General features: G+C 34.4%; 2 protein-coding genes across 2 annotated transcripts; both read left to right on the top strand.

Moving 5' to 3' along the window:
* Window positions 1-44195: 44195 nt before the first annotated feature.
* LOC123565286 (uncharacterized) lies at window positions 44196-46722 on the top strand. Its single transcript, XM_045359156.2, has 4 exons — window positions 44196-44438; window positions 44773-44869; window positions 45400-45490; window positions 46475-46722. Exons 1-4 carry the CDS (start codon window positions 44324-44326, stop codon window positions 46532-46534), a joined length of 363 nt encoding a protein of 120 aa, XP_045215091.2. The 5' UTR covers window positions 44196-44323; the 3' UTR covers window positions 46535-46722.
* A 7403-nt stretch (window positions 46723-54125) lies between these two features.
* Window positions 54126-64601, top strand: LOC123565292 (adhesion G-protein coupled receptor D1-like). The gene is made up of 9 exons (XM_053517599.1): window positions 54126-54209; window positions 56770-56873; window positions 58188-58287; window positions 58649-58799; window positions 59373-59439; window positions 60984-61047; window positions 63218-63303; window positions 64022-64148; window positions 64440-64601. The coding sequence occupies exons 1-9, from the start codon at window positions 54126-54128 to the stop codon at window positions 64599-64601; spliced, it is 945 nt and encodes a 314-aa protein (XP_053373574.1).
* The last annotated feature ends 7488 nt before the right edge of the window (window positions 64602-72089 follow it).

Raw genomic sequence — 72089 nt, 5'->3', positions numbered from 1 at the left:
CGAAAATCGTGAAGCACTGTGCATGTTTAGTGATTGATTCCTTTACAGTTAATCGCTACGCTTTCCTATTTGATGGTGCGATGACTAATAAAGTGTAAGACTCCATGATGCTTTTCTTCTTAATCCTACATACAATGGACGGAGGGAGTTGATTTTTGTCTTGCAGTTTTCTTAGTCGTGCCCTTTAAAGTTAGACTCTTGGTGTCCTAACTTCAGACAAGTTGTTGAGTACATTGGTGTAATTATATCTTAGATTTACCTTAATTTTATGTTTTATTTTATTAATCTGTTATTTTGTGCTAATGTTAGAGCCTTTCTCAGCGGGGATTTTATTTACATTGTGTTGTCTAACATGTTGAAAATAGGGTAAGTGCGAGGTTGGCAGGCCCTAAACGCGTTTAAACCCCCAGTTTCCTTTATATAGGTTACTGCCCCTATTTCCGACTGGTTTTCTGTCTGTCTTGTATCGTCTGTTGCGTATGTTTTCTTGTTTGTTGTATGCGTTTTTCCTACTCCTTACTCCCCCTATTGCCCCCTCCTTTCAGGTGAGCTAAAAAAGGAAATGTCGTACTTGGCCCAGTGTCTGAGTTGCCGTTAAGTTAAGGGCACGTATCTATATTTCACTGTCATAACTACGCCACATATAATCCTCACCTTTAAATAGGGACTCGTCTAAAATTAAGACTGGGTAAAAACTGATGTTTCTTAAGTTAAGAGCCAGGTACCCCAAAGGTCAAGGTCAGTTGGTCAGTTGGTCAGTTGTTTTGATATTGTTTGCTAATATCTATTTGAACGAATTTCCATTCCATTGTTTCTTCTTAAGTTAACTTCTGATTTTGTATCAGTAAAACTCATATTTGGACTGGTCAAAGCACTAGGGTTATCGTCGTCACATATCAAGGTCGCTCGAGATAATTTCTCACCCAATACCTAGTTTTGTCAAATCTTCATCGTATCAATTTCTTCTAATATTGGGTTGTTTCGTGGTACCTTTATACACAACTCCTTTAATTCACCTCCAATGTTGTTGCATCCCGTCCTATATTGCATCCCAAAGTAATTCATATATTTTTTACACTTTTCCTTGCTAAATCGTCTTTCAATTTCTCGTATTTCTCCCTATTGTTTTTAAGTACCCACAACTGCCTACGTCGTCACGCTCCCGAAATATAAAAAAATGTCAGCTCTTTTCTGTCATATTAAGATTTCAATAAATTTTGCTAATCTATTTACAAACAATTGCATGCTATCCTGTTTTAAATCAATTACAAATAATGTCCGTTAACCGAAAGAAGACTCAAATAATGACGTTCAAACTAATTATTTATTTTTTTTGTCAATTACTTTAGGTTTAAGACGAATATTTACTCTTCGAGAAATTCAAAAGTTTTGCAAACACAAAAGTCTTTAGTAACGTTAAACCATGCTATTATTCATTGGATATTCAATTTTTTACTAAATTAAAAACCTACTAAATCAATAAATTTGACACATGTGTTCTATACATAACTATGTATAACTATCATTATTTGTAAAGTATCACTGCATACATATATCGTATCCAATTATCTTGTATACTTATCAGAAAACTTACAAATATAGCTAAAATCAGTATATGAATAGCAAAATATAAGTAATTTTCTCCAGTCCTTGAATACTACAATTTCATGTGAGTTGTTTAGAGAGGCGTTGGTAAAACACATGAAAAATTTAAGGATCATAATATTCATGCTCAAAATTACTTTGATAGAGTATTGTAATTTTTTGTTATTGTCACTGTCATTTACAATTTTTTAAAGGAAAACAAAATATGTGGCACCAGTTTCTTTTTAAAATGTGTTAGTATTTTTTTAAGATCTATAAAGGCAGACTTATTCATACTTATTACACCATTAAAACATTTATGAATACAACATTCCTCACTCTCAATACCGGGTTTGGAAAGTTTGTAGTTGTATTCTAATTTATCATTGTAATATGTCGTAAATATTGTTGATACAGTACTGCAATGAAATATATACTCACGTAGGTAGCATTGAAAACAACTAAAAAAGCTAAATACTATTTATAAAATCTTCATGGTTTGCTTTTACTAGGTACAAAATGATTTGACGTAAGCTTCAGATTATGTAAGATGTTCAGAAGACTGTCTTTAATTTCACAAAGTCATCAAGCATGTGTGTAACCTATCTAAATCTAACATTTGTATCATTCTCTAGTCAACGCAATACTGTTTACATCTTCTATAACTGTTGACTTTAAGTTTATATAATAATTCTTAACAGATGAAATATAACCATCTTGTTTGAAAGATGAATATACAAAGCCAATTAAGCACTCTGCTATGCCGATAAAAGTAGTTTTCTTTCGATGATAGCAGTATTACATGTCTCTTTTCACTAAATGATGGTAGTAATTAATTTCTATTTTACCAGGAGAACAAAGTTTTGTACATTATTACCGCATCACGGAAATTAATTCAAAATCTGTTAGTATTCTATCAAATATCAAGCAATCGTATACAGCATGAATTGTTTTCTTACAGTATTTAGTAAAAAAAAGCTGTTTTCTGATGTCGCTTGGCTCAAACGATATCCTTAATTCTGATGTTATTGAAATAAAAGACATGGTAAAAGGTATGTCATTCTTCTACAGTTTCTCTTGGTATTATATAATACAGTTAGGTAATTTAGAAGCTCAGTCATACTTGTAGCACTTGTAAAATGACATTTAAATGAATACTTTATCTCTAGTTTGTTCTGTTAGGCAAATGTATGTTATCTTTATTGTTTTACCGAATGAAATTGGATAACGTTTATTTTATTTTATTATTTTTGTTTTTGAATGACCGTTACCAGTACATTTTTGGTATACGTATCTGCATAATCTATAAAACTCAATGTCTTTTAACTACAGTATCCTATCGTCATAAATATATATTTCTACTGATTAAAATGCAGCAAACTGATTCTGACTGAGTTTTCACGACGAAGTGATAATGTTTGTCTGCATGATGGGCTTTCATCTGTATGGTATACTGATTTGAAGAATCCATTATACCAAATAATTTTTAGGCATTCCTTACAGATAGCTTTTCGGCCAAGAATAAGTCACGTACTTTAAGAATATATTTCGCATTCCTTTGCACACGTAGTTTTCCAGTCTAGAAATTAGTCATGTGTAATAACTGACAGGTTACAATCTTTCGCCAAGTTAATGCATTGTCCAGCAATGCATGTTTTAAAATTACTAATCGTTTTGACAACTGACTTACTGGATAAATGACAGGGTAATTATAAACACCCGGTCTTTTGATCACGCCGCATGACTCAAGTCACGAATCATTTCTTTCATAAGCAGAAGTTTTGAGAGAGAAGTTCAGTATCGTTCTGGTACTCAGTTAGGTTAGATGCGTATGTTCGATACTTGCAAAATATATTAGTTAGATTAGGACCGAAGCAAATAACGATGAAGTATTAATGTTAAAGTTTAGAGATTATTTGAAATAACAGACTGAGTTTATGTTAGAGAATTATGAAGAAAGACATTGATGTATATATTGTCTTAGAACTTAGTACAATATTAAATAGTAGTTATAAAAGAGTAGTTGTTAGTACCTATTTATTTATTTGTTTCTTAACATTTCAGTAGAAAATAATATTTCGAACCCATTCACCATTTCAATGATAGAAAAAGATTATTCAGCCAATGTATAATCTCTTGTTAATAAAAAGTTTTTCAGTTGCTAATGCGGATACTGTGACAAAATATCCTTTGATTACATCTATAAGGAGATCCCTTGGAAGTACAAGATGCAATCGAGCAAATATAGTAGCAGGCTCATTTGATTGAGATTGTTCATGAAAAGTAATGGAATGTGCAACACCCTTTACGCCGCCAAGCATAGTCTTAAGCGGAACTCTATGATCCAATAAAAGTAAATGGAATCCATGATTCCGAAGAAGAAGAAAATATAATAACACTGAGAATGAATGTTTCGAATATAAATATTAACTCTACAGGAAAGTCAAACAATATACACTTTTGAAAAAAGACCCGTAAAAGTTTAGAGGTACATAACATTTACGGGCGAGAAACGTTGAAGAACTGGTAATCAGGAGTCGTATGAATAAATTTGCTTTGATATGACAGTGTTACAATGGTATCGGTTTCAGTGTTATTGGCAATAAGCAGATCATTTAAGAAACACAAAACCCTTGTGGAAAAGACAGTCTTAAACATAAAAGCGTACATATAGACAAATGATAATGAACGTAACAGAACAATGCTACACTATCTGAAGAGAACGGCGTTGGTCCGCTTATATTGGTAGCGCCTTTTGTCTAAGAAACTGTTCTATAATCTATAATTTATTTTCACATACAAAAACAAATACATGGCATTTATATAGCACAAAAAATATAAAATATTCTATTGCGCTTTACAATTACTTAACACATATTTAAAATATATACATTCAAAATATGAACAGGATTCTAGAACTTAGATTTAGAGATTTGGACATGTATAAATACTATTTTACGCCACTACTGATATTTTATATTTTAATAAGACTAAACTGATTGTTCATGAAACTGACAAAACAAATGTGTTTTCAGTTTTGATCTAAAGCTGGCTTCAGACTGAATGTCTTTCAGATAGCTAGGTAGATCGTTCCACCATTTGGGACCAACGATGGCCATAGATCTGTCTGTTAATTTTGTTCGCCGTCTAGGGATGTTAAAGTTAATGTCACAAACATTTCCCTCAGATATACTGGAGCTGTACCATTGATGACATGGAAGACCATTACTAAGACTTTGAACATGACTCTAGCCTTAACTGGAAGCCAGTGTAATTCTTTCAGAAGTTCAGCAATTGATTGTTCATAGGAAACATTCATGACTACAAAAGCGACATGATTTTGGACTCGCTGTAGTTTGTTGATTTGGTAAGCTGGAATTTCGGTTAATAAATTGTAGCAGAAGTGAATGTGAGAATGAACCAATCCATGCACTAACGATTGAGTTGACTTTTGAGTGAGATGTTTCCGTATAGCCCTAAGGTTTCGTAACTGCACATGAGCTATCTGACACTTTTTCTTGATGTGATGGTCAAAGTTGAGTGTATTGGTCATAGTTACACCAAGGTCTCTGACATGATCGACGCATTTTAACTCACACCCAACAACGTTTACACTTGTGATGTTCAATTTCGCTAACTGTTGTCTGGTTCCATACATAATTATTTCAGTTTTAGACTGATTCATTTTCAGTTTGAAGGTCGTCATCCATTTCATAATTTCATTGAGACAACTGTCGAGTTGTTGAAGAACAGTTGTCTCATTTTAGAATTTCCCTCTTGAATTTTTAACGCAATCTTGTGGTCATCCGCGTATCCATAGAGATCGGCTTGATATTTCTGCACTACTCGTTTAAGAGCCGATATATACAGGATAAAGATCACAGATGCTGACTGTTCGACTGAAACTTTCATTGTTCTATTCTTGAGATAAGATTCTATCCATTTCAAGGGAGTGCTATGTATACCAAATTCATCTTAAGGGATTTGAATCAGTATCAAGATATCGATGGTATCGAACGCTGCACTCAAGTCGATCATGACCACGACTGTTACTTGATTTTTATCTATGGTTTCCAAAAGATCATTATACATTTTGACCATTGCTGTTTCAACCCGATGATATTTTCTATAAGCACTTTACTAAACTGGGAAGAGATTGTTAGATTCAATATGCTTATTGATTTGGTTTAGTGCAGCTTTTTCAAGAATTTTGGAGAGGGATGTTAAATTTGACACCGGGCGATAGTATTGCAGTTCAGGTGGGAGACCTTTCTTCTTCAACAAAGGTTTTATGCACTTTTCCATTCCTCAGGGAACACATCAGATAGCATTGATAGATTTACAATTTCATTTACAACGGGAGCAAGTTATGAAAAATGCTCCTTTAGTTTCTTAGTTGGAATCACATCAAGTTCACAAGTTGTAGATTTTGATGCATACACAAGTTTCAAAATATCGTTTTAGGAAAGTGGTTTGAACGCAGTAAATTTATTCATAATCGCAGGTGGATTTGAGTAGGAAGAATTACAATTGCTGGGTGTTTTAATTGGTATGCTGTCAAGATCATTTCTCAACTTGATTTTTTTATCAGCAAAGTATCGTAGGAAGTCATTTGCCAAAGATACTGCACTTGTATGTAATGGGAGTGGTTTGTTTAACCTTCTCAGTAAATCTGATGTAACAGCATATAGCTTTTTGATGTACTCATCCTTGGCCCTAGAAAGTTCTGCACTATATATATTTCTTACACCACTATATACTTTCTTTGAAAGGCCAGATTTGTCATTCATAAAGATTTTCTCTATTGATCGTTTGTATTGTTTCAGCTGTTTTAGGTATCCTGAGTACCAAGGAACTGTCGGTCTACAGAGAATAGTTCTTTCCTTTAGAGGGGCATGTTTCTGAACAATGTCTGACGTGATTCTAGTGAACTCAGACACGAGATCGTTGACATTGGATGAGTTCACTACAATGTTATTTAATTGTCCGAATTCTGCTTGTAATATGTCACTAGATACAGATTTCCAATTGCGAGATTCTGATCAATGGCGGACCACACTGTTCAATGTAACAACTAACAAAGCAGTGGTCAGAGATGTAATAGTCTGACAAAGGTTCTGAGACATTCACACGTTTGTCTTCTAGCTTTGTGGTCATCAGGTCAAGAATATGACAACCAAAATGAGTTGGAGCATTGACTTTTGAACCAGTTCAAGAAACTCAGTGAATTCTGTCATAAACATAGCTTGAGTTACTGGGTGTCTCTCCGAAACGGGGTCTATATATACCATAGATGCAGAGGATGAATGATTGACTACATACTTTCCATTCAGTACATTCAAAGGACTGAAAGATTTTTGCTTGGCATGTTGACACTTTGAGATTGTTTCTCTATAATAGGGCAAGTCCTCCACCTTTACGGTCGGGTCTCGGGACATCATCAAAGCAGTAACCATCCTGAGACAATCCCCACCCCCTGACAACGTCATCACCATCCGGCTGTAGCCACGTTTCAGCGATCACACAGAGGTCTATACCCTCCTCCGATATGTGCTGGAGAAGGTCTGTTTTTTTCTGTCAATGATTTCAAATTTTAGCAAAATAGAACCCACAAATAATGTTATTAGAGCACTATTCCTGGTAAATTTGAACATTCCTTGTATTTGAATATCAGTATCGTCTTATCTCATGTTTAAGGAATCCATTTTTGGCTACTTTTTTACCTCAAGTTAGAAGTGTGTGTGTGTGTGCGTGCGTGCGTGAAACTGTTTTTATAAAAAATACAGATTTAATCACTTTCTGAAATCATTGGCAACAAAGTATTGACATGAAAATCTAAATGACTTATTTAAAAGTTTATTTTGTCAGGCATATATAGATGAAGTGTTTACAAGTATCTACAATTGATTTTATTGATTTAAAGTACCAGTATATTAAAATTACAAATACACAATGAAACATGAAATAATTTGTTATCATATCAGGATTCGTATAACATTTCTGTCTCATTTTTTATTAAAGAATTATAGACACTTTTTGTCAGAATGTGATATATATTGTCGGCTCTTCTATTTTGCTATTATCAGCATTAGTATCATATCTACATGAAATGCTCAGAAGCGATGGTGCTAATAGTTACCCTAGCTTCGAATCCAACGTTTTGCTAGTTCAGATACTGAAAGTTTTCTTGTTAAGGTTTAAAAGAAATGATTATTTTAACTTTGTCTTTATTTTGATGATTAAATGATCCCCCAGGATATGATAGCGACGTAAGATGCTTTAAAATATCTATATCCTGGGCTTGCATTATCTCGGATATATTTCCAATAGATAATTTTAATTCTGTTAATTACAAATATAGTATAAATGGTACTTAAGTATATCGTATGAAGTTAAGGAGAATGGACGAATGATTTGAGTACAAGCTGACGCTCTCCAAAAATTTAGATGAAAGATTAACGAAACTAGCAGATAATACATGTGTACTTCCAGTCACCATCCATAAGATTTCTGTGAACAAAAACTGCACGCATTATGTGCAATTTATTATATTTTCTATTATCGGCGGAGTCATGATACGTTGTGTTTCTGCCGCGACGTTTAAACGGGAATAAACAGGGTGAATAAGGAACTTCACACCGGGCCATTCAAGCTTTGACTGGTGGAAGAAAATCCTAGGCATTACTGCAAGTATATATACCCACCTAAATAGAACTGCAAACCTTCAATAAAACACATGGAGGTATACCTCACTTAAAATAATTTAACTACCCATCATCTAAGGAAAAAAGACATGACTAGGGCGAGACTCTATGTTTTGAAATGGTAGCGCGTTCGGGGTAAGTAGCTTAAATAATAAAAAAAAACATGCTGGGAACTGTTTGACAATGTAATTTTGCTGCAAGGATAGGAGGCTTACATGTTACACCCACAAAATAGTGAATATTACTGTGGGAATAAATATTTCGACATTGAAACAATATTTAAAAATGAATGAAAGAATGAATGAATGAATGAATGAATAAATAAATAAATGAATGAATGAATGAATGAATGAACGAACGAACGAACGAACGATTGGACGGACGGACGGACGAACGAATGAATGAATGAACCCATGAATGAATAAATGAAGGAAGGAAGGAAGGAAGGACGGACGGACGCATAAATGGAATGATATGCATCAATCGAATCGTTGAAATTATTATTAACTTTAATATAAATTAATTGCAACTATGTCAAACTACATTACACACTCATTTGAAAAATTCTTGAAAATTAAATGCATATAATTGAAATAATTTTTGCTTTTTATACAAATTATCTCACGCACGTGTATGAACTATTTATATTTCTGTGATATGACAAAAGTAAGACCCTTTGGTTTAAACAATATTTATTTTCAGCAAATATACAGCAAACATACATTTTCACAAATAAGGACTGAGTAGAAAGCTAAGAAAGTAAGACCCGTTATAGACTATGATTGCAAAAGTAATATATCCTTGTGTTTACATAAAGCTTTCTAAATACATGTAGTGTTTACCTGTCGTTTGTGGGACATCTACGCATTCAATATCATTCGTGTCACCTTGAAAACATTTTGCATTCCTGAATCTTACACTGTGTCTAGAGGCCGCAGTGCAATCTGAAAAATAGATATATCATATTGTATGCTTGTTTTACTGGTTATGTTACCGCCACTCACCTCACACACAGGTTTTATCCAGGCCCCAAATATTACTATAGTAATCGTTTTATAATCAAAATGTATTTTCATGGCTATTTGAAGCAATATGCCTGTAATATCTTACCAACACTGTTTGTATTTGCGGATGGCCTGCCTTTAATTGTACGCCCTGGATGTTTCCTATGCCCATTGCCTCCAGGTTGTCTACTTTTACTATTTAAATTCTGTACACTTACTTAGTAATTGAAATTACAAATGCCTTAATATGCCATTTCTTTTCAACAAAATACTTTCATTGTTTAAATAGATTATAAGAAAGTAGAAAACCGTCATACATAGTATAAACACATGTTGGAAAAATGTTAATATATTTAGTCTGTAATTTTCATGTAAACTAGACAAGTACGTCCAATTAGCGATATCAGGGAATTTTCCCGTTGTTTTGTATCTTTTGACAAATACTTCGGTATAAATTCGGTAATGTGTCTATTTTATCATATTTTGCGTTGTCACTTTCATGTTATGATCTCATTAATATATCCAAATGTATTTACAAATTCTTTTTGTTACATTGTAGCTTAAATCAACACTATCTTAGGAAATAACACGATCAAAAGCGGTCTTAAAAACATGTCTTGTAATACATTTAACATTTACATCCACAATCGAAAACTATCTCTTGTATCATTTCTTTGAAATACAAATAGATTGCAAGAGGCAATACAAATAATCTTATATATAGTTTTCATTGAATGCATTGATAAATTTTTGTTCGTCATGGTATTTTCACATGTTCAATGAAACAATTTAGGGTTGTGTGAGTTTACTTCATAAATGATATTCCTTTAAGTTACGCGAGAAATGATCATAAAGACTTTTTCTATCGTTTCATTAAGCAGCAGCTTGTACGGTATGTACAAGTGTATAAAACAGAGGTTCGGACTGGAAAAAAATGCTCGCTTATCGGAAGTGCGGGGTTCCGGTTTATAGGGTTAATTAAAAAATTGAAAGATATATGGGGATTGCATGACTTGTTCCGTTTGAAGAGGTTTCTGGTATGAAGGGGTTCCAGTTAAGAAGGGTCATCTTGTATTACAATAAAATGTTGATGCATTTTATTTAAGAAAGTAATTAATATATATATCGTCAAGCCTCGATTTTCTTAGACTTTAACTAAAATGTTACAAACTAGTTCCGCCATGAACGGCTCATCAATGTATCTAAATATATAAAAATAGAAGAAGGGGAAATAGTTCTGACATCAAGGTAACAAGGGACGTTCATTTGATGTCAAACAGGGGAGTTAATGACGTTATTTACCTGTAATCAATCTCTTGTGAAATATTCCACATGTTTAATTCTAGTCAAGTTAAAACAGTAAATGAAGTATTATTCTTTCGGTAAACAAGCAGATATACTGTTCGTTTTCATTTCATAAAATGGAAATATTTTAAGTTTTTGTTCTTTTGAACAGCAATAATTATCTTTATGAATACTTACAGGTAGTTGTCTTACCGGTAGGTCAATGAATTATTCTCCTAGTTCTTAATTCGTCTGTAATATTTATTGCAGCCGTGGCATGTTATCAAATAAAGCTCTTTTTTTTTTTTGCACATCAAAGGGTATGTTTTCATATACATAAAATATTAATCAGTTAAAAATTAATTACTTTCTTCTGTTTGGTTACATAGGCTGCAGTTTGGTCTATTGCATTTATAAAATAAGTTGGACACTCCACAGATCACCCCACCCCCTTTGTTCTTTTCCTGGTTATTGATTCCAAAACATTTAGCTTGAGTTGATATTTTCTTCATGTTTTGTTGTTGTTTATTGCTCCTACTGATGTTATTGCATCTTTCAAAATATTTCATTCACAGTTGGATCTGTATCTAAAATTAATACATTTTTAAAAGACAGTAGGTAAGGGTAGATTTCTCGGAAGCACAGAGCACCAAAAACACAGCCCCAGAGCCACGCATTTACATAGTAGGCCCACAACAAAAAGAAGCTGTAATGGAAAAATATTTCAGACGGGTTGCTTCAAACATCCAACAAGTACATATTAATTTATGCTAAATATTGATGGAGGGGAAGGAAATGGTAAGGGGCGAAATGGAGTCTGTGGGAGTGGGGGTAGGGGGGATCCGAAGGGGAAAGTTGAACAAGGACGAATATACAAGGGAATGTCATGTTCTTTAAAAACAGTCGCACTACAACGTAAACCACAACAGCGCAGACACTCATGTACCAAAGATAAACACACAACTACGATTAACTGAATAACATAAAAAAACGAACAAGCAACACATAAGAAAACAGTAGGGCACCGTTATAGACTCACAAGCATACAAACGCACCCACACAAGTAGGAAAAAACAATCAAGTACAGTCTTTGGATTCGGCTGCCAAAACAAAGCGGAGCCACGAAAACTTACTAAAAGTAAAGAGGGAGGGGTGCAAAAAGTAGCGTAAATGCAAGGGAAAGGAGAGGGCAATAGGGGGAGTGGGGCGGAGGAAAAACGCTTACAACAAACAAGAAAACATACGCAACAGATAATACAAGACAGACAAAACAACCAGTTGAAAATAGGAGCACCGCCTTGGAACGGTCAGTAACCTACATAAAGGAAACTTGGGGTTTAAACGCATTTGGGGCATGCCGACCTCACACTTACCCTATTCCCAACAAGTCAGACAAGACAATACTAGTAATTGTAAACAAAAACCAAGACTACATACGTAACACAAAATACGAGATGGAAAATTAATAAAATGTCAACAACAAAGACTATACACGCAATTTATAATGCAAGAGACAGGAAGCAAGTTGAAAATAGGGGCACCGCATTGGAACGGTCAGTAGCCTATATAAAGGAAACTGGGGGTTTACGTTAAACATCTTTTTTATTATTTTGGTTTAATGTAGACATCATAGGTTATTTCATTTAAATCTTTTTTAACCAGTCTGAGAAAGAGTTCCTCTTGGTAAACTATTAGCTAATTCGATTCCTTTTTATTTTACTCTGTGGATAATTTCGGTTTATCAAAGAGTGTTTAAATTCTTCAAGTCTTTTGAATCCGTTACAAATGTAAGTCTTGCAAAGTAACAAGGCCTGTTTCTTAAAGTGTGTCTTGGGTGGCACGAATGAAAGTTTGATATGGTTTAATCTCAGTTTCTTTAATATGACATTGTCAAGAAATGGAAATTGTTGGTCTCTATAATGTATGGTAAAATTAATATCCTTATTAAGTATTTGATTACTTCTATGCCTTATATATGTGAGATATTTGTGCAGAATGTTGTTACGTCAAATGAGACTAATTATGTACATTGTTTAACTTTCTCTGGAATATAATTTAAGAAATTTAGGTCAACTCTTACATGCACATAACTTTTGATTTTAGAAAAAAAAATAGTTTTAACAGAATGTGGATAACATTACTAAAAGTGCATGCTTCAACCATGTTTACTAACATATTTCATTTGACTATATTGGCGAACACAATACATTCTAAAAATTGAATTGGAGCTCTATATATCTTCCTATAGAATGCGTACAAGAATTTGTGGCTTAATATAAATTAAATATTAAATGCGACATTTTAGTTCAGATTTCTGGATGATAACTAGATTATATAACATGCAGACATGTACTTAACAAGCTCAAAATGTCATTGATATTTTATTCAGACTATTTATATAAACACCTGAAGGAGCATTATGGTAGTACATGGAATAAGAATATGAATGGATTTATTCTATTGCTAATTTGTTTTTATATGCCTTGTTTCTTTAGTTAATTCATAGAAATAAAATGTGTGGCAATTATCTGATATAACCATTGAAACATAAAATGATTCAAAAGGAAGTCAATATCTCCTGGAATTTACAAGTCAACAGGTCTTATAAGTTTATTACTTGTAATTCAAAACAAACAATGACTGAAATGAAACGTGAAAATATTATTTTGTATCAACCAAATATACAAACTTCGTAGAATACGGAGGCATACATCACCCCCAAAAATTAAATAAATACTATATTCTTACCTAGAAAAATTATTAGTATAACAATGTTCCGAATATACAAAGACATCTTGTCCTTTCCAAGTTCTGTTTAACAGTACAAAATAAATGCAATGAATTAAACGTTTGATGCAAGATGCGCAGTATTCCTCTGATATAGGATCATAATAGAAAATCCTATAACGTTTTCGTAATACAGATCGATGTTTTCAAAACGCCATCCGAGTCTGCAAATATATGCAGCTGTTTTCCGAGTGCCGTTACTGTCTTAGCTCAGCTGCAATGTTGTTTTTCTTTTCTTTCTTTTTTGTTTTCTTTAAACAAGTGAAATTTTTAACGTCAACGTAAAAATATATTTAATTGCATAATATAAAGACAATATCCAATTTCTACGAAACATAATTGACTCTCTTTAGTTAAATTTAGAGTAATAATTATCTGTCTATGGTTGTGTATTTTATACAGCATATTTCCACAATTTGCCATTAAAAGGAACATCTGAACAATGAGACAGCATAGGATTGCTTACTGGAAGAATTTTGTTTACTTTTTTTCGGATATTAACGCCCTCCTTGAAATTGAATAAAGTTTTCAGTTTCATACTAAGTATTCATGTACTCCTCTTATTAAAATTAAAAGCTCTAACAACTACACAATTAGTCAAATAATATTGTCATAGCTAAAACAAAAATGATCTGTCATGACAACTGTAAAACTAGTCTTACATCAGTCAAAATGCAAGTAAAGCCGAAAGGGTCATTTTGCTTGGGGACACGGAATTACACCACAATCAGAAATGTAAGGTTACACCGCTGTATACATACTAGACAGATTTCTTCAACTAACAGTTTTATAGGAAAACGAAGATCATTATATATGTTACAAATACAGTCAAATATATTTTCAACCATGTTATAGAAGCTTTAACTTGAAAAACACCATTTAACTAAAACATCCAAGGTTCAATATGCTGTCGCTCTCTAGTACTTCAACCATTTGTACGAATATTTGAATCGAGAGCTTAAAGTTTTTAGATTCACATAGTATCTCCATTTTCAATAAAATTTGACATAAATTTGTGACATCAACAAATAGTGCAAACCAATATCAAGCTACATTGTGTATGCTTAACAAAACAGCTAACCTGTCATTTGTATTTTTATAATTTTGGCGCACGTGCAGAGCAAAATTTGTAAAAAGCTTCTCAAAATTACAATAAAATTAAACAATGCTATCTTACACGTCTATTCAACCTGCGACTTAGACCCATTTTTGAGAAGTCGCCAAGATACACTAAACTGTTTAGAATTAACAAACAGGCGGAAATTATTGTGGGGAAATCTTAATATTGTCATTGTCGTGCTTATGAAAAAAGATCATTTGATATGTGTGTGATATTTCATTATGTTCTAGCATAAAGTACATCCATATATTCTTAAAGTTGGTATCCATTCGTTTTCTAAAAACGCAAATTTTATGTGTAATTTTGTGACTTTTTAAACATGGAGTGTTATTTCAGAAAGTATGAAATGAGCCGTGCCATGAGAAAACCAACATAGTGGGTATGCGACCAGCATGGATCCAGACCAGCCTGCGCATCCGCGCAGTCTGGTCAGGCTCCATGCTGTTCGCTTTTAAAGCCTATTGGAATTGGAGAAACTATTAGCGAACAGCATGGATCCTGACCAGACTGCGCGGATGCGCAGGCTGGTCTGGATCCATGCTGGTCGCATACCCACTATGTTGGTTTTCCCATGGCACGGCTCAAATGATGTCTTTGCATGATTTGATTTTTTAAATTTTGATATTGAAATATACTGATCAAAATGTATTTTGATTTGAAAAAAAAGTACATATACTTCCAGTAATTTGTAAGATAATGGAAATTAGTAAATGGCGGATTAACTGTTTGTTCACTATGTTATTATCAATACAATACAATATAATATTCTTTATTACGTCAGGTTACATGTGCAACAACATACAATGTAATAATCAAATCAGAAAAACAAAATACACGTGGGTAACAACCAGAAAGTACATAGCAATTTCCCATGAAAAATGCAACACATCGAACCTGTTATTTGAAGTAGACATCAAACTGGTTTGTAGAAGGTCGTTTGTTCTTTCCTGGTACCTCAGTCATTAAAATTGGACAATCGCAGTGCTGTCTGAAATATATCGTAGTAACTTAAAACCAAAAACGAAATCAGAAAAAAACCGATTGTCCAAAACATGGATACACTGTAAACACCTATAATATAATTATACTAAATACTACCTTCATTGGATTAAAGACATTTTCGGGGGCCTCCGTGGCCGAGTGGTTAAGGTCGCTGACTTCACTTGCCCCTCATCGATGTGGGTTCGAGCCTCAGTCGGGTCGTTGAATTCTTTATGTGAGGAAGCTATCCAGCTGGCTTACGGAAGGTCGGTGGTTCTATTCAGGTGCCTGCTCGTGATGAAATAATGCACGGAGGGGCACCTGGGGTCTTCCTCCACCATTAAAGCTGGAAAGTTGCCATATGACCTATCATGTGTCGGTGCGACGTTAAATAAAAAAAAAAGACATTTTCAAACATACTTTATTTCTGTCAAAGGTAAACAGCGTCATTTAAAGGTGATTAATCAAATTTTGGCAAACTACTGGATTTGTTCAAAACTTAAACATCTGATCAATTACACGTTTCTATGTCCACTGAGTTCTTAATACAAGTTAGATTTTCAGTAAAAGTATTTAAAAATTTGCTCTTCATATCCTTGTTGCCCAACCAACGTTATTTAGTATGAGTATAAATAAAATAGACATATATGCCTCAGGAATAATATGAATATAAGCATTATTGTATAAAAGTTGTTAAAGATTTGCATTGACAAGTGCCAGACAAGTTTCCAGAAGGACACGGAAGCGTTCCAGAAGATCGCGAAGACATGCCAAAACATCCCGATTTTGCGAATTCCGCCTCCGGGAACCCTTCAGGGGCCTAGTGGACGACAGGTCTAAGATGAAAACGTGTCGCATGTAAGACCCAGGTCCGTAGTCAACGTAAAAGGTGCACTTTTGAACTTTGATGATTTTCACTATGTAAGTATGGTGATCGGCCTGTTACTTTGTCATTCATGATGGAATTTTAAAATGGCATAAGCATAAATATTTACCATAACATAACGATCTGTTGTATTAAAAAAATGTACATATGCCTTGAATATCAAGGTCACAGTGCACTTTTGGACATTTTCTTAATAAATGTAAAGTGTATTGATGGTACCGTTTGTGTTGACTAATACCTTCTGAGCAAATAACAGGCTTTTTGTCCCCTTCTAATTTTATGTTCACCTTATCAGAACAACACGCAGAACTCATGTTTCAGGGACGCCGACTCAACGTCACAGTTCAAGGTCATAGGATTTCGTGCCCTCTCCACAAGTCCCAAATCCGTTGAAGCATTTTCTTCAAACTTTGGTCAAATCCTGAAAAAAAATATTCACCCAACCCTCACTCGACCCCCCCCCCCCCCCACCCCCACAAAAAAAAACGCCCCTCAAAAATATTTTCTGGCCAAGATGTTCACTTTTGACCTTGACCTTGCTATTCTGCTGGAGTTATTCTGCTATTCTGCTGGAGTTTTTCTGCTATTCTGTTGAACCGTAATTTGCACACACGAATTCGTCACATGTGTGAAAAATTCGTACGAATTGCTCACACATGTATGACATATTTGTGAAAATTTCATTGGTACTAAGAGGTGGTTAAAATGGGGCTCGAAATTTTCACAAAACATTGTACTTGTGTCATATTCATTCGTATTTGTCACGCAGTGTGTGAGGAATTCATACGAAAATTTCACACGTGTAACAAATTCGTTTGTGTGAAAATCACGGTTCAACACAGCTGCATCTAACTTGGAAAATTCAAACTGTTGTTTTACAATCGTTCAACGGGTGTAAAATGAAATCTACAACTGAAAAATCAATGATAATGAATAAAATCTACAGATATTAATTTGAAATTATCACGACTGTGATTTTGAACAAAAATACAGATCTTCTACAGCTGTAAAATTTCGTACAGTAGAGATGGTACCTAAGCCTGTTTTTCGTCGATAATATTTTATTAATTATGCCCCCCCACTCCCCCCTTTTGCTGAGAGTTATACTTATATTGTGTTTTGATACACTTGATATTTACCTCTCTTATTACTTAATATTTTTGACTCAGACTCGAGCTATTGTACAATATCTTCATCCACCATTGAAGTCATTAAACAATCCAGTGACAGGTCCAGTTTCCTCAGATATGCCCAGTTTTACTTTCCAGCATCAAAATAGTCGAGCGTGCCGTCTCCTGTGACAGCTCTTGTTATTTTTTTTACTTAGTCACAGGTATATGCTGTAAATAAAGAAAGGCATTACACTGCATTTTGTAATTTCCTGTTAATAGATTGTTTGAAACATTTAAGATTTATAATTTGCTAAACTCTAAATACATTTTAGATTCTAAGTTTGGTTATTTTAGAATCATACTTTTCTGGCCATGTTGCCTTATAAAGATAATAGTTATATTAACAATCAGTTTTATAAACCTCATTTGCTTAAGGCATTACAGCTGTAAAATAATTGCAGTGTAAATTATGTGTATTTCAGGACACCCTTAAATTTTTATTACCTCCCTTTTCCTTATGCAATATTTATTGTATTTGAAATATTTTTGAATTTTTATGTTATCTCTTTCCCAATATTATTATTAAATCATGAAAGATACAGAATGGAAATGTGGAAGAAGATAAAACTATGTAAAGTTAAAATACTAGATTTTAAAAAAATGTAAGCTGCTACATTTTATGAAAAAAATATTTTCTTGAGTTATATGCAACTTACGTCCAACCTTTATAAGTTTACTTTAAATGTATTATAAATACATTAACATGTGTTGATATTTTCTTTAACTTTGCTCCACAATTTAGCTTATGTTACAGGATTTCAACTTAACAAATGTTTACTTTACCTTTATTAGATTATTAAATAAATAACTCAGTAATCTCTATGTGCAAGCTAAATTGTATTAAATTTGTAAAATTGTTCATGCATTCATTTATCAATAGACACTAGTCATATATATCTGTTTATTTTTTTAAAATTTATTTTGATGATATGGACATATTTCTATCAGTAATAAAGGGAGATAATTTAAATGACATGAACAAAGAATGTGATATCTGTGTGTAGATTTGTAATTTCTGCTATAGTTTTTTTATTAAATTTTTTATATTTTATGTATCCATTTGAATATAACTTTGATTATTAAACACCATATGAAGCCTTGACAACTTGCGTATGTTTTTATTTTTTTCAGTATAAAGTACCATGACTTTTGAAATAGACCATAAATGGGGAAACACCTTCGAATCTATAAATAGTTTTCCCAGGTAGTTAAATAATGTAGAAAGAGTTATCTTTCACTGACATCACTTTTTGAGATGGGACAAAATTTTTCACGTTCGTTTTATCTCGGATGCTCACGAAAGAAAAAGCACACAAAAATAGATATGAATTAATATATCTCCTCAAATATTTTTGCTTTCAAATGTTGTAATTTGATGTTAGAACCTTGTAAAAATATAACTTATAGCGCTAATAGATGTATAATGCGCCGTGACGTAATAAAGCTGTGACATCACCAAATTGAATGGAGAAAAGCAAATCGATAATATAGGTCAGAGGGTGACTTTCTTCAGGTAGTCAAGTTAGTGCGAAGTGCTCATAACATGACATATAGCGTATAACACAAAAACAAGCATAAGAATAAATGTTCTATTTGGAAATATTTTTCTTTTCGCGCTTTAATCTTCATTGTGCTGGTACATCTTATCTGAAAGACCAAAGTACCTCATTAGATTCTACGCCTATTTTAAATAGTTGACTCTAAATAAGTGACAGCTCATCTCTGTGAATGATTTTTCAGCCATGAACTTTGAACTATGATTAGATACAGATCATCTGTTTAAAGCAAGTTATTTTATTATGGTCGACCGCCAGCACCTGCAGCAACACACAAACACCGCTTAAGGAACGGCAGTAGTTAAAAACACGTATTAGTAAAACATTCTTAGCTCGGAAGCAGATTCGTACCTTGCATCGTACGTGCTATAATCTCTATAGCACATCTTCAACGTATAGTAACAGGTATTATAAAGAATTGCCCCTGTAATTGAATTTCTTTTCAAACTGAGGGCGCAGCACTCGATGTATTTCCATAATTAGAAATTTTGGTGATCAGTGTCGCTCATCCCGCACCAGCTTATCCTTATCGCATATTTTTCGAAATATATTTTAATAAACTCGACATTGTACGTATGGATTATTTTTCAAATTAAAATCAATATCCTTCACTGGAATTATTGCAAGGCCACTTCCGATTATATAATAATAACAATAAAATGAAAGACGAACCAGTTCCTACACAACATTTTGCAGTAATTTGATGGAGCTACAACTTTTAAAAAATGAAATACCTGACTTTTATGTGGCTGGTGGTTTTTGGACAATAATAAATGTCATCTAAGCTTTTGGACCAAATAATGGTCTTATTGTGAAGATGTTATCATTCGGAAGATAGTCATTTTGGCATGACATAAAACATAAAGTAGAAATCAATCAAGTCGATCAAAGATTAACATTTATTCCGATTTAATAGGACTTACTTGACACAATAACAGATACTTAGTATTTAAAATATCTACACGGTAACCATATTTAAGGTTTGAAGCAATGATATTTAGGTTAATCGTGCATCAGTTTCGGATTGATAGCTATTTGATTTGAATTTTCGGATGAATACTGCCAATTTCAGAATAGCTCGCCGTTTCAGTGTTTGCATCATACACTTGTAGTCACTGACTGATACCGATTTTCTTATCGCGAGTGGCTAATTTTGTAACCGTTATTTACATTAACTCCGCCCAAGTGGCGAGTCAAGTTATATGGGGTTTTCCTATTAATTTGTCTTAACAACACATAAATTGTCAGTCATACAATGTATTTATGGTTTTTAAAACTTGATGATATTACAGTTTAAGCCGTATCTCAGAATCATTTTCAAATCAAACATTTTTTTACAATCTGTGACCGATTACAATTACGTAAAACTGTCCCGATTAGTGTCGCATTATCTAAAAGTACTTAATTTTTCTGTCACCGATGATAACAATCATTAATCCATTATAACCTCACTACAAAATGCAAATTAAGTCAGCGCATAAAGTTTATACATGTAAAATTACACATGTGTTTTTACCACTTGGTCAGAGATCTAAGTTTATAATAGTAAATCATAGCCCGATTGGCATCACTTTTCATGTCAAAAAAGTAAAATATTTAATTTAAACATAAACTCCCTGTTTAAATACGTTACTCAAGTTATAACGGCAATAAAAAGTTATGTGGGTTTGAGATTCTACCAAATATTGGCTTGAATTAACTGAAATATAGCCGTGGTACATGGGAAGAATTTAACCTCTGCAAGAAACGTCCAAATTTCTCAGATAAAGAGATATGATCGGTAGCAAGGCTCGAACCATTGCCCTCCCCACCCACCCAATTGACCAAATCAGAGATTACAGCGATTTCAAGTTAGCGACTAACCACTTGACTACGGAGATAGTCACATGATGGATGGATACTACAATTCCTAGTTTAGAAATCACACGGGCACATTATTGCAATAAAGCAGAAGTCAGCATTGACTTAGGGCGACGAGTTAGACTAACAGCTTATTTTTACATCTATTTTTTCCGTTTGACTAAAATGTTCATGACATCACATACTACATGGTTTCTGTATGCAGTAATAATTTGACGGATTTCTATGAAAAATGTATAATTTTTGATATGGAAGACTTTTCCAATGAAATTTCAATCGATGACAATCCTTTGTTTTAATATTTTACACATCACGCGTATATATACAGAACTTAAGTGTCTCAAAAGTGGACTCGTTTGAGAGAAAATATCGGTAAAAGTATTTTATCTTTAATTTCATTTAAAATTGTGATAGTAGAATTTGAATTGTAAAAGGCGATCTTGGATAGACTTTATTCACCGTTAAATTGCCTGTCACAAATACTAGAATTTAACGACCGTACCATTTGACAATATGCAGTTAATCAGAGTCACATGTGCTTTTGAAAGTTTAAAATCATAACTATAGTTTTCCTATCATATCTTGTCCAACTTCGACAATTATGGGCGTCGAACTTTAAAAAATCGAAATACATGTAGCATTTAGACACCAGACCCAGATAGACGCATAATTATACTAGTAGTGACCTCATCACATTGTATTTTACCGACATTCGGATTACATCTCATCATATGTAGCTTTTTACCATGTAGGAAAGGAAATACGTATTAGTTAGAAACATAATTGAGCCACACCATGAGAAAACCAAAATAGTGCGTTTGCGACCAGCATGAATCCAGATCAACCTGCGCATCGGTGCACTCTGCTCATGATTCTTACTGTTCGCTAATAGCTACTCTAATTGCAATTGGCGTTGAAAGCGAACAGCATAGATCCTGACCAGACTACAGACGCACTATGTTGGTTTTCTCATGTCGCGGCTCATATTTTTTGTATAAGTAAATGTTTCCGTTGTCATTTAAACAATGAGATTTAATAATGATAGGTTCTTCATGACATTTAATTTGACGGATTGTATATATTTCAATATAAATTAACGGGTATCTAAGCTAGTGAAATGTAAATATTTATTACTACGTCGTGTGTTTCTGGGAGTGACTGATGAGCCCCGTTAGGCTAGGTTTCGTAATTGTATATTCAAACAGTCTTTTGATTTGCTGGGCCTTTTTTGTGTTTTCATCGTTCTCAACAACATGTATTAAAAAAGAACATATTATATTTTTCCAAAATACCTTGCACAAATATGAACTTCCGCTTTAATATGACACTGTTATCTTACGTTCAAATTAATTAGATATTGAAAATTTATCATCTAAACTAACATTATGAGACCTTGAGAAACACTCAAGGGTCCCCAGGCCCTCCCTCAACAGTCACTCACTCTTGCGAGTTGGCTCGACTGTCACTCACCTTTATGAATACAAATGGAATCTGTCCTACCGTTAGGCAATTTATTTGAGTGTACTAAATGAGTGGTGTTGGAGTATTGTATGTATTCTTGATAAGCCCAGGGGTGTTGAAAGATATCAGTCATAAAATTATCTTGGGGCTATATTGCAACCTGTATTTGAAAGTAAACGGTGTCGATTGTAAAGAGGTCAACTGCTACATTATCAAAGTTTATTAATAGTCATTTATACAAATGATTGAAGTGATCGTTTACAAGAACTGGGAAAACAAATGATGAATTGTTTATGTTGGACTATATAAGGAGAGTTGTCATTCTTCAATTTCGATACTTGAACTGTGCTTATCATTATGTAATACATTTGGAATGAACATTGAAAATGTTGACACATGATTAGATCTAGTTTTTAACAGACTGAAAACTTTTTACACAAAACTTTGTTATAACGATATAGTGACACTGCTACAGGTATAATTGTAAAGAAATATTGTTAAAGTATAATACACAATACGAGACTGTACCTACTCAATACATCACAGTGTTTGTTGTTACTTCTCCGAATGATTTGGTTTGAAAGAAACGAACTAAGAAATAATAAGTTTTGTTGTATTTCGTTTAGAGTACAACAGTGTCAATCCTCAGACAGTTCAAATCTTTAATCTAAATAATTTTATGTGTATATGCTGCGAACGTGTCATGCACATGTATGTACGCATTATGTAATAGTTATAATATGTGTGAGAGTGTGTTACCAGGGTACATCGAGGGTATTTTTCTCTGCACATATCGTCGAGGCCGGTAGGCCGAGACAGATATGTGAAGAGAAAAATACCGAGATGTACCCCTAGCTCTGATATATCCTGGTAACACACGAGCACTACATATTATAACTGTTTTATCGCATAGTTTATCATTAAAATTTATATATTATTTTCATTTAAATTTGTTTATTATCATTTTTACTATTTTGATTCCCTTTCTGCGCCTCGCTGACTGAAACACTAAAACTTCTGTTTTAGAAAATGTGTTCCCCAGATAAAAGTACCCAACAAATTTCTGCATTGGTTTTAAATCTTTGCATTTCATTGGCCAGACATATTGTAAAATTTGTTGTTTTGTTTGTAAAAAAAAATCAAAGAAAAAGAAACATTTGAGAAATCTCAGAATTTCATATATTTCTGAATTTGGCAATAACTATCAAGTTTTTGAAATATTCTAGTTTATTTATTCTTTTACTTTATAAATGTAGGTGTTTGTGACAATTCTTTCTCTGTGAACTGTAAACTGGAGCTAAAATCATCTTTTCTTTGAAAGGAAAAAATTATACTCCCTTGATAGGACCTCAATAGAGAAAAAGTGTTCTGATATATATCGGAACAGTTTTACTGTGCCGATATATATCGGAACACTTTTTTTCTAATGAAACTCCATAGAGATTTCCGTGTTGATATATATCGCAACAGTTTTGTAAGATATCAGCACAGTTTTGTAGTAATAATGTGTGTTACTATGTATAACATGCTGCAAAGATCAAAGGAAAACTGCCGCACTATGCGATAAGCAGGATTATCTTGAAATAAATTCCCGCAATATTTTACTTCTGTACCTAACCCTTTACATCGTTTTTTTTTTTTTTTTGTACATTTTAAACCACTGCGATCGATAGAAATACACTTTTGGGCGGAGCAAACTACACGGGTGATCCTCTCACTGATAACTAGAGTGACAGCTACGTCATTTACTACATGCGTTTGATGTAAACGCCCATTCGGCGAGCTTTTCTGAAATTGGCAGTAATTTTAAATTTTATCGTAGTGGCAAAAATGATAAACGGATAAGCGGGCAGGCGCATGTGTTGATAATTTAATTCGTTAATTTTATAGACTGAATATTATATGCGTTTACGGATTGATTTCTCCATGGGTAGTTCATAGTTGTTATTTATGTACTGTAAGGGATTTCAATCTCAGTAGAAGTCAGTGCCTTGGTTGATTTACCGTGTATGTACACAACTGCAAGTTTGTCCGTAAAGGTAGGAACGTTCAAGTTTGTCCATTAGTAATTATGTACTCAAACGCCATTCTGTCCGCAAAAGGAGTACCGCCAGTCTGTCTATTCAGTGCCAGGGTTTATATCAAGTAGTAAATTAAATGTAGTCAAACGCAAGCTTGTCCGTGTAAGTTATAAGGTATACAAATGTCTGTTGGTATGTGTAAGTGGTGTGGTATACAAATGCCAGTATGTCCGTGTAAGTAATCAGGGCGTGTCCGTCCCCGTGTATAGAATCAGTTTTGTCCGTTTAAGTGCAAAATTGTCCGTGTAAATAATAATGTACACAAATGTCTGTTGGTATGTGCAAGTTGTGCAGTATACAAATGCCAGCATGTCCATGTCAGTAATCAGGGTGTGTCCGTGTCCGTAATCAGGGCGTGCCCGTTACCGTGTTTATACTAGCATCATTTTGTCCGTTTAAGTGCAGAATTGTCCGTGTAAGTAATAATGTACACAAATGTCTGTTGGTATGTGCAAGTTGTGCGGTATACAAATGCCAGCATGTCCGTGTCTGTAATCAGGGTGTGTCCGTGTCCGTGCTTATACTACCATCAGTTTGTCTGTTTGTGTGCAAACTTGTCCGTGTAAGTAATAATGTATACAATATCTGTTGGTATGTGTAAGTTGGTCGGTAAACAAATGCCAGCTTGTCCGTGTCAGTGATCAGGGCGTGTCCGTGTTTATACTAGCATCAGTTTGTCTGTTTAAGTGCAAACTTGTCCGTGAAAGTAATAATGTATACAAATGTCTGTTGGTATGTGTAAGTTGTGCGGTATACAAATGCCAGCATGTCCGTGTCAGTAATCAGGGCGTGTCCGTGTTCGTGTTTATATTATCATCAGTTGGTCCGTTAAAGTGCAAGCTTGTCTGTGTAAGTAATAATGTATACAAATGTCTGTTTGAATGTGTAAATTGTAAGGTATACAAATGCCAGTATGTTGTCAGTAATCAGGGCGTGTCCGTGCCTGTGTATATACTAGCATCAGTTTGTCCATTTAAATGCAAACTTGTCCGTGTAAGTAATAACATATCCAAGAAAGTTACTGTTCTGGGCGTGTCCATGTATATATCCTCGGCGTGTCAGGGCATATATCAGTTGTGTATAAAAATGTACATGTTAGTTGTGTATGAAGTTATGTATATCCGTGTGTTGGTTTACGCGGTAAGGTTTTTGTAAACTCGTGTGTAGGAAAACTAGGTTTACGGTGTAATGTTATGTTAACCCGTGTGTTGGTTTTCGGTGTAAAGTTGTGTAAAGTTATTTAAACCTGTGAGGTGGTTTACGGTGTAAAGTTATGTAAACCCGTGTTGTGGTATATGATGTGAAGTTGTGCTAAGTTATGTAAACTCGTGTGTTGGTTTACTTGTGTTTCTGCCGGTCAGTTTAAGTGCGTGAACAAGGTTTTGCCTATGGAAGTGTTCCTAATTCCTAGTTTGACGGTTATGCTGGGCAATGTTTTTACTCTTAACATTCAATTCGAAACTGTCAGGTTACACATGCTCCTACAACAGGCCTCCTTTGTACCACAATGGCCCTCTCCTTGTGTATCGTTTCACGTGTCCATTGATAAACTTCGCCGTACAAATGGAATAGGGCATAAGGAAATAGTTCAGAACAGTCGTAACAGGATTCTCAAAATTGACATTTCTTATAAAGCGATAGAATTATAATCATTATTTCGCGCTGATGTATCCATTCGTCTAACTCCGGCCTTGGTATTTTCACTTGATAAACTTTGCGTCGCACTTCGACTCGACGAGAGAACTTAGGCTAGAGAACTTAGGCTAGAATTTGGCGGAAATTTTCTCGAGAAAATTTTGTGGCGGAAATTCTAGCTTTAGAGTTGCATGTATTTTCCAGCTGTTCGAAATTCATTAAAAATGATAATCTTAGTAAATCTTTTACCATTAAACGTGTTAAAGTGAACGTATTTTAAGCCTCCCCTGTTACTGCGTACAACAAAAATTAAAAATACGATCTTACAGGGCCTCGAGGTTCGCTCGTGCATATTTTAGTGTCTCTCAAGTAATCCTTGTTGTTTGGCTAATGTTTGGGGGGCCCTGCAGCCGGTTGGTGCATACTAGTGTAGCACGTTGTGCATGTGTAGCACGTTAGTGCGTGGTGTAACACATTATATAATTAGTGTGTGGTGTAGCACGTTAGTGCATGTGTAGCACGTCAGTGCAGGTGTAGCACGTTAGTGCATGTGTAGCACGTCAGTGCATGTGTAGCACGTTAGCGCATGGTGAAGCGCGTCCGTACATGGTGTAGCACGGTAGTGCATGGTGTAACAAATCTTGCGTGTTGTGTAACACTTTAATAATATACCATATTAGTCCACTGGGTCAAGCAAATCAGGGGATGGCTTAAAATAGTTTTTATTCTTCGTTTGTCACATAACACCTTAAACTTGAGTTTCCGCTACGCGCCAGTCAGATGTGCTTAGTTGTGTTTCTATCGCGACTTCAGAATTACTTAGCGGCCACATATCTCCACAACGACAGCAGGACAAATTATAGGAAGCTTTACGCAATACAGGGACAGACGTTTAATTTGAAAACAGTGTTCTAAGGACTTGATCTATCTGTCGCCAATATGGTCCCGCGGAGGATCTGATCTATCTGTCGCCTATATGGTACCGCGGAGGATCTGATCTGATCTATCTGTCACCTATTTGGTACCGCAGAAGATCTATCTATTGAAATAAGCATATTGACACTGACTATTTAAATAAGTGACAATTCATAGTGCTAGTTGTAATAAATTTATCACTGTGTGGGCATTTGCCCGATATGAATAATGATAATGATAATAATAATAATAATAATAATAATAATAATAATAATAATAATAATAATAATAACATGATGTCTTTAATTGAAGTAAAGTTGTTGTGTTTTTAATTATTGTTGGGAGACCTAATCTTCCGTTTGGGTATGAGATCCCCCCAAATGTACATGAATAGCCACCATAAACAACTATTACGCAAAGCAGACCAAGCTGTTCGGGAATCGAACCAAGTGTGTTGGATTATGGTAACCGGAGTCTTAAAATAATTAGGGTTATTGTTAAAAAATAACCAGGTTTATGTTAGCGACGGTTATTCGTTTTGATTAGATATTAATTGTACAGAAGTTAAATAAATAAATAAGTAAATAAATAAATGAAATATAATTTACTATAAGAATAGCACTCCAGCTTTAGCGAATACGGTGGAAACTGCCGATGACATGTTACCGAATTTGTCGTCATTATCAATAATGACGTCATAAGCACCCTCTTTTCACGAGGAAGCCAATACCTGACTAGCAAAATTCCCACCCACCACACCCTTATTATTACATTTGTATCTATAACGCTATTTTGTTGTTTGTGAATATCGAAAACCTCATTTATATATTCTGTTGGCTAATTTTGAGTATTTACTAGAGTACTGCGGGAGATTTTATCTGCATTTTAGTGCCAAGATGAATTCAAGCGGTCTAAATATTTCACGGCTCCCAGGGCAGAGGAATCAAGCTCCGGAGAATAAGCATTACACAAGTCAAGGGCTTAAAATTAATGGAGGACAAGAGTATCAACAAACGTAGTGGAACGTTCCATCTGTACATTATGTATAAATGATCTGCGAGGAGTGAACAAAGTTCTCTATTCTATTTACACAGTCGCTAAGTGAAGGGTTCAAGCCCAGTGGAAATTTTAGCTTTAGAGTTGCATGTATTTTCCAGCTATTCGAAATTCATTAAAACTGATAATCTTAGTAAATCTTTTACCATTAAACGTGTTAAAGTGAACGTATTTTAAGCCTCCCCTGTTACTGCGTACAACAAAATTTAAAAATACGATCTTACAGGGCCTCGAGGTTCGCTCGTGCATATTTTGGTGTCTCTCGAGTAATCCTTGTTGTTTGGCTAATGTTTTGGGGGGCCCTGCAGCCGGTTGGTGCATACTAGTGTAGCACGTTGTGCATGTGTAGCACGTTAGTGCTTGGTGTAACACATTATATAATTAGTGTGTGGTGTAGCACGTTAGTGCGTGGTGTAGCACGTTAGTGCATGGTGTAGCACGTCAGTGCATATGTAGCACATTAGTGCGTGGTTTAGCACGTCAGTGCATGTGTAGCACGTTAGCGCATGGTGTAGCGCGTCCGTACATGGTGTAGCACGGTAGTGCATTGTGTAACAAATCTTGCGTGTTGTGTAACACTTAAATCACTTACCAGATTAGTCCACTGGGTCAAGCAAATCAGGGGATGGCTTAAAATAGTTTTTATTCTTCGTTTGTCACATAACACCTTAAGCTTGAGTTTCCGCTACGCGCCAGTCAGATGTGCTTAGCTGTGTTTCTATCGCGACTTCAGAATTACTTAGCGGCCACATATCTCCACAACGACAGCAGGACAAATCATAGGAAGCTTTACGCAATACAGGGACAGACGTTTAATTTGAAAACAGTGTTCTAAGGACTTGATCTATCTGTCGCCAATATGGTCCCGCGGAGGATCTGATCTATCTGTCGCCTATATGGTACCGCGGAGGATCTGATCTGATCTATCTGTCACCTATTTGGTACCGCAGAAGATCTATCTATTGAAATAAGCATATTGACACTGACTGTTTAAATAAGTGACAATTCATAGTGCTAGTTGTAATAAATTTATCACTGTGTGGGCATTTGCCCGATATGAATAATGATAATAATAATAATAATAATAACATGATGTCTTTAACTGAAGTAAAGTTGTTGTGTTCTTAATTATTGTTGGGAGACCTAATCTTCCGTTTGGGTATGAGATTCCCCCAAATGTACATGAATAGCCACCATAAACAACTATTACGCAAAGCAGACCAAGCTGTTCGGGAATCGAACCAAGCGTGTTGGATTATGGTAACCGGAGTCTTAAAATAATTATCTTAACACTGTTGAGATAAAGTACGGTATGGTGTAAACTTAACTAAGTACTTCAAGTATTGCACATTATGCTATATTTTGCATGAAAATCCTCACTATGAACAGTGACGCCTGTCAAAATAGAATCTATTTTATATAAAATTCTATATGAAATATCTGTGGTTTTGCGTGTTAAAGTGTGGCGCGTGGCCGTAAACTGTTACCTATTGTAATCATGTGTTACATGCACACAAAAGAATTTGAATAGCCGCGGAGCAGGGCTTTACCCATATTTGATTGACTCCGGCATGGTTCTGCTGGACTGTACCGTGTATGACAGTATAAGTATTTGGTATTTCAAGAATGCTCTGTAAAACACATCTGGTTCTTTAAAGTTGCAATATCATTTTATTTATCTTTTGTTTAAGATTTTCATTTCGATGTAAATTTCGTATCTGTTAAAATTAGAAAAAAAGGTAATGAACCGCGCCATGAGAAAACCAACATAGTGGCTTTGCGACCAGCATGGATCTAGACCAGCCTGCGCATCCGCGCAGTCTGGTCAGGACCATTGTTGTTCGCTTTCAAAGCCTGTTGTTATTAGAGAAGCCGTTAGCGAACAGCATGGATCCTGACCAGACTGCGCGGATGCGCAGGCTGGTCTGGATCCATGCTGGTCGCAAAGCCACTACGTTGGTTTTCTCATGGCACGGCTCGTATTAATGTTCAATATGTTCAGTATATAGAATGGATTCTTCGTTTGCCTGGAAACCAATATAATACATCCTAAGAGAAATGCGTGTGAAATAGTGTTCAATTTCTTTATTGTTGCTTCTGTATTTTCTTACGTCTGCTTCGTTATTTAGAAATGCAGAAAATTATATTTCTTTTATGGTATGAGTTCGTAGTGAACTACTTGTAAAGCTTCATAGAAAGAATTAGTTTGTTTTACAGCTGTATATTGTCACTGATATTGTTTTCTGGGGTTTTTTTATTGTTCCGTAATAAAAAGAAAAGAAAACACAAAAACACAAATGGTACTTTTCACTTCCTGCATTGTCCAAGACGCCCTATCAGTATTTCGTATTCGTGAAAGGATCGAAGTATACATAGATTTAGTGAATTCGGCTAATCCGAGATATGTGGGCGCATATAGCATTACCTCTAACCCAGGTATTATATCGCATAATTGGACTTAAATTTATTTCTTTGCGTCATCACTGAATTTTTGCTGCCTTATTTCTTTTATCAGTTTGCGTATTTAAATTATAGCCCTGCAAACACGTGAAACAGTTATAAGTATAATCGAAACAAAACCAAATTGGTGGTAGTCGTATGTTTCTATTGATGATCTGAATGCACACAAAGGGCCATAATATATATTGATAAGATGTCGTGCGCTCAAGATAAGATGTTGATCGCTCGAGATAAGAGGTCGTGCGCACGAGATAAGATGTTGATCGCTCGAGATAAGATGTCGTGCGCACGAGATAAGATGTTGATCGCTCAAGATAAGATGTCGTGCGCACGAAATAATATGTCGAGCGCACGAGATAAATTGTCGAACGCTCGAGATAAGATATCGTGCGCACGAGATAATTTAAATCTAAAAAAAATAATTGCATGTCCTAAACATACCACCGTATTAATATCTATAACAATAATATCTTCGACGTCATCATAACGGAACTTTATAAATTAATGATTCATACATTCTGCAAATTTGCTTTTTACATGGAGCCTAAAATTGAATTGTAGTTTGTTTAACTTCTAACTGTTTCGTGTAAGAACAACATCTGTTGCATAACTGTTACCGAGAAACATATTTGCACCTTTCATTTTCTTATCAGTTGCAAATAAACAAATTGCATCTTAATAAACGTCCATTGTATCTTCCAATAAAGATTTCAAACAATTTATCAATTTTGCAGAGAGAATTAACTATTCTGATTCAAAAGTGACTGTCTGAAAGACTCAGACTGGAAAGGAGTGAAAAATATATTTCTATTACTTTTAGTAATTTTCTTTTTATTTCTGAAATACAGTCTAATCGTTTCATTGTAAGGTCGTTTGTATGATGTTACTATTATCTAAGTGATGTCAGTTACGTTTCAGATCATTACAGCAGTTGCTGTGGTAACGGCAAGAGGTGAGTTGTTGTTTTATAGGGTCTTATGGTGCATTTATCATTAATCATCAGGACTAATATTAATAAGCAATATTCGCCACCAGAAATTAGTAGTAATTTATTAGTTTTAAGATTTTTGACATAAGTGTTGAGGGATATGGCGATCCTCCTGTGTATTAAGAATCAGCCAATGGAATCTATTTTTACTAACTACAGGATTTGTCCCCGTATTGCATAGATAATGACAAAGGCTGCCCGTGTTAAATGTTTAAACTGAAACTCGGATTTGCTACATTTTTTGTTTGCTCTTTCATTGTAAATAGTTATATTAGTACATATGGTCTTGAAAATTTGTAGCGTATAAAAATGTACAATTTTACTAAATAAAGAGCCCCGAAGAATAATTTCACTGCTTTAAAAATGTTAAAATAATGTTATGTCGACTTGAAAATTTGTCTAAGATTCAGTCAAATGTATGATAAAATACTGTTAGAAGATGTAACCGCAGTAAAAGGGTTCGAAAACAAATAATTTTACTGGGTGTGTTTATTTAGACGGACTAAACATTACCTTATTCCAAGGTAAACGATTATTTTATCTTCGGTAAATCCCCTGTACCTTTCTGAACTGGTGGTCACTAAGGTATAGGACCTGAAACGTCAATATTCTGCCATATTGAAGTTGGGTGCATGACATCATTTATGACGTAATTTTGATATGCGCCGTCGCTAATTACGGTATGTTCGGTTTTACTCGGGCTAAAGAAAAAAAAGTATATCATTTTCGTAATTCTATTAAGAGCAGATGTGTATGTAGTAGAAAGATTATTAGTTTTGCATTGAGAAATATGCATGCGTTCGTTCTTCAGCGGAATCATATTGCGCACCTAAAGTCGCGTAATATCTCCGCTAGAGTCGTGTATATGTCTCGATACAAAACTAATAACCTATCAGTAAACCGTGTTTCACTTTCTTGAAACTTTTTATATCAAATATGGACGTTGAATATACTAATTTCCTTTTTTGATTTTTATAAACCAGATCTGCATTTTCCGGTGCACACTTTGTCCAAAAGTCTGTGCTCTGACGTCCATCTCGGAACAATAATTGACAAACACGAGGCGATCGGTGGAGCACCTCCCTTGAGCTATTCGTTAAGTGGTAACTAAAACAATGTTTGCAGATTTTTATTTCCTAAATATAACTCTTTACCAATAGATTATGTACAAATTGCTTTTTTGTTATTTCACAGTGTTAAATGAAAATTATCGCAAGTTTTATCATTTGCTTTGCTGTCAGTGGCTGGTAACTGAATCTTAACAGTCTAATGATCAGATGGGATTCGAACAGATTAGTACCAAAGATGAGGGTCATTTATTTCAAATTCGCGCCCAACGGATTAAATGGTCTCATTTAAAAGCAAAATATGTACTGCACTTGAAAACTGATTTCTTCAAAATATATTTCTTTTCAATGACTCCAAAGGGGCCTCCGTGACCGAGTGGTGAGTTCGCTGGCTTCAAATCACTTGCCTTAGAGGGAGCCACCCAGCTGGCTTACGGAAAGTCGGTGGATCTACCCAGGTGCCCGCTCGTGATGAAATAGTGTCTTCCTCCACCATAAAAGCTTGAAAGTCGCCGTATAATTGTGTCGGTGCGACATTAAACCCGACAAACTTCAAATGCTTTCAAATAAAAAATACATTATCCTCATTGTTTAAAAGTTTTACTTGTAACTTGTCGCATATATTCGTATTTATTTTAGCTGGTTACAAAACATTTCAAATCGACCAATGGAATGGAGCCATTACTGTTGCCCGGGAACTTACTAATGTAAATTCTACAGATTTCGTGCTATTCAAACACGTGACAGACATACGTGGAAAGCGAACTGATATGGTTATAAATGTTACACTCATCAAACCAACTATTTCAGCAAAGGCTTGTCCTAAAATGTAAAATCTTAATGAGTTTAGCTCTTTGGTTTTAAAATGTATGTGTTAATAAACTATTCAGGAGAGGTAGGCTACTTTAAGTCTTTCAAACTGGCTCATTTAATGCATGAAAATTATAGTTACTTTTATAACCTTTTGTGAGCGGACTGCTTCCTGCATGGGCTCTTCTTATGTCGGACAGCGTAAAAAAAACAGAACTTCTTAGGAATAAGGTGCAAGTTAAACAATTATTGCTATTTAGTGAGGTTGATATCAGGATATATAGCCCGAGGTCGATATCACTTTTAGATAATTTCGGATATCTTAAAAATGAAAAACAACCCTAGCTTCTACCTTGTGTAAAGGTAGTAAGAATGATGATAAACTTATATCCGAAAGTTGCAAAAATAAAAACAGCATTCACGAATTCACTGTGGATTTGATGTTTCAAAGAGTAAGTCGTGTTTGTTTTAACAAAAAAAAAAAAGAACACTGTCATAGTATAACGTATATAATACATTTTAATATAGTTGTTCCAGCATATTGGTGTATGTATAAAGATACATGTAATATTAATAGACTTACGTTTCAAAATTTTAGACAAGAGCTTCGGGTCAGAGAAATAGCGCCTGTTGGCGAAGAGGTTGACATGGTTGAGTGTACATCAAGTATCCTTGATACAGACACGCTCGCTACTGAAGCTCTAATGTCTGTTTCTAGTCGAGGTAACAACTCTATATCAATTGGTAGAGACAGACCCTAAAATTTTCAATGATAGAAACATATTAAATTAAGTCTAGATGTTGATTTCCAAGTCCTTGACATAACCAAAAATGGTTTCACAAATGTGAAATTTATGATAGTTTTGTTAATATCAGTTACAGAAGTTTAAATATTTAATTTAAAGTTGTGATCCACAAAGAATGCCAACTCTTGCCTTGGGCTAGTACTTATTAGCAGATATATCTATTAGTTTACTTCCCTTGCAATTACACAAATGAGTGAAATGAAAACGGTTTAAGACACAATATGAAACTATTTTGCACAACAAAAACATTTAGGATTTATTCATATGTATTTGATTACCCTCAAAACCTGGTTCCTATGATTTGTCACTTACTTATGGTGAAAAAATAACTTTTAACAAGCCGATAATAAAATGAAAAACTTGTAAGTATTTTATAGTGCAGATAATACAGTTTTGCTTGTATCAAAATGTCACATGAGAATCACTTTGGTAATACAGAACACCTGGTAGGATTAGTAAGGTGCAATTATATTGATCTCTATTTCCTATGCCTATATAATAATTAAATATTTTCACGAGTGGCGCAGCCATGAGTGAAAATGTAACTTATGGTGTTCACGAGAGAAATATATTTCGATCTTATACTGACACAAACAAATTTTCTTTTATTTTATGTATTTTCAATGGTTTTAAACAGATTATAACCACTTTACCCGCGCAGCGTCACGTGCATCGCATCATGTCATGCATAATTTATTACGATGGGGCATATATCTTTATAATCCTGTAAGAATTGATATACATCTCTATCTTTACTTAAGCATATTTTGTAAGGAGTTTACGAGTATGTATAATTCATATTCATTCACATTCAAGCGTAGTTCCGTATCAGTGAACAATAAAACTGATATTTTCACTGTTTGAAGCAGTGAAAATATCAATTTTATTTCACTGATAAATTTCATTATTTCACTGAAAAGCATAAAATAATTTAAAAGTGTTTGAATTGTTTGTCATCTGTTAGACAAATTCTACTGTCTCCGGAACATTCGACACCTGCGGTATAGTATGGTCCTCTTTCCGAACTTGTACCCAATTTAGCAAGTTCTGAAACTCATACGAACGATCTAGGGCCATTATAACAGTCTTGTTCAGAAAGTGGATAGTACGGATTTTACAAAAGTATAAACAGATCTTCGCGTTTTTCTACGTGATACCTATGTGAACATAAATAACGCTGTGAAAATTACCCTATCTTTGATGTTTGGATATTCTTCTAGGTGTATCTAGTGTAAATGTGCCCTTTAACATCACACCAGCGGGCGTTGTGGTCGTCTCTAAGCCGCTTATATACAGAAACAATATCCAAGACATCCAGATTATCAACGTAACTTTTATTTACCAGAAAGATGGCGGTGATCCCAGCACCAACTGCAATAGAACAGAAACAAAAGTCACTGTCAAAATTATAGTGGAAAAGTCAGGTTAGATGGTTTTATTAATCATTATTATACATTACTATAAAAAGTAACAAAAAAAAACGCCATCAAAAACGGTCGTTATAATTAAGGCCGCTGTTGACGCACCATAATCAAAATCGCCCCGGGTAACCAGAAAGTCGGTGCGTTCTTATGTCGACGTCATAAAGGCGGGTAAGAGCATGCTAACGGTTTCCAGATAGATTCTCAGATATAGATGGCATTGTAGATAAAAAGTGAATACATAATACTTTTTTGAAAAATATAATAGTTGAAAATACGAAGATTAAAATAAGAGAATATATATTATAGAAACATCAATAAACAGCTTATGTATGCCTTCTAGCCAAAGTTGCACACCCAGAGACTTAATTGCTCGGGGCTAGGTCGTTTAGGCACTAAGTGTACCATCATGGCTAGAAGGAACACACAAGTCGTTTATTAGCCGTAACTATTTCTTATAGCAGTAAACAAAGCGCGGGAAATCAGCGACCAAAAGACGTCATGATCTTTCAAAGAAACATAACAATATTTAGTTCCGGTTTTGTTTTGTAGGGATAATGCATGTTTTTTTCGTGTTATAACATCTGCAGAACCCCGAGGGATTAATAAGTACTCAAGCCCGTAGGGCTAGGGTACCTACGATTCCCGAGGGATTCTGAAGACGTTATAACAAGAAAAGAGCATGCGCTAACGCTATTCTAGCACAAAACGCGTAAAAAAAAACAAAGAAAATGAATATAGTGTCCCTCAATGTATATTAACGTCATTTCCTTTTGAAATATCCGTTTTGGGGCCGTAATAAGTTTACGTTTAGCCACAGAACGTGCATATATAAAAGGGTGTTATAACAGTGCGTGAGCGCGAGACGCGTTTTCTCCTGTTAAAACACCCCCGAAAAGTGACAATAACAGCAGTTGCAGCGTAACGTTATGAATTGTTGATAAAATAACGATTTTTGAATCGAGAAACATACCATTCTATACATAGAGCGTGAGGTCACACATTCCGTCAGTGCGACAGTATGAAAGCGCTACCGTAGTGTACACAACGAGAAACATACAATAAGGAACAAAGAGGAACTGTCAAGGTATTGGATTTTTATTCCGTTTTATGAAATAGAATATAAATTACTACATGAATATTCTATAATTATGTGGTTCGTAATACGTCATTTACAGCACGAGAGTCAATTCTCACCCCGGGGTGTAAGATGGATTTTTCCAGTACTGGTAAAATACCGGAAATCCCCAGCTGGGATGCAAGAATATGTCGCTTCCTTGACAGGCCGCTTAATACAGCTCTTTGACTGTACACAAACTTATTAAATATTCAAATCAGATACCAAACAATCATACAAGAGCAGAGGTTTAACATATGAGCCAATTTCTCCTGTGGCATCATATGACAAGATGTCATTTTCAGTGCAAGATGTCATTGTTCAGTCACAAAATGTTTTATTTTTCTATTGCAAGACTGTCCTACCAACTGGACGTACGAGGTAAAGAGGAACCTATATCTGGCGGTAGCACCAGTTCTAACAATGCCACAAGCATTACCAGAAAACTGTATGTCTGTATGTTCGGCAAATGAAAGTCTAATGTGCAATGGCTTCAATTATAATGTCGTGAAGAAGGAATGTTTGTTATTGAACGAGACAGAGTTCACGCAGACCAACATGACCAAGAAAAGAATGGGCATGTTCTTGTATCGTAAATATTGTAAAACAGGTAATATAATATGAAACAATTTATGAAGGTATAGGTTCTTTTTCCATTCTGTAATATTTATATTAGTTACATATTATCATATAATATAACACTTATATATGTCAATAAAAAGAACAACTGTTATGAAAGTATTAATATTTATCATTTAAGGTAATGCACCCGTAATGACATTCATCAATTTACGTTCGATTACGTAATTTTCTTATGCTATTTCGTCATTCTCCGACTGCTAACATAGTTCTTAAGAGCGCTCAGCCGGAAAATGAAAAGGTTACGTAGCCGCGTTGAAATTGCCAAACGCCATTACGGATCAATCCCCTTTAATATCAAAATTTTACTGAATAAAGAACAAACAAGATTTCAAAAATGATGAATGATAAGGTAGTTCTACATGTTTGAAAAGCCGGAAGTAAAGGCATAACGTCATTTTTCCGGATAACGTAGAGTAAAGCCTGGTCTCGGCATACGGAAATGAATAAAAATCATTTTATGCATTAATTACAGCTCTTAAGTATATATTAAAACGGTAACGTTACTATCTTTTTCGGCGACGCCGTCTAAATTCGTTTTCGTTTACCTATGCCACGTGGCTTCAGTTTGCCAATCAAACTACTTGATAACGCATTATAGATAATTTATCAAAACGGAAGATTTATGCAACACTCTGCCTGATTGGACGAGAGTGTCAATTTCTTTCACTCTGTTGACTGTGCTACGCTGAGTGAAATATAGACAAAGCGTTTATCCTAAACGACGCTGCTCACAGTTTTAAAGCCAACTTTGGCTCAGTATATTTAGCAAGAATATTGATATATCTCAAAATAATAAGTAAGTTTATATGATAAAACTTGTTCAAATACCAACATATATTAAATTAAAGAAAGAGCTGAATACGGTCTGCGTATCACATGAATAAGGGTGTGATAAGAGTCTTTTACGTAGAGAAGTGCTTTTTAAAAGATTTTCCTTGTTACAATTGTCGTCTGTATATGAAAAGGTTTCTTGCTTTTGTGACTTATTCAGTTTGCATATTAAAATGAATACTTGTTTGCTTTGATATATTTGTTACAAATTATTTAACTGATTTGTCATATATGAATATTTTTTTTAGTATTGTATGCAAGTATTGAACTCAGTTGAAATCTGTTTCATTATATATATGCTATATAATGACTGAATCTCATTTTACACTGAAATGAAGGTACGTTGCATACAGTTTACCTATGTGATATAACTACGGTCAAACTTTGCTTAGAATTCTACACAAACACATGTATAACCATTTGGTAGCTAATCAACTTATTTACTCTAAACAATCCGGCTTTTTGAAAGGACATTCTACGGTTTATCAATTATTAGATATGTACCATCAAATTGTTCAATCTCTAGATACCAAAACTTATACTTGTATTGTATTTTGTGACATAGATAGATAGAGTTTGGCACAAAGGTCTCCTTTATAAACTTCAACTAAATGGTATCAAAGGAAATTTGTTAAAATGGACCAAGAGTTATCTTGAAAACAGAAACCAGAAAGTTTTTGTTGGCTCTTCTTTATCTGAACCTCTCAGCGTCAATGCCGGGGTGCCCCAAGGCTCAGTCCTTGGGCCCATTTTCTTTCTAGTATATGTTAATGACATCATTGAGAATTTGTTATGTATTGCACGTCTTTTTGCGGATGACACTTCTTTAGCATGTACTACATCTTCTTTGACTGATCTTGAAGGAATTGTTAACCATGATCTTGCCATGATAAATGCATGGTCTAAAAAATGGCTTGTAGATTTTAATCCGAATAAAACAGAAGCAATGTTTTATACTTTACAACAAAATATCAACAAACCATTTTTGACATTTGATAACGTACCTGTAAGATTTGTTGAACGACATAAACACTTAGGTTTAACACTAAGTTCAAATGGAAAATGGCATGACCACATTGACCAAATAACTACATCAGCTTCAAAATTTTTAGGTATGATGAGAAAATTAAAGTATACTCTTAATAGACAGACTCTTTATCAAATATATATATCTTTCTTAAGACCTGTTTTAGAATATGCTTCTGTAGTGTAGGACGGCTGTACTCAGTACGAAAAAGAAACACTAGAAAAAATTCAACATGAAGCAGCCCGCATTGTAACTGGACTTACCCGGTCTGTCTCAATTCAAAATTTATATCAGGAAATTAACTGGCTCTCACTATCTGACAGACGATTATATCAAAAACTTTTAATCACATTTAGAATTCGCAATGGTGATGCGCCCGAGTATTTGAATAATATTTTTCCAAACATTGTCAACAATTCTACACATTACAACTTAAGAAACGCTGAAAATTTTATAATCCTCAGTCGAAGAACTCAGATATTTTCTAATTCCTTTGTGCCTTCTGCTATTGATATTTGGAACAATTTGAGTCCTGAAATAAGAGCCACTAACACCTTATCAAGTTTTAAAAGATTGTTAAAAAATACCGTTTTTCCAACTACAGAAACTCCAAAATGGTATCTTGTAGGAGAAAGAAAATTTTCTATAATTCATGCAAGGCTTAGAAACGCGTGCAGTAATTTGAATTTTCATTTATTTTGCAACCATCTGTCTCAGGACTCAATCTGTTCTTGTGGAGAAGATATTGAAGACGTTAAACATTTTCTTTTCACTTGTACGATATATACAAATCAAAGGATTAAACTTTTCCACGATCTAAGGCAATTTCATCCTTTAAATACCCAACTTCTTTTAGTTGGTAATTCCGAATTGTCATATGAAGACAACTGCAAAATATTCTGCTCAGTCCAACATTACATAAAACCAACCAAACGCTTTTGAGACTCACCATATTTAGCAGGCAATATTATTCAATTTATTCATATATAATTATATAAGTTTATTATTGACAAGACCCCAGTTGTTTCTTTTTTATGTTCTTTTTCCCCAGATGTAGTACATGTTAATGCAATTGAATTGTATCTTCTTTTTTTTGTACTCTTATATCTTTTTGTACACTGACTAGTCACAAATATGCTTGTCTATATAAGTCACATGTACTCGTTTCTCCTTTTTAAAGTTTTTTTCCCTAATGTAGTACATGTTAATGCAAATTAATTGCATCATTTTTACTCTTACATCTATCTATACATTGCCACTAATCACAAATGTGATTGCTTTTATAAGTACACATGTACTTGTACCTCATACTTATTTCAACTCTTTTTTTTCTTTCCATTTTTTTGTAGCTATTATATTGTAAATTTATTATTTACCACACATGTACCTGATTAGTTGTCATTGTTGTAAATTAAATATGTAAATATTTGCATTAGAGAAGACCCGTTACTAATGTTGCGAGAACTTGTGGGTCGACCCTTTTGCCTATTATATGTGAATTGACGTAGTTATCTGTTTATATATGTATATATTGGCAATAAAATATGTTTAAACTATTTAGGACTGTGAGAAGTTTCATTAAAATCTACAATGTAGAAAATTTTCTGTGCCCGGGAATGTTATCAAAACTTTGTTTTTCCTATAGACTTCCATTATGAAAACTTTTAAGAGATTTAAATTTTTCCAAGCAGTCTTGCCACGACTCTATGTTTTTCATTTGCCGAATTTTGAAGTTTTTGAAGTTTTAAAATATCAGGGTTTCATCAAATTTTACATTGTAAAAAAAAATGTTGATCCAAACGTGTAGAACTACCTTAAATCGTTATATTTAGGTTTGAGGAATTGTAATGATAATCGGCGATTTCCGTTCTATTGCGTGTTCTATTATGTGTTCTCGGCCGTTGGAAATTTCGGCATTCTTCGGTTGTTGTGAAAGATATTTTTCCATTATGACCGAAGGATGCCGAATCAACATACGAAAATACGGAATCACACGGAAATTGCCGCTTGTCATTACATATCCACTTCCTTAATTTGTTTTACTTTTGCAGACCAGATTCCAATGGCAGTTTTGAGAAACGCATTCGCCGGGGTATGTTGATTTAATGTTTCAGATATTCAAAGTCTTTACTTTTCCCTTCTCGCTGACATTTTTGAGACCTGGGATTCTCGATTTAGCCGGTGAAATTAAATTTTGCAGGCGCGAACAAATGGTGTTTTATAAAAGAAAAATTTAATTAATTTCTTTAATATTATAATTTTTGCGTGGAATTGATGCACTAACTCCTTTTACAGATTTCCTTTAAATTAATTATTGTTTTTCTCGTCCTTACTCTAATGTTTCAGATCTTCTATTCATTCATTTCATTTTTGAATGCCTCATTTTTTAAGGTTGAGAATGCTTCTACACTAGGGACCAGTGCAAGTGTCAGTATTTTAGAAAAGTTACTGCCTGCATTACAGAGCTTTACAGATACGAGCATTCAAGATATAAAGTTGACCATTAGCATCTTCCACCATGTCGCAAATAAAACAGATCTTGTGAATGCCACGAAACAGCAGCTCGAAACATTCATGCAGGTATTTACATTGTAATCGTTTCTGTACGATCAATATTTACAAATGAGCCGCGCCATGAGAAAACCAACATGGTGGCTTTGCGACCAGCATGGATCCAGACCAGCCTGCGCATCCGCGCAGTCTGGTCAGGATCCATGCTGTTCACTAACAGTTTCTATGATTGTAATAGGCTTTGAAAGCGAACAGCATGGATCCTGACCAGACTGCGCGGATGCACAGGCTGGTCTGGATCCATGCTGGTCGCAAAGTCACTATATTGGTTTTCTCATGGCGCGGCTCAAATAATATTTCATGCAATGTGGATAATTCAAATACTGATTCGATCGCGAAGTAATGGTTACTGTTTGATGTCTCTTATCGGGAGATTCTCCAGCGTATCTAGTGTGCAACTTAGTTTTGTTAATGTGGTGTAATTCATTCGTCTCTAGTGATGCCAATTTTAAGTTTTGTTAGTGTGGTGTGTAATTCATTCGTCTCTAGTGTTGCCAATTTTAAGTTTTGTTAAGTGTGTGTGTGTAATTCATTCGTCTCTAGTGTTGCCAACTTTAAGTTTTGTTAAGTGTGTGTGTAATTCATTCGTCTCTAGTGTTGCCAACTTTAAGTTTTGTTAAGTGTGTGTGTAATTCATTCGTCTCTAGTGTTGCCAATTTTAAGTTTTGTTAAGTGTGTGCGTGTAATTCATTCGTCTCTAGTGTTGCCAACTTTAAGTTTTGTTAAGTGTGTGTGTAATTCATTCGTCTCTAGTGTTGCCAACTTTAAGTTTTGTTTTAAGTGTGTGTGTAATTCATTCGTCTCTAGTGTTGCCAATTTTAAGTTTTGTTAAGTGTGTGCGTGTAATTCATTCGTCTCTAGTGTTGCCAACTTTAAGTTTTGTTAAGTGTGTGTGTAATTCATTCGTCTCTAGTGTTGCAATTTGAAGTTTTATTGTAAGTTGTGTTAATTAATTGGTCCTCTAGGTTGCCAAACTTATTAAAGGTTTTGTTTATATCAGTAGTGTGTGTTGAATAATCATGCGATTGCGGTCTTAAGTAAATTGCACACTTTTAAGTCTTTTTGTTAAATTTGCTTGTATGTCATTCACTCTAAATTCAATTATAAGTATTTCGTTTATGTGTGGTGTAATTCATTCGTCTCAGTGTTGCCAACTTTAAGTTTTGTTAAGTGTGTGAGTAATTCATTCATCTCTAGTGTTGCCAACTTTAAGTTTTGTTTTAAGTGTGTGTGTAATTCATTCGTCTCTAGTGCTGCCAACTTTAAGTTTTGTTTTAAGTGTGTGTGTAATTCATTCGTCTCTAGTGTTGCCAACTTTAAGTTATGTTAAGTGTGTGTGTAATTCATTCGTCTCTAGTGTTGTCAAATTTGAGTTTTATTCAGTAATTTAAGTTATTTAATTGGGTCGCATCTAGGGTTGCCAAAGTTAAGTTATATATTTATGTGATCGTTTAGTTTATATATATCTAGGTTTGTCAGTGTGGTGTTTGAATAACTCATGCGTAGTTGCGGGTTTAAGAGTGAAATTTAACTGTGACTGTTTAAATCTTTTTGTTCAAATATTTGCTTGTAGTGCATTACAACAATCAAAATTCTAATTATAAGTATTTCTGTTTTCCATTTCAGATTTGTGGACAAGTTTTTGATTTACTTCTTTCAAAACCAAAGCCTTTAGGCACCAACAAAAAGGTTTTTGTGTTTTCAATTTTTCTTTCTCTTACCTGTTGATTTTATTAAAACATATAAGTTATTAAAAGAAGGGGTTTTTATATTTCGTTTTAAGACCTTTCATGAGACTCAGCTCTCTTCTGCAGCTATGAAAAAGAGTTAAGATGTAATCATACAACTTTTGGATCAATAGCATAATTTCTGACGGTTTTTGTAGTCAGTAGATGTTCTGTTTGCTCGTACCTATGCATACTTATACACATGTATAATATAATAGGGTTATTACAACAGTAGCTCGATCAGGATGCAGTATTCGGCTCGAGTGGATTTTACAAGATAGGATCTCACGAGGCGCGCAAGCACCAAGTGTGATCCGTCCTCGCGAAATCCAACAGTCTAAGAGCAGAATACAAAATTCCAGATCTAGCTGCTGTTGTAATGACCCTTCATTTTTGTTTGTTTGTTGTTTTGTTATTGAACGAAATCTTTAATGTTTGTAAATGTTAAAGTAAAATGAGTGATGATTATGTATGCGTTATTTATAGAACTGTGTAAAATCGAGTATATTGAATGAAAGTAGTCCGGCAATATCACTACGGATTTTCAAGTTTCTGCCTGTTCATAGTTACTTATGAAAAACAAGCTGCATTTTTGAAATAATTTATATAGGTGTATAATAGATTAATATTTCCTTTGAATATTATAACATGTATGGACAATATTTCTTCAGACGAAAATAGATCGGATACTGGTAGTTTTCGATACACTGATAGAATCATTGAGCCGAAGTGAACGTGTTGACTGGCATTCAACGCACGTTATTTCCGACATGACTGCATTCAGTATACAGGAAATAGTTGAAGGAAAGAGTCAAAGTTATGCAATGGGTTCACGTACTGGAATAAGTGGTTTTCGCTTAAACTTTCCGTCACAGGACAAAATAGGTAACGTGCTCCAAAAAACATTTATAATTTGTAATAAATATTGTGGCTGTCTAGCAGTTACACAATTTACTGTCTATAATATGTTTTTGGTGTCTGTTTGAGAGTATTTGCAGAGTCTGGCTGAATAATGTTGGTTATTTTATCAGTTTCTTAATTCTCAACTGAGACGAACCAGATTGTAAAAAATGTTTTCGTTGTAGAATAGCGATTACTTATATATTTTATCTTATCTTTGACGTTTCTTTTCCATTTTACTTTTTGTCAGTGTCTTGTACAAGGAATAATGTCATTTATGTTGCAGCTGTGCAATTACTGTGTACCGTTTCACTTTTAGGCAAACTTAACAAAACAACTCTTGTAACTGGTACAATAGATGGACTGAAGGATGTTTTAACCCCAGTTCTTGCGGGAGAAACTACAGAGAAAAGAAGGTTATTCTTAATTGCTTAGCCTGTTTTTCACAATTAAACAGCATAAACGACATATAGAAAACATTGGAGCACCATTGTTCGGTTTATCAAAGTATACGCCTTTGATCACAGGGCCGTTGTTATCTGTTTAGTGTTTTATTACATTATGTATCGAGACTCATTCCCCATAGCTACTAACAGACGTGAACGAAAAACGTCTTTTGAAGAATATTTTCCGGAGTGGCCCGCGATTTTCAAACCTGCATGCTTTGTAAATAAGATGAAATGAGCCGCGCCATGAGAAAACCAACATAGTGCGTTTGCGACCAGCGTGGATCCAGACCAGCCTGCGCGTCCGCGCAGACAGGTCAGGATCCATGTTGTTCGCTTTCAAAACCTATTGCAATTAGATAAACCGTTAGCGAACAGTATGGATCCTGACCAGACTGCGCGGATGCGCTGGCTGGTCTGGATCCATGATCGTCGCAAACGCACTATGTTGGTTTTCTCATGGTGCGGCTCAAATAATGAATTATTTAAAATTTCTCTAGTTTGACAGTGACAGGCCAAGTGGTGTCAGTGATACTGGAACCGGCTCCTACTGGTCCATTCGAAATTCAGCTGGATATATCAACACATGACGTATGATATAACTCTAATTTTCTTCTTATCACATATAAATGAATTGTAAATTGTGGAAGTTTTTTGCTTGATGGTATTTCCTATTTATTTATTTGAAACACGTTAGATTGTATTGATTATTGTTTTGGTTAGGTTTAGAGTCTCATCGGTACAGTTAAGGTCATATGGCGACCTTTTCTTTGTGATAGAGATAGACCCCTTGTAGAACCACCGATCTTTCAAAAGCTAGAAAAAAAAAAGAACATTGTTCCCAAACGATAGAAAGGTTTGAGACCTTATATTAGCTCCTCTTTGTCCAGATCGGATAAACGTTAATCCTGTAGCAGAAAACGGTTACAAATAGGGAAAATGAAACCTAAATACTGTATATCAATTCCGATTATGTAGCAAGCGACGTAGATTACAAAAAAAAAGAAAACATGTTCAACTGAATGCATGAGTAAAATGTTGCTACAATGCGAGTATCCACCTTTTAACTTTTGTAGCAGAGTAACACCATGTTATCTTCATATAAAAAGAATTATTTCACCAATGTATTACTATATAGTTTTCCAAACAAATGTGGTTGTTTAATTCGCATATGCTTAATGTATTAATTGAACAATAAAATAGGGTTATTAAAATAGTAGCTCGATCTGGGAAGCTGTATTCGGCTCAAGTGGATTTTTGCCAGATCGGATCTCACGAAGCGCGCGAGTGCAGAGTGTGATCCGAATTTGCAAAATCCACGAGATCCAATTCAATCCAATGATCTACATTTAAAAGTTTCGAAATTCTTTTAAAGAACATTAAAGCGAAAGTTCGCACAATTTTAACACAATGAGATCTCGTTTATCGATGAATCTTCTGGATTTGCTCTTTAAGCTCCTATATTGGCTTATGATAAACTGATCAGAACGACAAAATTAATCATTTTTAAAAAGACAGCCAGTCAATATTCTATTGTTTATTATTCCTTGCTTTTTATTTCTTTTTTTTTTCCAGAGTGGCGTCAAGGAGACTTCGAGGATTTGTGCTTTTCTGCAGAAGAGATCAGATAGGTAATGACGTCTTTCATGGCATCTCATTGTACAGTTTCAAACATGAATTGTCAGTTTGTTTTGTAAAGCAAATGACTTAAGGTCAAGTCACTTTAGTCTTACATCACAGCGTTTAAACGCTTAACTCGGGATTCGTATCTACGTCTGTCTGTTTGGATGTGATCATTAGTGCTGTGATATATCTACTCGGCATTCCAGGCCTGCTAGACTAATTTAGGCTTACACTTCCGAACATTTTACAATACCATTTACTTTTTCATGTAAAAAGGACAAGCAGTGTGTACTTTATATGCATGTACATGTATGTTTTAATTCAAACATAGCACCGGCCTTTGGGACACAGAGGGCTGCTGGTTGGTGAAATATAATAGTTCTCACACAAGATGTCGATGTACACACATGACAAACTTTGCTGTTTTGATGCAGGTCACTCCATTTCAGGTTTGAGTTTTAATTTTGTTTATATATTATTTGAAATTGCCTTGATCAAAAGTTAGTTATAGAAATAATAGCATTCGTCAAGTGTAAAAAAGTCTAAATAAATTGCTGGCTGTCACATTTTATGAAATTGAAAGAGCTCATTTCAAAAGACATTGAATATTACAACATCACACATTGATACACGTTTGAAACCTTTATACAATATTTTCTCGGAAACCTTAAAATTTAAATTGTATACGGTTAAAACTAAGTGACAAATTGAAGTCTTGAAAATGGAGATGACAAAAAGTATTGCTTTTACATTCTGGAATAAAATATAAAAATGGTACAGCAATAAGTAGGATTGTAAGTGGTAGGGTGACTTCGACCAAGAAAGGCCACTACTTCTAGGGGTAACCCTGACCCAATTTTAAACAAGGCGTGTTATGTACCGAAATGTTGGTAAAAGTTTGTAGATTCTGAAAGTACCGGCACAATTTACATAAATGGTGGCGAGCTGAGAAATCCAAGATGGCGTCCAAGAAGGCCGCGATTAACTGAAAAAGGTGCTTTTTGTAAAAAATAAGATTTTCTTCATTCACTTTTGATGAATTAAACTGCTGGCATGCATTGTTTTTAGAATTATTTCAATACACCTTTCATGACTTGTAAAACATTTAATGTTTTTACATTTAAAGGTAAAAAAGTATGACAAAAGGCCAAAGTCCTGCTAAAAATACAAATTATAACCATTCATTATTACTAATTTGTAGCTTTGAAAATTAGAACTTATAAATCCTTTTGAAAGAATTCAAAGAATGGCACAAAAGTAATTTTCTTTCGCAAGTTATGCAGGTATGAAAAACAAATGTTGTGGCAGATTCTAGTTCTGTTTTATGTTTTGTATTTCATCAAGGATAGGGATTTTTCTATACGTTATGAGGTCAGAAAATCAGAAAAAAATACATATTTGGTACATTTACGGTAATTGTTTTAAATTATGTATATCATATTTATTATTATGGACACGGATAATGTCGTATTATCCATAGACAGGTTTTCAATGCTATTCAATTATTGTGCGCATTTTGCCTCAAGCAAAGATTTGCATACAAAAATAAAGTATATTTTTGCATAACTTGAAATATATGCACCTTGATAGAACATTATAAAACGTTTTTAAAACGTTTCGACGATATCACTGAAATGATTGAAAGTCTAATAAATCAGCTTTACAGGAACTGAAAAAATAAACAACGTCATATTTTCCGAAAAAAATATATAATCATATTCGGTTTTAAATGCCAAACCTGAAAACAAATTGATGTTATTACCCTGCTTAATCGTAAGAAAGATGCCATATATAAACTATTTCTTCAAACCCCTTGTTTAATAGTTGACTGATAACCTATCCCAAAAGGGGATTTGGTAGGTTGACAAAATTGTCGCCCCTTTTTCGTTAGAGAGAGGGGCATTGATCCTGTGATGCGTGTATGTGGTCGCACGGTCACATTTTTTTTACAACAGTGTCCCTTTTTAGTGTGGTGACAAATGTTCTGTGGGAAGGACTCTAAGTGTGCTGGGGTTACAATTTCTCACTGATCATTCCTAATGATCAATGTGGAGTGATCACAGCTCTGAGTACGTTTCATAGAACATTGATCATCCAGTAATGTTCACGGAACTGTGAGTACTACTTAATGGGTAGTGTTCACGACACTGTGAGTACTGCTCACTGAGTAATGTTCACATTACCATGAGTATTGCTCACTGAGTACTGTTCACTGAGTAGTATTCACGGTACTGTGAGTATCGCTCACTGAGTAGTGTTCACATTACCGCGAGTAGTGTTCACATTACTGTGAGTACTGCTCACTAGTTTTCACTGAGTAGTGTTCACATTACTGTGAGTACCGCTCACTGAGTAGTGTTCACATTACTGTGAGTACCGCTCACTGAGTAGTGTTCACATTACTGTGAGTACCGCTCACTGAGTAGTGTTCACATTACTGTGAGTACCGCTCACTGAGTAGTGTTCACATTACTGTGAGTACCGCTCACTGAGTAGTATTCACTGAGTAGTGTTCACATTACTGTGAGTAACGCTAACTGAGTAGTGTTTACATTACTGTAAGTACTGCTTACTGAGTAGTGTTCACATTACTGTAAGTACCGCTCACTGAGTAGTGCTCACTGAGTAGTGTTCACATTACTGTGAGTACCGCTCACTAAGTAGTGTTTACATTACTGTAAGTACTGCTCACTGAGTACTGCTCACTGAGTAGTGTTCACTGAGTAGTGTTCACATTACTGTAAGTACTGCTCACTGAATACCGCTCACTGAGTAGTGTTCACTGAGTAGTGTTCACATTACTGTGAGTACTGCTCACTGAATTGTGTTCACATTACCGTGAGTACTGCTCAATGAGTAGTGTTCACATTATCGTGAGTACCGCTCACTGAGTAGTATTCACGGTACTGTGAGTACCGATCACTGAGTAATGTTCCCGGCACTGTGAGTATCTCTCACTGAGTAATGTTTACGGTACTGTGAGTACTGCTTATTGAGTAGCATTCACGGAACTCTGAGTACTGTTCACCGAAAAAGAACTTAAGGACATGTTTTGGCATACATACTTTTGAAAATCGTCCTGAAATCATATGCTAAATATATACTTTTATCTATCCGATATTTGTGTTCTATGATTATTTGACCTTTTGACCTTTAATTTGCATAATTATTTTAGGAAATTTATGATAAAAAGATACTCATAAAATCTGACATATCGTAGTTAAACATGAAGCAAAAAAATATAATTAAAATTAATATGGAAATGTAGACATGATGCTGTGTTGAAATATTGTATTCATCATCACTTTTGTGGTGGCCATCTTGGACGCCATCTTGGATTTCTCAGATCGCCACCATTTATGCCAAGTTATACCGGCAGCCTGATAAACTTCCGACCTTTACGAAAGGGTCCTGGTTCAACTTTTTGAATGGCCTAATTGACGCTCTACCAATTTAATTAATTTAAATATTTACCCAGAAGAATAGATGTCTTTTCTGTAGTTTTGTTCTTAGTATTACCTCCCTTTAACAGCTCAGTTATATAACGTAATTATGACAGTTTTATCAATTTTGGCTGCTGTGAAAATGGACTTTCGAAGATATTTACAAAGCTTCTCTAGAAACACATAATACATTTGGACTTAAATAGTATTTATATATTCCATTCTCGTAAATTGAAGAGGGTTAAAAAGCTTCGCTAGAGAAACAACACTTATGGACTTAAATATGATTTGATATGATTATGTCTAATTTTCATTATCTGCAAGAGGTTCACAAAGCTTCTCTAGAGAGAAACACTCTTAGACTTTAATATGATTCGATCTGATTGTGTCTCATTTTCATTATCTGAAAGATGTTCACAAAGCTTCTCTATAGAGAGAAACACTCGCAGACTTTGATATGATTTGATTTAACTATGTCTCATTTTTATCATCTGGAAGAGGTTTACAAAACTTCTCTAGGGAGAAATACTTTTAGACTTTGATATAATTTGATCTAATTAAATATATCTCAATTTCATAATCTGAAGAGATTCACAAGTCTTCTCTAGAAAGAAACACTCTAGACTTTTATATGATTTTATTTAATTATGTCTCATTTTCGTTATCTGGAAGAGTTTAATATGATTTGATTTAATTGTGTCTCATTTTCGTTATCTTGAAGAGGTTTGCAACCATTCCATAGAGAAACACTCTAAGACTTTAATATGATTTTATTTAATTATGTCTAATTTAATTATCTGGAAGAGATTCTCAAAGCTTTACTAGAGAAACACTCTTATACCGCGTTCAGACTACGCTTTTAATCCTACATTAACTTGGGTTTATTTTTTAAACTCGTTTGCGTCCACACTATATGTGGTGTAAAACGTGAATTATGTAAAGGTCAAGTGGTTTCTGTAATATAGCATTAAAACTACCTCGGGAGGTGGTTTTAATACTATATTAAAAAGTAATACTACATTATTTTACAAGTGTGAACGCAAATGTGAGTTATAACTGGTTTTACAATCCCAAATCCCCAGATCTTACCTTTTGGCTGAAGAATACCATGTGTTTCTCTTTTGTATCAAACAATTGATGCTATGGCTGGCAAAAGTAATTGGAGTGTTAACATTAAATTGCAATATGGAGTCATGCTGATGCTCAAAATTGACTATAGATGGAATGAACAGAAATTCTTAGATGAACACAGAAGTTTAAACATTAATGACTCCTTCTTGTTTCTGTCAGCCCCCTTCTTTGTAACCTTTTTTGCTTATTGCAAAATATTTGTTTACTTCCAACATTGCATGTATATATTTAAACAACATTTCTTTGCCTAGTGTGGACGCAAACTAGATTATATTTTGATGGGTTTTAAATGTCAAATACCAGTTATAGCCAATTAGTGCCAGATAAAAATAAAACTGATCTGCTAGTGTGAATAGACATTAATATGATTTGATTTAATTATGTCTCATTTTAATTATCTGGAAGAGGTTAAAAAAGCTTCCCTAGAGAAAAACTCGTAGACTTTAATATGATTTAATTGAATTATGTCTCATTTTTGTTATCTGGAAGAGGTTAAAAAAGGTTCCCGAGAGAAATTCTCGTAGACTTTAGTGTGATTTGATTTAATTATGTCTCATTTTTGTTATCTAGAGGAGCTTCACAAAGCTTCCATAGAGAAACACTCTTAGACTGTAATATGATTTGATTTAATTATGTCTCATTTTTTGTTATCTGGAAGAGCTTCATAAAGCTTCTCTAGAGAAACACTTTTGGATTTGAATATAATCTAATATAGCCCTTTTCCTTTAGCTCATTTCCTTTAGCTGAAATAGCTTCATAAACCTTCCTTCGAGAAACACTTTTGGAGTCTGATATGAATAACTTATGTAATATTGGTCCGTGATGAATGTCGTAACCCAGAAATTAGGCAAAGATTGAGCTATACCATGATGTTATACTATCATTCAGGAACTTTTAAGGGTGGATGTCGGTCTGAGCAACATGTCAGTAAAATTTAATGACGATTTTAAAAACGTTGGTGTCTAATGAATACAATTTAGCATTGCATAGGGATAACGCTGATTTGGTTGGTGAAAAAGAAATTTTTTGTGACATTTCTTATAATAAATCTTATCTTTTAATGCCTGAAATAAACAATAATTTACTTTGGTTGATGTACCCCACCCACCACATTAGTACATACACATGTATTCTTACGCTGGAAAACTTAAGAACTTCTAATCCTTTAAAATGGAACAGAACTCTCATGTTAACAATAAAGAAAACAAAATGAATGAATATTTAACTAAAAAGTCAGATACCTTTGCACTGTAATGCCAGTTAGCATAGGCTATGGTTCGTGTTTCATTTCTGGGCGATTTGCATACTGACAGACCTAATCTTTGCTAATGGAGTAGAAATAATAAAGGTATTGCAAAAGCTGATACGACCGCAACATTTTCAAGGAAGTTCCCTTTGGGGAACATCAAAAGGGAAGCAGATCCAGCAATATAAGTTTTTATTGAAAGCTATTTCAAATTAATCCAAAATTATTATACATATGAGCTAATACCTCCAAAGTTCTCATATTTTGATGATTTTAATTCTCTTCTATGCTAGCTTGGATCTTTTTAGTAGTCATTATGTACGTAGTAGTTAAATCACCCAAAATTAAAGTTTGTTAAACTACCAACAAAATAGGTTATTTAGTTACACACGTCAGACTATTCAAATCAAGATGGCCACAATTTTCCAAATTTCCAAATAACTGCCTTAAAGTCGATCAAACATGTGCATATGAAAGAGGTATAGCTCTTCAAAAGCCAAAGCTATAATAGAAATCACCTGATATTGTTTTAAACATGTTACAAAGGATTTTACCGCTCACAAAATGACCACCTGAAATCGGTTACACGTACAAATATTGATGAGCTAATACTGTTCAAATATTTAGTATAATAAAACAAATCAAATAAGTTTTCAACGGATTGAAGATATGCTATTCAGATAAATCTAATAAAGATACTGTCCTGTCATTTTCAAACTGGCCGCTAGAAATAAGTTTGCAAACATACATATGGATAAGATCTAAGTAATCATTGCTGTAACAGAAGTCATCTGTTTTTGTTAAAATAATTTCAATTGAAAACTACGTTACCAATATGAGCTATTTCTCTTGTTTTAATTACGATGGCGCCATTTTCAAAATGCATACCGTAAAAGACATTACAATAATATAATTTAAATGCTGCTTTTATTTCATTTAAAACTAAACATGTTACTCCTAATTTTCATTCAATGGATTTTGAATGTAGCTACAATGTAATATTAATTTGTATCAGAATGACTGCCTGACACATGTTACATATATACTAGTAAAATAACGATTAATGGAGAATCGAACATATAATGAAATTGTCATTTTCTTTTAAAAGTCAAGTGAAAAAAAGATCACTGTACAAACATTTATGTTTTTAAAAACATTTGAAACGATTTATAAAGTTTATGTTCAAATGCAAATCACATTTTTCTGTCACAATTCAGTTAAGTATTTACGACCTCTTTTTAATGGACAAAAACCTAATTACACAAAACGGAAATGAGCATCTATCAAAGCAATTTATGATACATATATATTGATTAACCTTTTGGTGGTGCTTGAACGTTTTATCTGTTTTGATTGAAATAGAAATTTTCAGATATATCACAATCCCTCCAATATTCCTCAACAAAAATCTTTCAATACGTATGCCTCTAAAATAGTGCCAAACTATTATGAATACATCCATAGTCATGCAGTTGCTTGCCGTTATGAACAGGTAGTACAAAGCTTCACAGCTTTAAATTGAGCAAGTCCTGGAATCAAGAAGTCGTGTAACGTATCTGTTTGTTGTTTGGTCATATGAGCAATACTAATTGGTATTGTTGTAATTAATATTCAAAGTAACGCATGTTTCAATCCATTTTAGGATGTAGTTTAATGATATTACTACGAAATAACGGAATAAAGCACTTAACTAAAAAGGGGTTTTACAAATATGTCAAAAAGACATCAATGCACCACTGGCGTGTTCCAAACAAATTGTTCAGACTCTGTAATTATGTATAATATGCATCTATGCATGTATGATGAACTTATTCTGATACTGATACCAAAACGTGACTTCTCGCAACCTCTCACATCAAATTTTAGAGTATATTTTTGTCGTATGGTGTACATTGGTGTTATAATGTGTCCTCATATGTAGTTCTGAAGCATACGTTACCGAATTTAGATAAAGGTAGTTACTAGACTTAATGTTTTAAACACAGTTCCATACCGAGGTAATCTATATGTAACAGTTGAATAAAATCACCTTTTGAACGATCTAGTTTGTTTGTTTTGTTAATAGTTTTAAAAGTAGAATATTTAATTTTAGTAAGAACTCAGAATTGGCAATAATGATAGCACAACCACAATATGGAATCTATGTTTTCGTTACGGAAATGTAATATGACTGCGTAGTTCAGTAATTCCGTCCCACAGTATAAGTGATATTTGAAAAGCACTATGGTCAAAGAAACAGAGCTATTTGAAGAAACATGTTTTACCAAAAGTGACATTTGTTTCAATACCCATGTTGTACTGTACATGTATGATGTTCTATTCTAGATCAAAATGTGCCGCTTTTGTTTACATCAGCAACTTTGAACACATAATGCATATAAACCGATAATTTCAGTAATGAATACAATCTTACCTTCCATAAATATAAAAACAAGGCATTGAAAATATAATAACCTCTGTCTTGAAACTACCACAGTCCATCGAAACCCAAAAGTTATCCTAGCTTTAATGTTACTTAATGTTCTATGTAATCTTAGTAACGTATGTTTCATTTCATCTTTGTAATGGTGTAAAAACTAACTGTGTAGGTGCTTTGCAATGCCAGTAAGCATGACTTATGCATTAGCCTGGAAAAATAATATACGAAATATGAAATTGAATAGGTTAACTTTAAAACCTAGGTTTATTTATTATAGATACCTATCATGTATCTGAACTTATTCTTTGAATGAAATCAAAAATATTCTGACCTGCTCACACAATTTGTAACCAGGTGTACTGTTATTATCAATATGTCCTACTATGTAGTTTGAAGCAAGCATACCAAAGTAAGTAATCTATGCTATTTTTACAGTTCATGACCAGAGGCATAACATTGTTTTTAACGATCTAGTTTGTTCGATTTCTTAATTAGATTAAAACAGGTTTTTGGTAGATCTGCAATTTATAGATCGGAAATTTTTTTTCTACAAATGTAGAATACTGGTGTTGTAAACCGTCCCAGATAGTTTTTGAAAAACATTCGAACGATATATTAAGAAACAGTTACAAAATAAAAACAGTGTAGGTCATGTTTGATGTTCTATTCTAGACAAATTGTTTTGAAAAATTTGAACCTATGCATTTTTTCAGTAATGGAATAAATCTTACTATAAATATACCAACATTAATACAATAACATTCTTCGTCTGAACTACATTCTTATCCTAAAATGTTATCTAGCTTTAATGATACTAATGTCTGAAAATAAACTATGCATATTTAATGGTGTAAATAAAACTGTATAGGTCTTGTGCAGTACCTTGAATTATCTGCCTGAAATAAATGAATGCCAATTTTCAAGCTAATTTTAAGACAGTTATTTATTTATTTACTGTCCATGTTATGTATTTTTTTGAAAAAATGAACAGTGCTTAAAAATTAACTTCACATGTTGCCATGATGTAATTCATAAACTATTTGATTTGAGCGAAATCCAGGCTTTATCGAGTTTCGGATAAAGAGTTCGCATACTTCGTTTTTCAAAGTGCAGGTAAACTTAAGTCCAACAAAATTATAGCGGTCATGTGTGCATGTTCAGTAAACATGGTTTATTCAAATTAAAAGCATACAAATGCAACTGTTGAAGTGTTTCCAGTGTTGCTAATTCTTAAAGGTGGAAAATTGAGTGGCGACTGTTGCGTATGTTACATTTTAAAGTATCTTTATCAACTAAAAGTCAAAATTATACAGGTAAGCTTACTTTGAAATCTAAAATAGAAGGAAACTATTGGTTCCCCAAACCTTTCTGAATGAACCAGAAATAAGCTCGATTTATCGAGAAACAGCATGTGGTTTATATGTATTACATTTGTATGCACGTTGTCTGTAACCTAACCTGATTTCAAAATATTATATTTTCTCATGAAAATATATAAAATTGTGAATCTTAACACAATTATTTAATGATGTCTTATTAAAAAATGTAGTAATTTTGATAATATTACGAGTTATTAAAAATGGCGAAAATGTAGTTTGGTGGGTGGGGTATTTTAACCCCTAAATTTTGGTATAAATCGTCACAATTTGGAATATATTGTTACAGCGAGCATTTAATTGATTTAGAACGGTTACATAAACAAAACGCTAATATCTGAAAGTCAGTATTGAAACAATCTACGAAATATTCGTGTGTGGCAAATTATACTTTCAAAGAGAGGAAACTCCGCATTTTTCATATACAAGGTTTACTTAAATGAGTATATATTTTTATTGACATACGGTAGAAAGCGACATCTGGTCTTAAACAGTCCCGGAATGAATGTATTAATGGCTGAAGTGGATGAGCCTTTGCCTAATTTCTGGGTTACGAAATCGAAAAACTAGAGGACTTACAGAAACTGGCCCACAGACCATATCGTCCCATTTTTATGTGCCATTTTCTTTAGCTGGAAGAAATTCACATTGCCTCCCTTGAGATTCTGACGATAATTGGCTGCTGTATATCTATTGCTGCTTTATCTACAACCGTCACTGTGTTGCTCTGGTTCAGGTAAGTGGATGAATTAAATTGTATTCACAATTTCTAAGCGACTTCGTATACCATTTCATTCAGTTTGAGGTATAAGTGTAGGAAGATATTCCTGTGTCTGGTTACCCTCGTCGATATTTAATTTTACGAATTTCTCCACTGAATCTCATTGTCTAACTAGTTTATCTAAATTTGGTCTGTACCATTATGCTTCATTTGAGCCGCGCCATGCGAAAACCACCATAGTGCGTTTGCGACCAGCATGGATCCAGACCAGCCTGCACATCCGCTAAGTCTGGTCAGGATCCATGCTGTTCGCTAATGGTTACCCTAATTGCAATAGTGTTTGAAAGCGAACAGCATGAATCCTGACCAGACTCCGCGGATGCGCAGGCTGGTCTGGATCCATACTAGTCGCAAACGCACAGTGTTGGTTTTCTCATGATGCGGCTCATGTGATGTTTCACAAATTGTCATACTCTACTGCAGACAAAAGATCACTGAGCGAAAATATGAATTAAATCGCTTTACAACAATTTCAGAGTACGTAATTTTATCAATAAAGAGTATGTACGGATACGCATAGGAGTAGAGTTTCGTTCTTTATTTTCTTTAATAAGCGTCTGAGGTGTTAAAATCAGAACATTATAATTTTCGTACAATTTAGTTCCACATTATAAATTGTTCATGTAAAACCCATCATGCCTTAAGACTGGCCTATGTTGCAAGTAGCTCGGTGAAATTGATCGGATGCTTACTGATTATTCTATCGGAGTTGAATATATGTGTGCACGCGTACACATAAAAAATGAAACCACAACCTGTGGATCAGCGCTTACTTATTAGTGGGTATTTTGTTTATCTTGTCGTCAGTCAAATATCTCCTCCGTCACAGATCTACTTTTTCCAGTCAGCAATTTAGAACTATCTCCGGCCTAAAGAGCAATCGATTATTTTCTTTTTAAAAGTAAGAGAAACTTTCAAGATGTTATTTCACAAATACAAACAGAAATACTTGTTCTTTAAATCAAAAGTAATGAATGTTTTCTTCATTTTCTTCTTTGGATCTGTATTGTAGATTACGTTCTACGCGCTATATCATGTTGCTACATCTCTCTGTTGTTGTTGATCCATATTGCAAATTTTACGTTCTGAGTGCTATATCCTGTTGGTATATCTTCCTGTTGTCTTTGGATCCATATTGCAAAATACGTTCTGAGTGCTATACCCTGTTGCTACATATCTCTGTTGTTGTTGAATCTATATTTCAGCTTACGCTCTGAACGCTATATCCTGTTGATACATCTCGTAATCACTTCTAGGTTTATATTGCAGATTACGTTCTGAGCGTTATATCCTGTTGCTACATCTCTCGGTTGCTGTTGTTGTGGCACAAGTCGTATTTCTTACAGGAATAGATGCTGTGAATATGAAGGTAAAATTTATTTCGTGTTAGATAAATCACTTTTACATTCAAATTACTCACGACTTTATGTAATTTGGGCTTATGCTACTATCCAAAGTCACTTTCGAACAAAAGAAGAGTTTTGTCAAAATGACTTTACGAGATCTTCCCAGTAAATTATAGTAAACGACATTGGTCACATGACTTATTTGCAGTACTAGTATAATAAGTCATAGTATTGTTTTTAATGGAAGCTTTTTCTAAAATTTGACCAAGTTCCAAATAAATGTCAAAATTACAATGTTCATGTACTTGAAAGTAACAAACGATGAGGAATCAGCCTAAATAATAAGCTGTTGTCTGTTCAAGTGATTACGTTCTTATGTTTAAGATTGTGTGTCGTTTGGTTGCCATCCTGTTACACTACTTGTACCTTAGTGTCTTTACGTTGATGCTCGCCGAGGGGATCCATCTTTTCCACAAACTGCACCGAGCGTTCGACGCAGACGACAGTCTAAACATGCTTCTTTTTCTGGGATGGGGTTCGTAATGAATTCATAACGAATGTATTCCAATAGCATTCATTCAATATTAAAGTCAGAAACGAACCAACCAGTTCAGACGAAAAATAGATCATAGTAATGTTCGTCTGCTGCAAAATGTCTGCACTGTTTTATTTTATTTATATCTGAGACTTGATTTCTATCAAGTACTACTCGAGAATCAAAGGTTATTATTCTTCAACTTTTACTATTACATAACTTGCTATATATATAAATCGCCGTTCCATAATTTATGCTATTTCACCGGTCTATAGTTAAACACTTATTTTTTCTGGACTGAGGTAAAAACTTGGAGATAATATATGAAAATATATCCTGATGTCATGTAATAACTCACTTATTGAATGGCTTGCCGATTAATAGTCAAAACTATTGCCCCTAGGTATTCCGGACTTCGGGCAATATTTTTTACCATGGACCGGTAATTTATTCTAAAAGTATAATGTAACTTTCTAGTATATGTACAACAAAATGTTTCCACTGTAATCTTCATTCTCTATCTCTGAAATATCTTTAACAAATATGTTGTAACATGTATTTTTTTATATGCAGGTTCTCCATTTGTAATAGTGTCTTTGTCTTTACTGTCAGCGGGCGACGGATACAGCACTCAGCAACAGTAAGTGTATCTAATACTGGGGTGTTAGAAGTCAAGTAATGTGTTTTAATCTTTTATTATACTAATTATTGCTTGGACACTGGAAAAGGGTCAGGAAGTTAAGTTTTCCGATATAAGTTATATAAAGTTTACATAAAGAATGTGTTGTTTTAAAATAGAACAAGGCAGTCTGAAGGACAGCTAAATCCCCCGCCACTGCTATGGATAGTGAAAGAGTAAACCTTTGATTTTAGCTGTGACCTTGACCTTGAACTGACATGGCTGACTCATGAATTCTGCACAACGTCTTGATGAGGTGATCATTTGACCCAAGTTTCATGAAAATCCTTCAAGGGGTTTAGGAGATAGAGAGCTGAAACCTTTGACCTTCAGTTGTGACCTTGACCTTGAGTTGACATGGCTGACTCATGAGTTCTTGATGAGGTGATCATTTGACCCAAGTTTGATGAAAATCCTTCAAGTGGTTTAGGAGATACAGAGTGGAAACAAAATGGAAGGCTCATACCTTCGACCCTTAGTTGTGACCTTGACCTTGAGCTGGCATGGTTGACTCATAATTTCTGCACATCGTTTTGATGAGGTAATCATTTTACCCAAGTTTTATAAAATTCCTTCAAGGGGTTTAGCGGACACAAAATGGAAGGCTCAAACCTTTGACCTTCAGTTGTGACCTTGACCTTGAGCCGACATGGCTGACTCATAAGTTCTGCACATCGCCATGTTGAGGTGATCATTTGACCCAAGTTTGATGAAAAAGGAGTTTAGGAGATATAGAGCGGACACAAAATGGAAGGCTCAAACCTTTGATCCTAAGTTGTGACCTTGACCTTGAGCCGGCATGACAGACTCATGGGTTCTGCACATCGTCTTGATGAGGTGATCATTTGATCCAAGTTTGATAAAATTCCTTCAAGGGGTTAGGAGATATAGAGCGGACACAAAATGGAAGGCTCAAACCTTTGACCTTGAGTTGTGACCTTGACCTTGAGCCGACAAGGCTGAACCATGGGTTCTGCACATCGTCTTAATGAGGTGATCATTTGACCCAAGTTTTATAAAATTCCTTCAAGGGGTTTATGAGATATAGAGCGGACACAAAATGGCAGGCTCAAACCTTTGACCTTGAGTTGTGACCTTGACCTTGAACCGACAAGGCTGATTCATGGGTTCTGCACATCGTCTTGATGAGGTGATCATTTGACCCAAGTTTCATGAAAATCCTTCAAGGGGTTTAGGAGATATGGACCGGACACGATTTTGTTACGGACGGAAGGACAGACGGAAGGACGGACGGAAAGACGGACGGAAGGAAGGACGGACGCAGACCATTCCTATAATCCCTCCGCCACGGCGGGGGATTAAAAAGTGGAAACTCCACTGGTCCATGATGTTTAAGTGGAGACCCTGTTATTTGACTATAGTATTGTTTACTAATGAAGCCATTGCATGTAAAAGGATTGGCATTATTAATGTTAATATTTTGTTAATCTTAATGTTGTAACTTTTTTGAGTAAGTATTTAATTGTTTTACCATTTCTGTTCAGTTGCTGGTTGTCAACTGATGGTGCAATATGGGCATTTGTCGGTCCGGCTTTAACAATCATTGCGGTAGGTACTTTGTTGTTTCTACGCCGAGTCCTATATTAGCCTGTTCTTATTTTTGCAAGGTTGTCTACAACCACAACCGTATTCCGGTAAATGTCTAAATGTGATTAAGTCATGGGTAGCTGAAATATTTATGTATTTTTTTCAAGTATGAATATCATTCTCATCACCGTCTCCATTTAATGATTTATCAAAATGCCTTTTCCAAGGAACAGTAATTATTTATTTAGTAAAATATTTTTCTCTGTATTACACCGAAAATACATACAGATAATTGGTATTTCTTGCCGGGGGTTAGACGTTGATGGGGTGGGGTGTGCGTACTGTCACGTGATTTTTGTCTGCACTGCTGGTAGGAGCGTTTTCCAGCATATCTAGGACAAAAAAATAAATATATGATTTTACTTTTGGAAAATAGGCTAAGAAAGAAAATCAGTGATTACGCTTAAATGTTTGGTTCAAATATGAAAAAGTAACAGCTGTTTTCGTTTTTTTTTTGTTTTGGTTTTTTTTTAATTTTGCTGCTGTTTGAGATCTGATACGGCCGTGACGCAACGCTGAAATATACGTGTACAAAATATGGACACCTTGTGGCACTTCCAACATCAAACTTTCACTTTCTGGTACAGTTATTATTATTCATGGCCAGTTAAAGCCCTTTATTCAGACCAAAATGTAGAGGTTTCTTTAATCAAAACTGACTCAGTAGGTACGCTGTAATATGTATGTCCGTTTGTATTTTTTGAATGTCTGTTTGCTTGTCCAAGTAGGCATTGTAGATCAAAAAGATCATATACTAGAACTGAAGTTAAAATAACGTGTTTAGAATCTTACTTACTGATTTTCATTATTCAGTCACAAAGTTTTATTTCTCAAGTGTGTTTTAGTCCGTCCGTATGACTTCAAGCATGTATTTTTAGCGGTGTTTTGAGCTAACATACCTACTTTGGAAAGGTATACAGACGAACATGCACAGACATGCGATAAAACATATTCGGCGCATAAATGCTTCAGCTAACTTAAGGATTTCGCGTCAAGATATCTCCACTGCTTTGGTTTATACATCGTCAAAGTTGGTCAAATCGGCCATGAAGAAACATAAATAACCCATACTGCTTTAATTTAGTAAATGTTACATGTCAGAAAGTTGGAAGTAAGAAGTAAGGAATTTCGAAGTAAGGGAAATGGAAATTCGAAGTCATGAATTTAGATGTAAAGAAGTTAGAAATTATGGTGAAAAAAGGAAGGAATTTGGAGCATAGAAATTAGAAGTAATGAAGCTGGAAGATAAAAATAAGAAAGTTGGAAGTTAGAAGTAATGCAGTGGAAAGTAAGAAGTTAGAAATAACTAAATTAGAACGTAGAAAACTGGCAATTAATAGCTAGAAGTAACGAAGGTAAAAGTCCCCCAGGTCTTCCGTACAATAATTATAGCTAAAATTGCCTCATAAACAGGCAAGTGTGGTCATCTTAGTTTAAACTCCAATGATACCTTTTGATTAGTTTTACATGGAACACAATACATTTAAAACGCGCGCGCAAAACCGAGATATTAAATGTTTTATCTCCCTTGACTTAATGTATAATGCCTAAATAAAATGCAAAAGTAATAATTACCTTCATATTTTTCAAAGAAGGAATACATTTCTAATCAATTCATTCTTAAATAGATAGTAAAATGGAAATTGAATAAATATTACGTTTAATTACTAGATTATTTAATAAACACGTTAAACGTTTTTAACCATATTATTATTTTAATAACACTGCGCGAATGTGTTTTGATATTCGTGACAGTATATAAATGGCCGGTTTTACTAACAACTTCGGAGCGTGTGTCTCGGTTGACACATCTGAACATTGATCGCTGGCTCTCGGCTGATCTGTCCAGAGTAGCTGTCCCTCTACACGTTTCTGATATCGGAGCTCTCGCTGCCTCGCCGCACGATCGAGCACCATCAAAATTGGCCCTCAGTCGCTCTCATTGGGTAACTGTGCGTGCCGTAGGGTTTACGTTGTTTCTGCCTTGCTTCTCTAGTAACTTAGGTTCTAAATTGGGAAGTTTGGGGTAACTCAGTGGTTTATGACGCTCACATACGGCACTGCAATGTGTGCAGTCTGCCATTCTTTTGTTTTCATTCGATTTTTTTTTTTTTGTATTTTCTCTTAACAGATCAATATGGCCATCCTTATAATGATAATCCGCACTTTTTTGGGAGTGACGATCGTTGCAAGGAAGACAGATATGCAGAAATTCAAGTAAGTTCTACAAATAGTAACAACGATAAAAATAAGAACATCTGAATGGAGGACAACAGGAAATCAGAGGAAATAAAAACTGATACAGTATCCCGATACTGGTAAAATGTTCATGTCAAATGGCTGACTAGTAATTTCTGTATATTTAAAGCAGCATGCCTCCAGATCGTTCGACAACAACAAAAACGTTTTTTTAGATATCTTGAAATAAATGCTACATTTTCTTAAGAAGGCTTTAAAACTTAATTATTGACAAACTTTATGTTACGGAATCACATGAGAATTTGCTGTTTTTACTACTTTTTACGATGAAAATCGAAAAGCGTTTGTCACGCTTTAACTCCATGTAAACTGTCTCGATTATAAATATCTATATTTTAAAATCATTATTCACTACTTTAGCTATAGCGCTATTGGTTACGACGACGGGAAAATGTCTTTATTGCCGCGGCGGTCCGTGGTTCGATTCCCGACGCGGTCATCTTTTTTTTCTTGATTTGGAACTTTTAAAATATTTTAGAAACAAAAATTCATATTCTAATGTTCATAATATGACCAAACTTCAATTGAAAGAAAGATTATTTTTAGCCAAATCTGGAGGCATGCTGCTTTAATACTTGTGTTAAACTATATCACATTTGTTAAATGCATGTAAATAATGATCTAGTTTACCAACTCGTTTATAATTACATGTATAAGGTAATCTTGCCATTTTCAGGGCAAGTTTAAAGGCTACTGTCGTGCTTCTACCACTGCTTGGTATAACATGGATGTTTGGGGTCGTTGCAGTTAACGAGTCGACTGTTGTATTCCAGTATATTTTCGCCATCCTAAACTCCCTTCAAGTAAGAGTCTAATAATAAACGGCGATCGGTGGCTCTACGCAGTTACCTGCTCGTTTCAAATATGTTTGGATGGGGGTGGGAGTGGGGTAGGAGTCTTCCTCTACCTGTTTTGTTGCTCTAGATGGTCGTCTGTGAAGCATTCATATATACGTCACAAAGTAAAATTATATTTTTTCGTCAAAATTTTTGTGAAGTCTGAAGAAATTACGAAATCAAATTTAATTTTTTACAAGATGTGCGTGTAATTTCAGTTATATGACACTTTAGATTACGGACTTTCTTCCTTTCCAGGGTTTATTCATCTTTCTGTTTCACATTGTATTTAATGACGACGTTAGGAAAGCATGTTCACACTATAAGCGGAACCAGATCACCAGCGTAGACTCGTTACCACAGTCGTCGGCAAGTAAAAAGTTGCACAAAAAGGCAAGTATATTAGATATGTTCATCTGAAAGAGCTCTATTAAGATCCGTATGAGGGAATACGTCATGAGAGTGACCACGAAATTTGATTTAAACTAACATATGATATTGATTAGCACTTCAGCAACACTATATGCAAACATTTTAAGTCGGGTTTGAGAAATACGTAGACTAACTCCAAACTATAATATATCATTTTTGGGCGCCCCCACCCCCACCCCATCCCCACAGTTACAGTTGCCCATGTCCCCATCCATCCGCCCATACTTCCTTCCGTCCGTCCGTCCTAATTTGTGTCATGCATATCTCAAAAAATATTTGACCCAGAGTCATCAATCCTCACAGGATAGTTTTTCAGCATGGGAAGTTGTTTTCCTTTGGAACTCACATAGCCAGACCAGAGTTATGGTCCTTGACTTAGTCAAAAATATGCTTGAAAAAGGCTTAAGTTTATGTGGCATGTATATCAAAAAGTATTTGACCCAGGATTATAAAACATTAATCAGAGGAATATTATTCAGCATGTTAAGTTGTACACCTGGGATTTTGCTAGAGATATCGCTCAGCCAGATCAAAGGTATTACCCTTAACTTAGTCAAAAATATGTATATAAGGACATAAAAGTTTGTGTTCCACATATCTCAAAACGCATTTGGCCTAGGGTCATGAAACATTAAAGGTATATTATTTAGCAAGTGAAGTTGTGAACCTGGGATTTTGTTCCGGATTTCTGTAAGCAAGAGTTATGGCCTTTGATTATCAAAAATATGCATAAAGGGCATACAAGGTTGTGTCGCATGCTAGTCATGAAACATTAGGGGATGTGAACTTGCACACCTGGTGTTCTGTTTTACAAAACCAGGCCAGATTTATGGTCCTTGATTAAGTGAAAAATACGCGTAAACTGTTTAAAAGTTTATGCTGTATATATCTTAAAAACTATTTCACATAGTCATGAAACCATGTATGAATATTATCCATAATTTGAATATGTGCACCTCAGTCTTTTTTAGCTCATCTGATTTTTTGAAAAAAAATGATGAGTTATTGTCATCACTTGAGCGGTTGTCGGCGTCGGCGTCGGCGTCTGCGTCGGCGTTGCCTGGTTAAGTTTTATGTTTAGGTCAGCTTTTCTCCTAAACTATCAAAGCTATTGCTTTGAAACTTGGAATACTTGTTCACCATCATAAGCTGACCCTGTATAGCAAGAAACATAACTCCATCTTGCTTTTTGCAAGATTTATGGCCCCTTTTATACTTAGAAAATATCAGATTTCTTGGTTAAGTTTTATGTTTAGGTCAACTTTTCTCCTAAACTATCAAAGCTTTTGCTTTGAAACTTGGAATACTTGTTCACCATCATAAGCAGACCCTGTACATCAAGAAACATAACTCCATCTTGCTTTTTGCAAGAATTATTGCCCCTTTTGGACTTAGAAAATCAGTTTTCTTGGTTAAGTTTTATGTTTAGGTCAGCTTTTATCCTAAACTATCAAAGCTATTCCTTTAAAACTTGCAACACTTGTTCACCATCATAAGCTGACCCTGTACAGCAAGAAACATAACTCCATCCTGCTTTTTGCAAGATTTATGGCCCCTTTTGGACTTAGAAAATATCAGATTTCTTGGTTAAGTTTTATGTTTAGGTCAACTTTTTCTCTTAAACTATCAAAGCTATTGCTTTAAAACTTGCAACTCTTGTTCACCATCATAAGCTGACCCTGTACAGCAAGCAACATAACTCCATCCTGCTTTTTGCAATAATTATTGCCCCTTTTGGACTTAGAAAATCATTTTCTTGGTTGAATATTATGTTTAAGTCAACTTTTCTCATAAACTATCAAAGCTATTGCTTTAAAACTTGCAACAGTTTTTCACCATCATAAGTGGACACTGTACATCAAGAAACATAACTTTATCCTGCTTTTTGCAAGAGTGATGGCCCTTTTTAGACTTAGAAAATCATGGGTAGGACAATATTTCTATTATACAAAAAAAATCAGATGAGCGTCAGCACCCGCAAGGCGGTGCTCTTGTTCTTATTTTACTTTGCAAGAGTTATGGCCCTTGACGTAGTCAAACATTAAAAGTTTGTGTCCCATGTATATCAAAATGCACTTGACCTAAACACTTCAGAGGATTAATATATAGCATGTGAAGTTGTGCACCGGATTCTCTCAGAAAATTTCTAAAATAGTCTGGCATTTGCCACAGTTACCTAGAAATAAAGGAAAAACAAAAGAGTCTGAAATTGACTCAATTTTGTAATTTTTCAATATTGCACATATTCACTATACCAGATTCAAATGTCATCATTTTATATTCCAGGCAAATCTGTACTCCACAACTACGTCTTTGTGAACAACACCAGCAACAACATAGGCACATAAAGAATCAATTTTATTCATAATATATAACAAGTTATATGTTAACTAATTGGTGAACGAACTATCAGAATGTTAACGTATCTCAATACATGAAAAATAGTCTAATGGCGTTTTCCTCCGCGTACTCGAATCAGAAATGTGTGTTATATTTACTTACGTGTTGAAACATTTCATTCAACATGCAAACATGTTATGTACCACTCACAAATATTGCAGTTAGCTCTACATACAGTTGTTATCCATGGATTCGAGAAATAAGTACTTTCTCCGATTTCATTTTAAAAGTATTACAACTACAAAAATTGTTACACTGGACCAATGGAACAATATTGTACCATTCTACAATGTGCCAGACAATTGAACACTGACATACAAATGTATTTTAACTTCTAATGATACGTATTTCTCCTATTTTATTCTTTTGCAAATTACAAACAAGTACATGTATTCATATCTCTTTGAAAAACTAAACATTTCCAAGATTTTTCATTGTACATTTGTAATCTTGTGTATGGTTCTGGGACGATCTATGTATGAAAAGAATTGGGACCACTGCCTTACCCTTGCATGATCGTAAGAGGCAACTAATAGGGTCTTAACACTTGGTTTTGCTGTAACTCTGTGATTCCAGCAGGTATGCAAATTTTGATTCCATACCTCATGTTTTTATTTCGATGTAAATGAGATGTGAAACCAAAATTTGTAGTCCTGTTTGGCGCCATATAACCTATACTGTGTTGGTGCGCCGTAAAACCCAAATAAATAAATAAAGTATTTGTATAAACTGTATGAAATAAACAGCTTATTGACATGCATATACCGCATTGTACTGTTCTGTATCGGATGAATATGATAGCGATGTTGGTACCCGGGCATATTTTGAATGTAGCCTCGATTACAAGTGTTCAAAATATGTACATTGCAAGTGGAATGGTTGAGTATATTTTAGAATTATAAAATAAGCGCCTGTTGTAACTCATGTCAACAATGGCGTATACAAATGCTAAATATGTGCACGAAGAAGTAATTTCTGAAGACTTCCATTACCTATTTCATCAATTTGCCAACCATCAGAAAATGTATGCAAGGACGTACAATTCCTGAATTCGTATGTTACGAAGAAAGTGAATATGATTGACTGTCAAATGTTGTTGTTTTTTGGGGTTTTTTTTGTTAAAGCCAAGATCCATACCACATTTTATTATTTTTTGTGAGACAAATAATCATAATATGTTAATTGCATCACTGAAATATTTATCTTGATAGCAACAATTACTGGATTATCTCAGTATCAACGTAATAGAAACATTAAATGACGTGATTAATGTTTACATATCTTTCCAGTTTGTCTGACTAGGGAACCGGGGATCCCGAGTTCAAGTCCTCCTCCAGCTAAATTTACTAACGTTTGGATGGATACGAGTTTTATATCCATAAAAGTAGAGAAAAAAAAAACACGATGTAAAGTCAATTTTGGGGGAAAAACTGCATTATTTAAAAGAAATTTTCTGAGGGGAAGGAGCCTGCTAACGGCCCCTATTATAAAAGGAAAAAAACTGCTACTTTGTACTTTTAGTACATTATAGAACCAAACAGTTACGTTAAATCTGGACATCGGACAAAATTCTAGGGAGTTTGCTTAAATTCAAATGCAATTTCATTATTTCAGTAACAGATAATTTGATATAATGGCTTCAAATACTCATAAATAAGTTCTCTTAATAAAACGTTATAAGTCATTTTCAGTTTACAAATTCTGAGCAAATCAGATTGGTTGACAAGAACATCCTACTAGCTTGAGTAATTGGATTTAGTTATTTCCGACAAAACGATCTGAGCAAATCAGGTTGAAATGTACAAACAACTTGCCTGCATGATTGTAGAACAGGTAGAGATTGTGAATTCGTTGTCCTTTTTTTTGAAATTTTGAAATTAAGTAAGACAAAATGGTTCATTTTAAGCCATCTTTGACAAAACAATCTGAGCAATTCAGGTCCAATTATACACACTGCTCGCTTGCATGAATAGAGTACAAGTAAAGATATGGGATTCGGGGTCCTCCCGAAGAAAGTTTGATTTTATAAAAGAGAAAGAGATGCATTTTGAGTCATCCCCGATAAAAAAATCTGAGCAAACTAGGTCAAATTGTGCACACAAGTCGCATGCAAAAAAATGGAGCACAAGTATAGATTGGGGTTCGGCGTCCTCCTCATGAAATTTTGAAATTATATAAGACAAAATGGTGCATTTTAAGCCATCTCCGACAAAAACATCTGAGCGAATCAAATTGAATGTAACACTGCTCACCTGAAAAAAAGAGATATACATTTGTAAGCGTAATCTCCGACACAAAAGTTTGAGCAAATCAGGACGAAACGTACACACTACTCGCCTGCAAAAAAATTTAACACAAGTAGGGATTTGGGGTTCGTCGTTCTCTCCTAGAAATTTTGAAACTATACAAGCTAAAATTATGCAATTTAAGCCATCTCCGGCACAAAATCTGAGTAATTCAAGTTTAACTGTACACGTCGCGCTCCTGTATAATAAGAGCACAAATAAAGATGGGGCTTGCGGGGTCCTCCCCACGAATTTTTGAAACAATGAAAGACAAAATGGTGCATTTTCAGTGATCTCCGACAAAAAAAAACCCTGAACAATTCAGGTTCAAATGTACACACTGCTCTCCTGCATAATTAGAGTACAAGGAGTACAAGTAGAGATAAAGATTCGAGTTTTTTTTTCCCCCAGGGAAAGTGGAAATTCAGTAAGTCAAAATGGTGCATTTTAAAACCATTTTAGACAAACGAATCTGAGCTTTTCAGGTTGACTAAGTTCACTGTAATAACCTTGTAAATCGAAAAAAACAGGTAGGGGGCAAAGGATTATGAAATCCTTATAGACAAATTATACTTTCTGAGGCAATTTAGACATAATATTGTTAACAAAACATAAAGTGATATATGTGCAAAACAACAAATACTGAAAACAAATGACTGTGTGAATTCTTTTTGGAGTTACCGTTGACTCTGCCATCACAAAACACACAAAACTCACTTGACATCATTATCATTTCCTGGAATACGTGTGATTTGGGCATTTCTTAATGGGACACATTATCATCCAGGTTTAAAAGTACAGACATCCTGAAAAAGGCAAAGAAATACACAACTGCAGAGAAGATTCGAATTAATGATTTACGAAATAAATTTTCTTCATCGACTCAGTTCTGTATCAGAATATCAGAACTTAATCTGCTAGATCTAGTAGTACACTTTCAGAAAAACGAAAGAAGTATAAAATACATTTTTATTTTATTTTGTAGCTCTTTGGAAAAACATAGAGAAAAGTAGAAGACAAATCAGGTCAAGCATTTGTATCAAATCTGTCTGTTTTGTTCGTGGCCAAATGGAAATTGTGATTCCCATACCAGATGCATTAAATGTAAAAAATGCAATTTGCTAAAACGAAACCGAGGCAGCTGCCTCGGTGTGTCTCAACGTTGTTATACCTATTTCATCAATTGCCAACCTACAGAAAATGCAAGTCGTAATTCCTGAATTCGCATGTTATGAAAAAAGTGAACATGAATGACTGTTAGATGTTTTTTCTTAAAGCCAAGACCCATACTACATTTTATTAGCAGAGCTACCGGCGCCGCGAAGCGGCGCCGACAGCGTCGCATTACGGTTAGACGTATAAACAAGAAAACGAATAGAGAGATCTAACTGTGTATACTATCGAGTTGAAAATTCGTGGTACTTTTTGGAATCGGTGTTGTCCGGATTTTTTCATGTGCACTATGCACATAGTAATTAATCGGTAAAGACGTCAGTAGACGCTTACTGTTTACGGTTGACAAAAGCGTCTCGCTTACTGCTTTGAATATTGAATAAAAATGTAAATGCGCATTTGATAATAAAAAATTAGTGCTAAATACATTTTCTACGAAGAAAAAAGAAATAAAATACAATATTTTCATGTTGAAACGATTTTTGTCACACTGCCATTACCGGACTTTATTATATACACTTATGTTTGTCATAATGACGTCATATCTCCACAGTGGTGTAGTGGTTAGCGAATTCGCGTTGTAAACCAAAGGTTGTGAGTTCGAACCTCACCTGTACCAGATTTTTTTTTATTCCTTTTTTATTTCAATTTTTTTTATGTATTATTACGTCATTGTGAAATTCAGCAAGTGTTTACTTTTGATGTCAGGTTCCAATGTAGTGCCTGTGCAGTAGTCAGTAGACATAACTTTAAAAAAAAAAAGCTTTAGGATCAAAATATACAGGCATTGAATTTCGGCAAACACTGTTTTTCTCTAGGTAAAATTCTGATCATTAATTTTTAAAAAATGCTAGTCTTTGGGTTTAAAACAAGCTTTGTATAGTCATGTAAATGATTGTAAATTTCCCATACCAGGCGTCTATTATAGCAGTGTTTTTGACTGAAAGCTGGACACAATCATACTTCCTTTCAGAAAGAACCAAAATTTGACAATAATGACATTTAAAAGAATTACAATAGTCATTTCCAGGATTACGTAAATTCTAATTTCTATTAACTTTAGGCTATTGTCCTAATGAGACTCTGTTAGGTTTGAAACTTTTCAATTTGAAGGAGTTATTATTGGTGACTGGTTTCCAGTATGATAATAATTTATGTAAAATTGTTGATGCAGTACGTTTTAAAACAGAAATTATTCAAATACGTTTTTTTCTTTTGGTGCAGATGTTAATCTATATCAGCTTTCTTTTAATCATATACAGAATATCTTTCGAGTATTTCACATGTCAAGAATTAAATTTGATGCAGCCTTAAACATACATTCAGAAATCATGAATTATCATTAATCAATACTTATAATTTTAATAGATCTAATTTAAATAGAACATAAACTTCCTAAACGAATCCATAATTCCAGACAATTCCACTCCTTTAATTTTTAAGGGGCACTTGTGATTTTTCAAGGGAGCTCTGCCTTTAGGTAGCACCTAATTTCATATTAATCTTTGTGAGACAAATAATCGTGTAATTGTATCACTGAAATATTTATTTTGATAACATCAGTTACTGGTTTATCTTAGTATCACTTTTGCATCAATCTGTCGATCTTTCCATTTTA

This window comes from Mercenaria mercenaria, chromosome 1 (assembly GCF_021730395.1).
Source record: "Mercenaria mercenaria strain notata chromosome 1, MADL_Memer_1, whole genome shotgun sequence".
Lineage (NCBI taxonomy): Eukaryota > Metazoa > Mollusca > Bivalvia > Venerida > Veneridae > Mercenaria > Mercenaria mercenaria.
Note: the sequence above shows the minus strand (reverse complement) of the source record. Positions and strands in the feature narration are given on the sequence as shown.

Excerpts from the sequence above, each read along its gene's own strand:
- LOC123565286 (XM_045359156.2), top strand. The coding sequence starts at position 44,324 with ATGACTGCATTCAGTATACAGGAAATAGTTGAAGGAAAGAGTCAAAGT. Across the intron at positions 44,439-44,772 it reads TCCGTCACAGGACAAAATAG|GCAAACTTAACAAAACAACT; the intron begins GTAACGTGCTCC and ends TTTCACTTTTAG. Across the intron at positions 45,491-46,474 it reads TGGATATATCAACACATGAC|AGTGGCGTCAAGGAGACTTC; the intron begins GTATGATATAAC and ends TTTTTTTTCCAG.
- LOC123565292 (XM_053517599.1), top strand. The coding sequence starts at position 54,126 with ATGCATCTATGCATGTATGATGAACTTATTCTGATACTGATACCAAAA. Across the intron at positions 58,288-58,648 it reads TAGATGCTGTGAATATGAAG|ATTGTGTGTCGTTTGGTTGC; the intron begins GTAAAATTTATT and ends CTTATGTTTAAG. Across the intron at positions 61,048-63,217 it reads CGGCTTTAACAATCATTGCG|ATCAATATGGCCATCCTTAT; the intron begins GTAGGTACTTTG and ends TTCTCTTAACAG.